The sequence below is a fragment of the Dendronephthya gigantea genome, unplaced genomic scaffold, assembly GCF_004324835.1.
Source record: "Dendronephthya gigantea isolate DGI-Jeju-01 unplaced genomic scaffold, DenGig_1.0 000002F, whole genome shotgun sequence".
Taxonomy (NCBI): domain Eukaryota; kingdom Metazoa; phylum Cnidaria; class Anthozoa; order Malacalcyonacea; family Nephtheidae; genus Dendronephthya; species Dendronephthya gigantea.
This window is the reverse complement of record NW_021163012.1, coordinates 4,152,780-4,224,868: the sequence shown is the minus strand read 5'-3', so window position 1 is coordinate 4,224,868 and position 72,089 is coordinate 4,152,780. Positions and strand designations below refer to the sequence as shown.

At 36.6% G+C, this 72,089-nt stretch overlaps 3 protein-coding genes and 1 long non-coding RNA gene across 4 annotated transcripts; all 4 read right to left on the bottom strand.

The window, feature by feature from the left end:
• Positions 1-34,269: 34,269 nt before the first annotated feature.
• Positions 34,270-34,730, bottom strand: LOC114532164. Its single transcript, XR_003687933.1, has 3 exons — positions 34,656-34,730; positions 34,433-34,483; positions 34,270-34,357 (listed from the first exon to the last, which is right to left on the bottom strand). It is a non-coding gene; the product is annotated as an uncharacterized LOC114532164 (long non-coding RNA).
• Positions 34,731-36,483: 1,753 nt separating this feature from the next.
• Positions 36,484-37,398, bottom strand: LOC114533582 (trichohyalin-like). The gene is made up of 2 exons (XM_028555130.1): positions 37,361-37,398; positions 36,484-37,282 (listed from the first exon to the last, which is right to left on the bottom strand). Exons 1-2 carry the CDS (start codon positions 37,396-37,398, stop codon positions 36,484-36,486), a joined length of 837 nt encoding a protein of 278 aa, XP_028410931.1.
• A 4,947-nt stretch (positions 37,399-42,345) lies between these two features.
• LOC114533573 lies at positions 42,346-42,930 on the bottom strand. The gene has a single exon (XM_028555118.1). It carries the CDS (start codon positions 42,928-42,930, stop codon positions 42,346-42,348), a length of 585 nt encoding a protein of 194 aa, XP_028410919.1.
• A 6,957-nt stretch (positions 42,931-49,887) lies between these two features.
• Positions 49,888-54,073, bottom strand: LOC114533565. The gene is made up of 4 exons (XM_028555106.1): positions 53,352-54,073; positions 51,742-52,631; positions 50,130-51,649; positions 49,888-49,959 (listed from the first exon to the last, which is right to left on the bottom strand). Exons 1-4 carry the CDS (start codon positions 54,071-54,073, stop codon positions 49,888-49,890), a joined length of 3,204 nt encoding a protein of 1,067 aa, XP_028410907.1.
• Between the last annotated feature and the right edge of the window lie 18,016 nt (positions 54,074-72,089).

Here is a 72,089-nt window from a genome sequence, read left to right as displayed (position 1 = left end):
ATAGTGATAAATATAAGCGATAAATTGGCCACGGAACACAAAATGCAACATAAAAAGAATATATTGAAAAAGCTCATTCACACTCATTGAGAGTGATACAGAAATTTTATTATTACTCATCAATGAGAAAATTATTTTTTAGTCCATGGAAAGACCTAAAGTAAAACACTAAAAATCAAGCTCGATCATATTCGACTGAAAATACAGGCATAGAAACGTTATGAGAAGATTGAGATACCCAACTCAATGAGTTTGAGTGTACAGGCCTATGTCTTTCAATAATTCCATTATTTATTGCATTTGTAGCCGCTGTCATCGCTCTGTTCCCTTAAATCGCAATATCCCTGATTATATAGCTAACTTTGAACCAGTTTTAATAATAATTACAATTTTGTATTGTTGTTCACTACTGTAGATATCTATTTTGGATTGGGTATAATGGAAGAAACGTAATGCGAAGACACTTGGCTACTAAAAAGGAAAAACAAATATATGGTTTCGGCAGAAATGAGGATTACTATCTGGCTCTGGATTACAACAGGAAGCGAGTGTACGCGTACGAGGGATTGGGAAAAGTTAATGTCATAATTGAAATGGATTACGATGGCCGTAACAACAATCAAACAACTAATTATGGTTCAGCTAATCGTTGGAGATGGATGATGTTAGTGGACGTTATTGGAGATTTTCTTTACTGGAAAGAAAGAAGTTCACCCATTGTCATCAAAATGAATGTCACCAGCAGAGATATATCTCGTTATATTCCGTTACCAAAAGGCTTCGACGTGAGAAAGCTTCTCGTCGTAGACAAAGATCGACAACCTGAAGGTGAGTTCGTACATTCTGATAAATGTTAGTGTAAGGTTCACTTTTTGAATCGCTTTTAAGTAAGGAAACTACCCAACAGAAACTAGAATAAATCTTCCGTCGCAAAAAATAATTCCTCGCTCTCACACATGCACACAGCATTTTGCAGTTTCATGCATATTAGCTTTTATTAAATGAAAACCCCTCAATTTATTTTGGTTTTTGTTTATATGCACGGTCACGGATATCCGACAATTTAGATTTATTATAATAAATCTGAGTCATAGCTCCTTGTCTAAGGCAAAGCATCTGACAATGCAGTTGTTATGATAATGGAGATATGGCTTGCGATGTTGTTGCATGTTTGCCTTTTTGAACATTACAGAAAATTATGCGGAATTGTTTCGGCACCGATTAATTCAATCAGAGCTGCGCCACAAAAAACTGTCTTCGCAACGTATTCAGTCAAACTTTATTTACTTCCTTCTTCTCAACAGAATGAGCAAGATATAAATGCAAAATACAAGAGGAAAAAACAATACGGCCACATATGCATGCAATAAAAACTCTCATTTTAGCAAAACAAGCATGAAATATCACAAAAGGTTACCAACGTCAAAAAATGAAGCGTTTTTTTTCAAAAAACAGCCGATATCACGCATGAAGCTATATAAATATTATCTGTAACATTCCTCGTTCTTAGGAAAAACGCGTAAGATTCCATATCAGAGAACTACATATGCTGCTATTCCGCAATATATCTCGCAAAAATATACAATATCCAATACCAAAATATGCCTATCAATACAATAGAATGAAAAATACGATAATATACAAGAGAACTATACTAAACACAGGCTTTTTCAGAAAATGCGGAAAATTTCATGAAAATATACGATGTTTCTATTTTCGCAATAGGAACATGCATCACAAAACTTCACGTCACTAACAACAACAGCTCTCATTAAAGCACAAAAGATTGTCCTATCAATATATTTATGTCGTGTAATATTCCTCGTTGTTCTCAAAATAACATGCATGGGATATCAGCGAACTATCCAAAGCAAAGGCATTTTCAATATACAAGGGCTGTTCCAGCCTGCAAAAATAATTTCGGTTATATGAGGGACGAAGGGACAAATATACGAGAATACAAGCGGTATCGCATACCAATCTGTGCTTCACATCACTTTTTAATCCAAGAACCCACAAAATCATGGGTGTTACCCCCCTGAACAGACATGTCCCATGAACCTGCTGTGGTTTATTTAACCCTGCATGAACAATGGGAGGGGTAAAGGAAGGGATCTTCCTTCGTTCCCTCATATAACCGAAATTAATCTTGCAGACTGGCACAGCCCTTGTAAAATTCGAATTATATTTCGGGAACTCCGGTCGAATTATATGAGAATACAATTATATGAGAAGTTTTATGTAGAACGTTTGCCAATTTAGCGAAATTGCCGCACACTTAAAGATAGTGAGGTTAAAACACAAACTTTGTTAGCGGTTTGGCGTTTGCCGTAAACGTCAAGCTAAATGTCTCTATTGCATTATTTACTGCTACTGCGGCGTTTTTTGCATAATTTAGACACATCCAGAAATATGCTACCAATTTTTAACATTGATATCTCCGTGAATTTTTAAGTAAAATACAACTGTAATATATCAAAATCTAAGTTTGTCTTCCCTCTATCTAGTGAAAGTTGTTTCAGTTTAATAGCTTAGCTAGTTCAGAAGGTGTTATGAATCAAACCGGAGTACTTTTTTCTGGGACACCCGGCACTTGGAAACACATATATTATGCTATTTTGCAATGGACTGCTAAAACAACAATTCAAATTTCATGGAAAGTTCATTGATAGTAAATTTCAAAAGCATTGCTATTTCTTATATTATATCAAACCATATAAAAATTGTCTTTACCTTATTTAATAATTGTCTTACCTGCAACCAATGGGTAGACAAAATTTGAAGAGCACAGCGCATAAGATCGGAGAGGTCATTGTTCAAACACAGCCGATTTTAAACGTGGCTGAAATAATTTTTTATAAACATGAACTTTGATGATATATGATACATTTTCCGTTTACTGATGGTGAACTAACAATATTAGTCCATTCTATATCACTTAAGGGTATGGATATAAGTCTGGACTATTCGTGTTAACCAGGCATAAACTAGTGAAATTTACGTCTTCAGATTAATGCGTGACAAAGCAGCGAAATCTCGGACTTGTTTAACAGGACACTGTAATTAGACGCTGTTGCGCGAAACACTTTTCTCTGTGATTCTACGATACAAGATCAGATATCAGGATTCCGTTGATTTGGCAAAGTTCTGATAAACATAAGGATCGAGTAAATCCCAATGTTTTGATGTGATATTTTAATTTCGAGTCCAAGAAAACTCTTTGATCTTTAGCTTCTGAAATCAAGTATATTATTGGGCATATGACCAAGAAATGTCAAGATTTGAATTTAGGTGTGTGGTGAAAAGTTAACTTATTCTTAAAATTTCGCTAAAACTAAACAAAGAACTCAAATATGGTTCATTCCTTGATGTATGATGGAGAAATTAAGTGATTCTGTAAACGAGATGATCATTAATGTCAACGAGTGTCACCCTTAAAAAATCCATCCTACCTCAATAACTGATTTCACAAAGTTTGTCTCGCGAACAAGAAACTTCTATAAATCTGTTTAACTGTGGGCTTCGGACGTCAAATCAGTTCATTGTTTTGGTCACATGACTTCATGTTATTGGTATCCATTTGTTCTACTTATAAATTTACGCGCAAATCATACAGTACTACAAAAATGCATTCGGGCGAACATACAGCCAAGGAAAACAGACACATTGCAGGCACTATTAATTTCATCTGAAGGTGGAGATGTTACGACTGGATATTTTACAGCGAGCTTTCAAGCAATTGCACGCAGATTTATAGTTAATTAGGGCTATTATTTTACTGGCGTGCAAATTTAAAACAGGGTTGCCAGATTACTGAAAAAAGAAGCCAAACATTGTTTTAGTCGGCCCAAGACTGTTTATACGGGCCGAAACTACCTATTTGAGTTTCTCGTGCCATTGGTCCTCGGGCCCAATTCTAAGCGGCCCGGGCCAAAAATTCACGTGGTGTAAATTGGGCTTAATTTTGTGCCTGTAGACTAACGGTTCTTTCGCATTATTTCCAGCAGTGAACTTTACGTCAATGAAACGGCAATGTGATGTTTAAGAACTTGCACTTCATTATTTGCTGCTATGCTGCGATTTTACATAATTTAGACACATCTATAAATACGCTATTAATTTTCGGCGTTAATATCGTAATTTTTTAGGTATCTTGATGATTCATGTAATTTGAGGTGTGAAGATTTAAAAGCTGAGCAATTAGCATTATTAAAGTGAAAACCTAACCATGCTGGTTCACCTAAATATCAATTTGATCTGTTGATAGCAAGAAAAATTGTTAAAGTCTGATAGCAGCATAAATATCAAGAATCTGAGTTATAAGCTATCGACCGCCGAAGAGGCTACCGACCATGTACGAATCGCTACGCTGATTTCAGAAGCTAAATTAGACAAATTATGCATATTTGAAACTTTATCCGTAGAATACTAAATTTATGGAGTATTTTTTTCTTTGGCAGGAAAATGCACAAATATTTCATGTATTCACGGCCACTGTTCTAACACTAATGGCTCAGAAATTTGTCATTGTGATAAGGGTTTTAAATATAACGGACAAGCTTGCAAAGGTATGTATAATAAATGAATCTAAACTAATTTTTGCACGTCTTATATGAAATATAAGAAAAATTTAGCAAACAAGACGCGACGCCTAGGACTTTGCGAAAATGACCTGAATACGCATCTATGGTTGCAGTTACGCCATATCGACGCTATTTTTACGGTGCCTTAGGCGCCACGGGGTGTTTGCTAAATTTCGCTAATACTCCGTATATTTCGCCTACACGCCTAAAAACTATCAGGTTGATACAATATTGATATGAACATGATGGAGCAATGTTGTGCTGCCCACATTGTACAGAGTTGTTATCAACATTGAACAATATTGTCACACCGGATTCATTTTCAACAATATTGTTCAATGTCGTTGACAAGTGTGAACAATAATGGCAGAACAACATTGCTCCATGCTGAAAAACCGAAGGCTCAGAGTTTTTAGGCGTGTAGATGCACTTTAACAGGCCTTTTTTTGCCTGTGAAAAGCGGTATTGTCCAACGGCTAATATTGAAAATATAGACAACCATGATTTTCCATTCCACGGGTATAAGCTGCTTGCGTCTCATGTAGAACAAATATTATATAGATCTCTGTCAGGCTTATCTCTATAATTTTGCCTGACTTTATTGCCTTTCTAAAACAAATAATGTCACAAGGTTTTGGCGGTTCATAATTCAATTTTCAGATGTTTTCTTAATCCGAACTTTTTCCTGCTATTTAAAAAGCTTAAAGATTTTCACGGTCGAAACTAGAACGATCATATTTGTTTATTCATATATCCAGTCTTGTCCGCGGATTTCTTTTCTAAGCTATTGCACTTACAAAAGACATCCGTCGCAAACAATTACATGATTATACGAAGTTTTACCTAAGCCTCAAAATTCCCATGCAAAGAGTGACGTTCAAGCGCGAGCATTTACTGTGGACATTAAATATTTATTATGGCTACAAAAAGCAGTATAACTATAGCAAAGATTAGGAAGAGCAGCCAGGAATTGCTCTGATGCGATCAGTTACCTGTTACAAAGCGAACTCTTATAAAGATGAAACCGATAACTTTAGCGCTATCTCAATTGAAGCCGAATCAAAGCTTGCTGTTTTTTATATTGGTAACTGATAAAGTATCAAAATAACGCCTGTTGTTCGCAATTAAGAATACTTGAACTTCAATACAAAACAAAATTAGCGAAGAACGAAATAATTATATCTGTTGTTTCAGACTTTTTTTGGTATATTCAAACTTTTAATTTACCAAAATGATACTTTAAAGGCTTTTTGCAGTTGCTGCAGAATACCTTGATCCATTCAGAATGGTTGGATAAGTTCAAATTAGCAGCACTTCAAATAGTTACGCAAGACTTTATTGTGCTCAGATATATGCATATTGAAATAATTGTAAAAATAGGATTATCAACTGGCATGACCAGTGGCGTAGCCAGCCGACAATTTAGTCATGCTATGCTAATATTTTGGTGTTCATTGACTGTGAAAACAATGAATTTCTAAAGAAATGAATAATGATAATAACATAAAATTTGCATAGCATGACTAAATCGTCAGCCTGGCTACGCCACTGGGCATGACAGGGACGAGCAGTAGCGTTGCCGGCCTGACGATTTGTCCCGCTATGCTAATATTCTGGTGTTTATTGACTGAAATGAATAGTTATAATAACCCAAAACTTACATAGCGGAACAAAATCGTCAGGCTGGCTACGCCATTGGGGACGAGTGATTGATTTTGCCACAAAATGCCTAAGTAAATATAATTCATTAATCACTTTTCCTTTTATTCATGTATCGTGGGATGAAATAAGTAATCAGGTGAAAACATTTTGCACCCTGTCAGAACTAAATACCTGGATCAACAATCGTATGTCGTTACTAAGCTCACCTGTAATATTTAAAAAAATGTGCATGCTGTAGGCAAATGTAAGCTCTTATGTCAATCAATTGTGTTTTATATTCTGCGCGGTCGTGCATTTTAAATATTACGTCACAAAAAGTTTAATTAGATAAAATAAAGAATGAAAATAGTTCAAGTTGAAAGATATTGTTCACAGAGATAATGTTTGAAAATTTCATTAGTTGTTGATGATAAACATTTTAAGTTGTGAATATTTTGAAGTATTGATCAATTAAGCAAAAGACCAACTCTTCTAACGCCAACCCACACTTGTAATCTACGGCAACGCTGATTGGCTGGGTAAGGGACAGCCTATTCTGGTTGACGACGCATGCAAGTGCCCCTCAACCTTCTTTGTAAAAGGGCGTGCACAGCACCAGAAACTTCAGTTGACCAACGGAGTAAAAGTCATATGAAACGTTGAAGAAGCTCAACAATGCAGAACAGACGAAGAAGACAGAACAGAAAACGAGAAGACTCGAAGAGAGAGCCGATTCAGAAGCAAACATTTAGGAACATTAGTACAATATTGTAAAAGATCTCGTCCGATAGCGTAGCATTTAGGCAGGCAGTATTTAGCATTCCTTCAATCCAATTTGCTGTTTATTAATATATTTTCATTTAACCATTTCATTTAGATAATGATGAATGTTTGTCATCTCCGTGTAATCCAGCCTTTTCAATCTCGTGCAACAACACCCCAGGTTCTTACGAATGTATATGTAAGAAAGGTTTCTATTCCATTGGAACGACGTGTCTTGGTACGTATTTTTCTTGCGTAATTAGTTATTCAATCTTCTTCTTCGTCAACATTTGTAGTCATCCTCGCAACTACTCTCATTTGTGTCCTTCATTTTCTATCCAGCTGCGAATGTCAAAGTAAAAATTATCTGATTTACTTTAACAAGAATTTCCCATATTAGGACTGCTGAATTAAGTATGATTTCAGTGTATATAGTGATCGAACTACCCATTCAAATTTGTCTAAATATTACAACTATGCGGATATAACTCATGTGACGAATCATTCGTCTGTTTGGAATTGTTTGCACACAGCCAAATTATTTACCTTTAGACGAACTATTCTAAGTTCGTCTAAACGGATGATCTCTGGTATAAACGGGCTATTTACATACCGGATTTTGTGTATCTCTTTTCTAATGGCGTATGAATTGGATTGTCCCACGGGAAACGGAAAGCAACCATGAAACGTTTCGTTTTATGTGTAAATTGTTGCATTTATCGTTTAAGCATATACTTCTTGTCTATTTATTAATAAAAATAAGTCACGTTTTGAACTTAATGTTTTAACAGGAGTTTTAAATATCTAAATTATATATTTCATTTATGTTCTATTGAGAATTTCTGGCTATTGGAAGAGCCTGATGGCGCGAATTTCGCGTTTTTGCAAACAACATCTGGGGCCAGTTGTATAAAAGACTGGTTAACTTTTACCTGCACTTCAGGACAGAATTGGCGAATCATAGTCGTGTATTTGTGAGTTAAGTAGGATTTAACTATGCGAAATAATAAAGTGTCCAGTGGAATTATACACCCTTCAAATTCAAGCCAGAAACAGTTGATGGGAGAATGGGTCAACTATTATAGGTCCTCCGGCAGGGTTTAAATAGAAGTGGCGTAAAGTTATGCCTGAAGTTTAAGTCATCAACACTTTTCGAAGAATTTCCAAAGAGAGACGTCAGTTATCGAAATGAAATCGATGACACAAAATTCTGACGATTTTCCATTCCGCTATGCCTTGTCACAATACCCAGGTGTATGTCCTAATATTCGGACGGAATTAACGAAAGTTCAGTTTTCTACCTATGTTTTCGTATGAAATGATTAATCAAATTTTTACAATATTTAATATATATGATTTTTCAAATCGTTCTTTCAGATATTAATGAATGCCAATCACATCCGTATTGTGGCTGTAATTTAAATCGAGAAAAATGCGTCAACACGGAAGGATCTTGCAAATGTGCTTGCGCTGAAGAGATTCCTTCAAATGAAACTGAATGTATTCGTAAGTACAATATTGAGTATATTTTTTTGTCATCTCCGCAGACATTAAGGTGTGTTCAGGCGAAGAAATTAATGGATCGCTAACGTTATCACAGGCACAAAGCTGTTTATACTTTTAATAACACATACAAAATTACCTTAGGAACACTTTTTCACAAAACCATGCAGATTCGCCAAATATATAGGTAGGCAGCATCAAATGATTGAAAATAGCATCGATGTTCTTCATGCATTTGATTGAAGGCTTTCTCGGAAATATAATTAGTGTATTTTTGGCTCGTTTACGTCTTAACTCCCCGCATGTTCTCCCAATGGTCTGAGCTCGGGAAAACAAAATCCCTCCTTTTTCACATCATGACCTTGACTTTTGAACCCCAACGAGAATTTTCCCCAGGCCCTTCAAATTCTATGAGCGGCCCAAGCCTTAATAAATGTTATTTCTAAGCTTAAGATTTTTGTGAAGTAAACTATTTCCCTGACATAAAGAAAGAAGATTTAGAATTCGCTGGCTAGCACTTGCATATTTGTAATTTATCGTAATTATCCCACTCGGGTTTTAAATGAAAGTAGCTAATCGTAAAAAAAGAGTACATTCACGACACGACGTCTTCATCAGGGGTTATCTGATGTTGAAACGTTAATCCTTATATACTGTCAAAACGACCTCATCTACAAATAAGATGTAAATATTATTGTAACGAGAAGCTACCATCATTCCTACTCTGGACACAATGATTCTCATTAACATGAAAGGCTTCCAAACAACGCCTTCGCAGGGACATTGCCAGACTTTAAATAGGGGGGGGGGTGGAGCCAAATTTCATACCATCCGAAAGTATTTTTCAATTAAATGGAAAGTTTCCCCCCGGGTTGAGTTTATGACACGTGAGAATTATTTTAAAACCAGACCGAAATTTAATTGCCCTGCTTGAGTTAGTAAAGGCTGGCAGTAGATCTATTTTGGTTCTTCGAGCGCTTTAAAACCGGCAATAACTTGACCTTTACGGGACTGTGATTGCACGTAAAAATGAAACAAACAAATGCAAAAGCGTGTATCTAATACAAATACAATTTACATTCTGACTTTCCCCAGAGCAAGCACTTTGTTTAACGGTATATTTTATAGTTCCTTAGTCTCCCCCTGGCTACGTGCCTGTGGCTTTACTTGTTCACTTGTAATTTCTTACAATATTAAGCAAAGCACCTTTTAGGAGCACGGGAACGTTAATGCGTGTATAAGCGCCAATCAGAACCAGAATCTGGTGTGTAATTAGATTCCCAGCGCTAGCGGTAAGAATGCGGCTCTTGACCAGGTTATTTTAATACACAATTATAGTTATTGCTAGTCATTGCAGCCTAAAAATATATTACTGCAGAAAGCTAAATAACTTCTCTTTAAATCGTTGGACTCAATACTTAATAAATTATTATCAAAATTAGTTGTAAACCCCTCACTCTTAGAAACAGGGCAATAATTGTGCAACTCCCAGGCAAATAAATAATTTTTGTTTGCTTTGCAAAATGTATTGCATAACCGTTAAGGTAATACTTAAGGAGATAAAGAGGCGAGATGAATACGCTTTTTTACAATAGTCAGGTATTCGCTGAAGTAGCAAACAATAATTCTGATTTAACAATGATTACTTAAATCTGAACCTCTATAAATCAGCTTCCACACAAGCTCTCGCTACTGATCATACTGATTTCGTCTGCCTTTTGTCATTTGAACTTGATCCAGAAAGCATAGTCATTACAAGATTCTTAAAAATCGTATTTTGATTGACTAGTAGCCGATTCCCTAAATGGCAATTATAAAACATATTATTAACCATTTTTAAAAGACGAAACGCAATATATTACAATAAAGGTGTAAGATAAGTTATTTCATCAGTGAAAACATTGAATTATAGTATCAGTAGTGCATGGATGAAATTATTACTTCAAAATGATAACCCGTGATATTTTTAAAACTGTCTTAGGACTAGGTTGAGACCTAGGCTACGATGCCAACTTGTTTTTTCATTCATTCTTCATTCTAGCCTCGGTGCTATTTCAATTATTTTTTTAAAGATAAACTAGACTGGGATGATCAAAAGACAGCGGAAATGGCTTCAATTTGAAATAACTATACAGATAAATATTGGAATAAGACGCATTAAAGCGTCCTTCGGAAAACACAACCACATTCATTTTGTATCAGATTTAAATTTGCATGGCATGCATTGCGTGGAATTACACGGTTTTTGTGATTGCTTCAAGCAACTTTACAACGCCAAATTATGATAATTTGGAAGTATTAGAGATGTGTGTTGATGAGTAAAGTTGTTGATGAAGCCTTAATGTCGGATAAATATTATTGACGTGTAGTGTTGGTCTCATTGAGATACATCTTTCTGTTGGATTGAGGGTTAAAATAAGTTTCTAGTAATGGGCGAAGAACAGGGTTATTTCCATAAGAAACGTTGTTCATAAAAATACATTTAACTTCGGTAAAAGATGATTGAATCCTGACAATATTTTCAATAGGCTATTCTATAATTTACTTGAATGCTTCTCGTGTTGTTGGTTTCTTATTTTAAATTTCCCCTGGTGCAATAACCGGATCCCGGGAGAATCGGTAAATATGTACTGGCAAAACTGCCTTCGGCGTTTACGGTGTCGATACGATAGACGGCGAATGTTTCCTAAGATGGTTCATTGACGTTGCCAGATATAGATCTCTAGAATAATATGGTTTTAATTACGGATTATGTGTGTAGATTCTAACCGAATCATCTCTTCGTTCTGAAGAAAATTTTGCTACTATATTTACGTGGTTTCATAGAAAGCGTATTGCAAAATTCCATTATAAATTGCTATATTTCCGCTGGCCATTGGCGCATTCACGCGTTGTTATGTCGCCTGCTTTATTAGATTTTCCGCGCGTTTTCGAAGGATCGGTAGATCATAAACATTATTATGTCCAATTCGTTATCCTGAAGTACATCTCTTGCATTTGCAACATTAGGAATCTCTAAAAGAATAATAAGTTCGTTGAATATTCGAGACCAAGGTGACAGATCATAGTGTGAGATTTCACCCGATGTCTAGCTTTGTTGTGATGAAAAGTATTATGTATCGTTTATATTCAGAAACTACTGGCACCCTAATACAATGCGCCAAAGAAAATTTATTCTAATATAAAAAACATGGAATGTTATGACCCGGCCCCTCAAAATACATGACGAATGCATGTATACAAACATGTAGAAATAAAGCTGACAAATTGCTGCTCGCCCGTGAAAGTAACTACTCAATTTTTCTCGGCGTGTCGAACCCGGAGTATAGACTATATGGAGTGCATTGACATTTCTGGGTTGCATTTTGTATGATAGCGGTTCGCAAATTTTTATAAATATTATGGCTTTATATCCATTTTATTTTAATCAACTTTTTATATTCAGCCCTCTTCCCAAAAAAATACATAAAATATATATGCTAACTATCCCTGTCATTGGTACTGTCATGCAATGCGTTAAAAACAAATTTTGATCTGCCTGACTCTTTTGCTTCAGGGTCAACCGCTGCAGCAGCAATTGAATATGTCCTCCCCCAATTATTATGCTAGCCAGCTACGCCACTGCTCCTTGACAACAGTGAGCTTACTTAAGATGCACAAAATTTATTACGGACTTGAGCTGGTTAATGTAGTAAGAAATTCTCGATATTTCCATTCTTTTATTTTCGCGTTTCAAGATTTTCCAGTGAAAAATTTGCCGTTTTAACAGCTGCATACTCATACTTTTAGGTGAACGTTTAGTATAGTGTATACCAAGAGAATTTCACGCAGAAGAGATTTTGCACCCTCTTCAAGTAATCTATAAATATTTGAAATGCAAACAATGCAGTATAGATTGGTTAGTCTATTATTGATACTTTCTTAGAATGTATTTTCCATCTCATACGTGTATCAGAAACATATTCCTTTAGTCTTTACGCGTATCAGTTAATTTATTTTAACAAGGGTTAAAAATGTTTCTTGAAGCTCATAAATTGACAATCATGAACTCACCATCTTCTACAACCTAAACTGATGCAGTAGAGGATTAATTAATATTGACGTTAAAAGAGAATTGTTCATCGTTCAAATGGTTCGTTCACCAAAAGAAATTACACCCATGTTGGCGTAAAAACAATTTTCGCCCACTTGTAGACTAGAATGATAGGCAAATTGTATCTTTGTGGAAGTTCGTAGATCAAGAGTCAATGAATTGGATAATAGACAACATGATTCGGATAAATATCATATCAATTCTAAGGCGACCATGCTCCTCAACTGCCGCATCCGGCTCCAAAAAGAAAGCGGCTTCTTTTCATACGTAATATCGAATCAGGCTGCGTGGTTTGTTTTCGCTTGATTACAATTTCTATCCCTAGTTTGAACCAAACACTCCTGCTCACTCTTCTAATACCGTTAACAGTTATCTCTGTTTTTATTCCTATCAGTGCGATTGCATGCATAGGTTTGATTACATACAGTAATTCACTCATGTATTTTTTCAACACTTTTTAAAAAAAGTATGGCGATGTTTGCTTTCGTCATGTCCATTATGCATGAGTTCATGATGTTAATCTCTCTTTAAACTCATCATTCCGCTTGTGTCGCACATTACCAGAAATTTGAGACATTTTGCGTCCGCGTTCGTGGGCAGCGTCCGCTTCTTGACCCAAGGAATTGGTGAAAATTTCATAAAATGGCTCGATGGTATAATTATGCAATTATAATTATGCTTCAAATGTATATGGCCGGATGCTTAACACACTGAAAAATCATGAAATTTCAAACGCTGTGGGAACCGTGGCGGTAAAAAATACGAAGATATTTATGAGTTATATCGGTAGCTATATCACAACCAAAGACATTTCCAACTCCGAACTTTGCATCGTCCAAAAGGAAAGTGGTGTATTTGACCAGATTGTAGAGCATGTTTACCGATATTACTATGGTTTATATAGCCGAATCATTCAAATTGGACTTGTATATAAATCGCACTCAGGAACCTAGAGGATTTGCTAGTGAGTGAATATTTTTTGTTATAACTCTTCCTTTCTGAGCGATTTACAGAATTCGAACTCCGAACCAAGAAAAAAACACACATAGGAAGCGTAATTTAAAGTTTTGTGATTAAGCCATATTGTTTCGCATGAAATTTGGCCGCCATGTTTGTTTTTATCCCAATGCAAGACGCCATCTTGTCCCAAATTTCTGGTAATGCAGTTGCACAGCCTGTCCAGTTATACGCCCGTTTACAGCTTACTGCAGGAATTTAAAACATTTGATATTCCTGGCATTGTCTGCATGTATTGTGTCTAAAAACATCATGTCTTTCTAGGTTGTGGGCAATTATACGGTGAAATATAAGTGTATCCGATATTTATATAATTCCCAATATACCCAGCTGAAGCTATTAAACTGTTGCGACCAAGTTTTGAACAAATGCCATAACGATTTTGGGCTGTTGTAATTCATTCTGACTAACGCTGAATCAGCCGCTGATTATTATGGCGGTGTAAGTTTGGTACGAATTGAAAATGTATTTTTTTAAATTTTTCTTTTGATCAGGGTATAACTTAATTGAAATAGCATAACACTTTTGAAATTAGAATGCATCGAAATCATTAATGGAATTTTAATACATGGTGTACTTCCAAGGCTAACTGAATACTCCTCTTGCTGGAGACGCACAGCGCTGTGTTCAAATGAGATGGAGTAACCAGGGTTTCCACAACTTATTTGCATATGACAGTCCTCATAGACATAGGGTTGGCAATGAAAAAAGAAACAATTTTGAAAATAATGCATAAAATGTTCTATTAAAACAAATCCCCCCTCTCTCGTCGTTGCAAGGAAATTGTGAAAACCCTGCGAGTAACCCCGCCTTATGTTCTAATATATATATTTATATTTCATGAAATCAATGAAACGTTAATTATACCCCTCACTGACGTCAACCCCAGGATAACTCATGCCAAGTTGTTGAGTATTCTTCCCGCCTGACCTGTTTCCTCAACGGAATCTAAAAACCCGGCTAACTGGCTTTTCATGAATATTAATGCTGATTGGTCGTTTATTGGCTAAATGACCTCAGAATGGTATCATCGGAAAATCATTACAAAAAAGGGTTTATTTAAAGCGTAAATAATTAAGGGTTGCAATTTTAGCACCATCCTCAGGTTGGTCTGAGATGTCGTATGTTTCCGTCCTCTCTTCCACCTAACATCATAAGTACATTTGTGAAATCATGAATAATTAATGAGTCTATCTTCAAATCATTGCGCAGTATTTTGATCACATGTATACATCTGTAATTCTCCATAAAGATCTCCATTTATAACTTTGATACAACTAATATTTAATTAGTATTCACAACTTTGTTACACACATGCCCTTATATGCATTAAGCTTAATTTAATAATTTTAGAAGCAATTTAAAATACTCTTTCAACGCACTTGCTATTGTAAATACCCATACAGATCGGCCGCTCGTATTTTAAGTAGGACTTATAGAAGAAGTATCTTTAACACACGAAAGGGTGAAGTTACGAGGCAAGTAAAGAGGACTATGGATTGGGCAATATCGGTGAAACAGGTTCTAAGATGATTTTATGTCATAAAATGTTGCAATTTGGCAAGGATGATGCGTTTCAAAGTTAGCCAAATTTACCCTGAATGAAAATTTAGGCTGAATGAAAATAAAATCTCTATCAGTCTTTGCACGTTTATAACAAGCACCATGGGAACACTTTTGTGGCACTAATTTAGTCAATTTAATATTAATAGAATATCGATTAATCGTTAAAATTTTTTTTCTTTGCAAACTTTGAACCGCCCGAAACTTACAGAATTTAGAGGCATAATTTTGTAGTCGGTATATAAAAGAGCTAGTTGTTCAGCCATTGCTGTGTGAAAGAATAAAGCAACTTTAAGTTAAATGTTCAGGAAAAAACTTTAAAACTTGGATCTACATTAAAGCGTAAAAAATATTCTGCTCTTCTGCTTCTTAAATTTGCGTTATTTTTTTCTTCTTCAACTATTTCACCGCAAATAAATAAATAAATAAATAAATAAATTCAAAACAAGGGTAGAGGACCACATTTAAACTTTCAAACTATACAAGGCGAACTTCAGCGCTGCTTGATAAGTCACACGAGCAGTTATAAAAAACTAGTTGTATTTATCATTTTTCCAGACCGCAATGCACATAGTTGATGTTGACTTTTTACAATACTAATACATTCTTGATAATTCTGAGAATCTGCGAAGTTTTTCAAAATTAGTTGTAAACTCCTCACTCTTGGAAACATCAGAATGCTGCAATTGTCAATTCCCAGGCAAATAAATAATTCACGTTCAGTGAACTCAAATAAGACTGGAACGCTCACTCGCTGACTTTCCCTCATTAATGAGTGAAGCCAAGATGGCGGATCATGAAGCCTTTCTTGTAGGTATTATCCAGGCCTCTGGCGCGGAAATTTCAAAGGAAAATCATAATTGCCGCCATTTACTTCCGCGCCGGAGGCCTGGATCATACCTACAAGAAAGGCTTCAGTGGGCTTCAGTGTCCGCCATCTTGGCTTCAAACTTCCGACAGAGTGAGCGTTCCAGTCTTATTTCAGTTCACTGTTCACGTTAGGCTTAGTGAAACTTATTGCGTAATTGTTAAAGTGACTACGTATGGGATACAGTGCTCACGTAAGCAGTCATGTGACTGGGCACGTGTTTGACGAAAAGGAACCAGGCAGCTTGGAAATCAACACGATTTATGATGTGCATTATTTGAATAAATACCTGTACATAAAAGGAAATATATACGCTTCTTCCGCAATAGTCAAATACATTCGCTCAAGCAGCAAACAAAATAATTTAGGTTTTAAAAAATGTGACTTCAAATCTAAACCTGTACAAATCATTATATGCGCCGGCACTAGGACTTAGATAAAGATGAATTTTCTTTCGTATTAGCGAGATTTTTAACAAAAAAATCGTTGTTTAATCTATCGGATATTGGTGCGGTCGCGGCGAAAATGATTTACTATTTAAAGACAACGTAAACTGGGATGATCGAATTCTGGCGGAAATTGTTTCAATTGTTCAATGTGATGTACCAGGTTTGATAAATTAAAGACCATGACAGAAGGACGGAACTCAAAAGGCCTAAAGAGATAAACACAGTTAATGTTGACAGGACAAAACCTTCTCTAGAGGAGGATGTTGAAAACAATAATTCATATTTCACTTGTGCAAGTTATTTTCTAATCATTATAAGATGACGTAAGAGCCGCCATAACTACGTAAGAAGTAATCTGACTAAGCATTTGTTAAGTTAAGAGGAAACCGGGCATTTTGTAAATCAATTAGAATTATGTTTCATATTACTTGAAAAACACATATTTATAACCGACGAAAATAGCTGCACCTACCTTGAAACGACCATGACGGTTCATCGTGTTAGCGGTTTGTCAATATTTAGGCTCTTTAATATCATTTCTGATTTCTACGATGTTAATGACGTGAGAATGCAGAAACTATCCTTAGCCACATTCACTGCAGAGATAAACGATGATTTTACATAAGTTGGATTTAACATGTATTTTTTACTTCCTTACAAGTTGCCTCGTAATAGCAACTTTATGTGACGTAGTGGGAAGTTCTTAAAATTAAATATTCTATGCTTGTGAAATTAAGCTGACACATGAACTGTTTCCATTTATAGCCAACTCTGAACTGAAAATCAAATTGAATGGTTCAAGTAACAATATGAGTGGAAGAGTGGAAATCTATCATCCAAAATTTGGCTGGGGCACAGTCTGTGATGATTTCTGGGATATGAATGATGGTCATGTCGTCTGTCGTCAGTTGGGTTTTGTTGGAGCGAACAAAACCAGAAAGTCGGCTTACTATGGCGAAGGAAGTGGTCCTATATTGCTTGATAAAGTTCAATGCTCTGGTCAGGAATCATTCATCTGGGATTGTGATCACAGGGGATGGAATCAACACTACTGCGTCCATTCTGAAGATGCAGGTGTGGAATGTTACTGAGATCTCGACCAACCAAAAACTAGGACACTGGGTTTAGTACGTTAGTAGATGATAAAAAAACTTTCTAATTTTCATTTAATCTAAATAACAGATGCAGCCGTAATGCCAAGAATATATTGCACAAGCAAAAATTTCCCAATTATGCTTCCATTGCACCTGCGATTGCTGTAAATTTCCAAAAACAAAATATAAATAAAATTGATTCTAATGTCCTGAATATTTCATATAAATCCAATTCAGCATTCCAAATTGATTACAGCGTGGCTTCGTGATATTACAGTAAACACAATCATTGTTGACGTATGAAGTTTTTTAAAAAGTATCAGCTCATAATTATATATATAATTGTTCTATTACTAAAGCCGTACAGGTTTTCACATGCCTCTGGGAGTACCGGCAAAATTTTGTTCTGTTTTTACACTATAATTATTAATGCGAAAGGCTGAATATTGAAAAAACCAGCGCGTGGAGACATTTAAACGAATATTCTCGGCTAACTTTGTTTTTCGTTGCGATATCCCAGACTTCGTCAAATAATTGTCACTGAACGAAACAGACAAACATTCTTTCAAGCCAACTGAAAACTCTCAACTAAAAAACCTATTTTACTGCTAAAAAACATTGTCTCTTAGCAACGGTTGACGACTGACACAACTGATGTAATTCATGGTGGCGTCTTCTTTCAAAATTTAAAATACGAGAAGTTAACCATCAAGCAAAACTCATGTTTGACAGTAAAACAGAGGGAACATCGTGTTTATGTATTTACATCGCAAAGTATTTTTTCAGCTGGTATAAATTTTTCAAATGACCAAAGGGAATGAACATTCCAAATGAATTCCGAGTTGTGTGATTCAGGATTTAAATAACAACCATAAGAAGATCTATTGTAGCGACACAACGTATTTTCCCATGCGGTGGGGAAGAGAGGGGTGAATTACTCAATTATTCTTTGGCAGTGACAAAGAATTAATTTTAATTTGTTCAAGATTTTAGCTGTTTTTTAGCACGGTTCAAACAATTTTAAATTGCGCAAGATATAATGTGGCGAAATTTTGTCAGGTTTTTCTTGACAGCAGCTTCATATTTCCCCGAGTGCAATAACTTGGCATATCGTTTGCATAGACGTAATTCATAATAATGCATGAAATAAGATGAAGTACGACTTAAATTTCAAAGCTTGTGTACCAGATGTAGTGCAGTCTCAATTCTTCTTTGTTGCATCACAGTAGAGAGACGAAGATAGGGTCACTCGGCATCAAAAAGTGTCCACTTTGTTTGCTGGTCGCCAACAGAATTAACATAAATATTTTCAAGCAGCAAACGACTGTCAGTCAACTATAAAATTGCATGACAGAGGCCGCGCAAAGATGCCCGGAATGTTGTCTGAAAAATTGACACAGTTGATTTCCCTGAGTGTCCCTACTCTACCCTGTATTGTGATTGCTTGTTGCGTTAGAGTTTGTAGGAGTTTTACACTCGATAGTATTTTGCAGTGATTTTTCGCAACAATATTGTTCATATTTATTCATCTTATAGAGTTCATATTTATTCATCTTAAGTTTCTTTGTTGTATGTTGCGAATAGTGTTTTAAAGGGGTTTAACTGGTTGTATACAATAGTACTTTTAGTGATATTTCGCAACATCGTATTATCTTATACTAGACGTTCTTATCAGAAGGAAAAATTGCTGCCAAAGATCTGAATTAAAAATCTTTACAATATAACCAGGGAGCAGCGTGGGAGCATCTTCAAACAACTTAGATCATCAAATGTTGTATAACAACTGCCTAAAATAGACAAAACACTTCTCAAAAGTGCTAAGTTAAAAATCTTTATTTAAATGTTCAGATGAATTTTACGGATAACAGTTTTATTTAGAAACAAGGGCAACAGTGTGACATTAATGAGGGCACAATAACAAGATTCATGAACATAACTTAACTTAACTTAACTGGAGTGGAAAAAGAACCAGCAGCATACAGTTAATCATACTTGATTATATATGATTATAAGGAAAACTTTGATATGTAAACATTTGAACAAATATATAATTTATTACAAAATATAGCAAATTCAATATAACAACTATAAAAACTGCTATTGGCAAGATAAAACTGACTAAGAACTTACAGATCAAGATGCTTAAGTATTAATTGATAAGCTTTCCTGATATTCAATAGATTAACAATATATAATATGTAAATATATCCCCCGCTAACTCAAACTCTCAAGAAAAACTGTTCGGGTTACCGGGGGTTCGAGTTAACCAGGGTTGGTGTCAGATTACGTTTATATTTACATACATGACAGGCTGAGGTGAAAGTTAATCATACTTTCTACATTCTAATAATGTAGTAAATTTGGGCATAATTTAATTTGCATTTTCTAAACACTTTGATTCGTTTTGTAATTACTGTAGTTTACTCTGTTATTTTTGTTTCATGTCCATTGATGCATTGAAGGTAACAAGGTATACACCATGCACCTTTATTTAACTAAGGTCTGCATGTATCATAGGTCAAACTTGCTCTAATCAGGGCCGAAACTAGAACGATAAGTGGGGGGGTGTTTATTCATATATTCAGTTCTGCCCGACGGATTTCCATTGTGAGCTATTGCACTTACAAAAGATATCCGCAGGGCAGAACTGAATATATGAATAAACACCCCCCCCCACTTATCGTCCTAGTTTCGGCCCTGGCTCTAATTCACCCTGGCAAACATTAATTGCAGTACCTGGTAGCATTATGTGAATTGCACATGATTTTATCATCTAGACATCTACAAATATTGAGGAAAGATATCATTCATAAAATACTGGCGGATTCATAAAATATGTATGATTACCCTCTCATGCTTTACTGAAACTGTTTGTGTCTCAACTCTCAAATATTGGTGTCTGTAATTTGTAAATACTATTTACTCTCTCAGACTCTCAATGGGACTTGCCGCATAAAATTGTGTTCAGTTGTCTCTACCATGTACAATGATTGGGCTAATCCTTTGTGTCCCTCCAGTATATGTTGAGCCTCATGGGCAAAGTCATGCTGATGACCTTAGGGTTTTAAAAAACGGGCAGATCAGCTATCTGTAGTTGTTATGACAAAACACAGCCGATATGGCGACTTATTAAATGAACATAATTGTACTGGTACAGTCTAGAACTAAGTGTCAGTTCAGAGCTTTTACATACATTTTCTCCCTTTGAGTAAGACTATAAAGCCCCTATTAAGAGCTTTTATGTACATTTTCATTTTGTCCCCTTGTAAGTTGTAATAAGACATTATTAAATGTAATCTTCGACCACGACAATAAGGGAAAATTTCGGGCCGTAAGAAGCGCCGATAAACTCATAAAAGCACATTGTTTGCCTCTCGAGTAAATACTAAAAAGTTCATCACCTTGATGGAAATCGGCAGAAAGGAAAAAACCATACTTGGCAGTTTGCATTCGCACTCCAGCACATCGATATTGCACCAAATTGCACACGCGTTACAATTTACAAGATATAATCCGTACGTCCCCCTTTAATTTTTTAAACATACGCACGCTTAATTATTCCCCCGGAAAAAAATCTTTCCGGACAGACAGAAACGAATCCAAATTTCGACAATACATAAATGCGTGCAAAAGCCTGGGTCGAGTGAACTCTGGAGAAACATCAGCATGTCCAGAATAGTGTGCTGCCTCGCTGACGCTCGGCAGCAATTATATTAACGTAAACACTAGAACAGGATTTGCATGCGCACTGCCAACGGCAGTTGTAATTGAGTTTCAACCCAGTAAATATAGATTGCATATACGATCCTTTTTGTGTTTTGTTTTATTTCTGATGGATATATTAGCGCCAGATCACATGCAGTATAGACCTCATAATTATAATCACCTGGGCGACTAATTATTTAATAGAAATAAAATGAAGGATAGAAGACCACCATAAACCTTCAAACTAACAAGGCGAACTTCAACGCTGCTTGATGAATCTCACCAACAGTTAAAAGCTGTTTTTATTTATCATTTTTCCTGACCACAATGCACATAGTCGGTGTTAACTTTTTAGAAAGACTGATACATTCTTCATAATTCTGTGCATCTGCGAAGTTTTTCAAAATTAGTTGTAAATCACTCTCCTCACTCTTAAAAAGAGCTTAATGGTGCAATTTTTTACTCAATGCATGCAAATATATAGTTAATATTTGTCTTGTGAAATTTATTGCGAAATGAATATGCTTTTTACGCAACAGTCAAGTATTCGCTAAAGCAACAAACAAGATAATTTAGGTTTAATTAAAAAATGTGACTTAAATCTAAACCTGTTTAAATGAACTTAGCATCAAATGTGGTATAACAACTGCCTAAAATAGACAAAACACTTCTCGACATTTCGACCTGAGGGCCTTTGTCAGGAGAGTTAGTATGAACTACTCATAAATCTTACTAACTCTCCTGACGAAGGCCCTCAGGTCGAAACGTCGAGAAGTGTTTTGTCTTCTTTAGACAGTTGTTATACCACATTTGATGCTCAGTTGTTTGAAGACGCTGCCACGCTGTTCCCTGGTTATATTGGAACCTGTTTAAATCAGCATAAACAGGCACTAGCTCTCCCTATAGGGTAGGACTTAGATGACGATGACAAAAAAGTTATTGTTTAATCCATCGGATATTGTCGCGCACAGGTCGCAGAAAAAATGAAAATGATATTTCAATCACCCTTTAAAAAAATCCAGCCTGGGATGAACGAATTCTAACGGAGTTGCTTCAATGGCTCCATGTAATATACCGGAGTTGACCATTCAGGCTTGTTTGAAATCATCGGAAGTAAAGCTTAACAAGTCATATCAAGTTTTAGACAAGAATTTTTTCCTCCAAACTCACTTTGTTAGGAGGGGGTTTACGAACGATAGATGATGTTTAAAGATGACCTTCGAATTTTAGGGCGTAAATAACATTTAAAAACTGCGCAGACTGTATTATGTGAGTCGGTATTAAAAACCGCCCCTTAGCTTATCTTAGAGGACACGCACAATATCGTTATCCAGCCAATCAGCGTTGCAGGTTAGAAATGTGGATCATGGCCTTAGAAGCTCGCTCCAGTTCTCATATCTTGTTTATTCAAGGCGTTGACGCACTAGTCGAGTTGGTCTTTAGCTTAATCGATCATTACTTAAAAATGTTCACAATTTAAAATATTTATCATCAACAACAAGTAAAATTTTCAAACATTACCTCTGTGAACAATATCTTACAACTTTAACTATTTTCATTCTTAATTTTATCGAAATAAACTTTTGGTGACGTAATCTTCTAAGTTCTCTGCCGTGCAGCACATAAAACACAATTGATTGACATAAGAGCTTACATTTGCCTACATCATGTACATTTTTTAAATATGACAGTTAAACTTAGTAGCGGCATACGACTGTTGGCGCAGGTATTTAGTTTTGACAAGGTGATAAATGTTTTCATTTAATTACTTCTTTCATCCCACGATATGTCATACATGAATGGAAAATAAATTAATGATTTCGAAAGGTCGAAAATTATATATTTACTCATGCATTTTGTTGCAAAAATCAATTACTCATCCATGTCATACCAGTTGATATTTCCTATTTTATTATGCATATATACTGAACACAATAATGTATTTTTCGGCTTTTACGAAGTTGACGGGAGCAGAAACTGTATACCTTAGCCACATTCACTGCAGAGATTAACCATGATTTTACATAAGTTGGATTTAACGAGTATTTTTACGTCGTTACAAGTTGCTCTGTAATAGCAAATTCGTGCAACTTCGATGAAGTAGGACAAAAAAATTAGTCTGAAGTTCGTAAAATTGAAATTGAATGTTTCGAGTAACAATATGAGTGGAAGAGTGGAAATCTATCATCAAACATTTGGCTGGGGCACTTTGTGATGATTACTGGGATAAGATGGATGGTCATGTCGTTTGTCGTCAGTTGGGTTTTGTTGGAGCGAAAAAAACCAGAGGCTCGGCTTACTATGGCGAAGGAAGTGGTCCTATATTGCTTGATGTGGTTCACTGCATGCTCTGGTCAGGAATCACTCTGTCTGTTCACTCATCGGGGATTATGAACACTTGTGATGGAAGCAACATAACTGCGACCATTGGGAATCACTGGGGATGGGAGAAACCTAACTGCCAGCGCAAGGAAGATGCAGGTTTTGGAATGTTACTGAGATCTCGACCATCCAAAAACTAGGACACTGGGTTTAGTACATGAGCAATTTATAAATCTAGTAAAGAGTTGATAGATATTTAATGTAAATAACAGATGCCGCCGTAATTGCAAGAATATATATTGCACAAGCAAAATGTTTCTAATAATACTTCCAATGCTACCTGGGATTACTGTTGATTTACCGAAAAGGAAAAAAAAATTGCATGATGATTGCAGTCCTGAATATTTCATATGAATCCACTTCTGATTACAGCGTGACTTCCCGATAAAAATTACTGTAAACACAATTATTGTTGACTTATATACCTATGAAGATTTTTAAAAAACGTAAGAGATCGTAACTATCTGCATAATTGTTCTATATTGAAGCCGTGATAGTTTTCATATCTCTGGGAGTACCGGCTAAATTTTGTTCTGATTTTACTATTATTGTAGAAGTCTGCAAATTGAAAAATTATCCTTTTTAACAGAAAAACGCACACCAATGAAAAACAACGTATGGATAACATTTAATTAAACGAATATTTTCGGCTAAACTTTGTTTCTTGTCGCCATATCCTAGACTTCGTCATATAATTGTCACTGAACGAAACTGACAAACATTCTTTCCAGCAAGCGAAACTCTTAACTAAAATACATCAATTTTACGAACGATAAATATTGTGACTCATCAACAGTTGACGACTCATATAACTGGCAATTAATAGCAGCTGGTGCCGTCTTCTTTAAAATTTTAAACTTCTTTTTATCTAAGTCGTGAACTACCAGAAATTAAACATCAAATAAAAGTCGTATCGGACAGTAAAACAGACGGAGCATCGTGTTTATTTACATGGAAAAGTAGCGGATTCAAGGTTTGGCAGAATATATTACTATACGGCTGAAAATGGTGACCGCATTTGTAGATTTTCATTTAAAAATTTCATTAGAAATACACGAGCAATAGCGTTGTTATTAAAGCATTTTGAATTTAGAATGAAGCCTTTTAATTTATTCTGCCTAACCCAAGATCCGCCACTGCCCTTGCAGACTGTTCGATATGGATTTCTTCACAAATCGATCCTGGCAACTGACTCTACGATCCTTTGCAGAAGTTGCTGGTAATGGGCTGTATAAACTTGACGTATATTTTTTTGAAATAACGATCTCTTTATATCGAGACATTTTTAGTTGTACGATTGCCTGAATACGCAACGACCGTTCGCAACGAACTCCACTATCTGCGTAGAAATAAAAATCAGGCATCAGCATTCGTTTTCATGTGTCAGAACGACAATCGCATACAAACAACTGATCGTATTTTGTTAATATTTCTATTTACACGTTTACACAAGGCTTGGACAGACTTCATGAAGGTGTTAGGGAAAGCAATTGGGCGATGGTAAAGATATGATAGTGCTCAAATCTGTGCGGCTGTCATTAGTTTTGCAACAATATGGCAATATTTGCAGTATTCTTTAAAAAAAAACTGCACTGATGAAGCGAAGCGTCAAAAATAAAAAGAATCATGAATTATTTTGGAAACTCGATAACCGCCTTTGACTGAACAGCATTTGACATTGTTTACATGTGATGTGACCACGACCTCGTCAAATTTCCTCGAAAAATGGAATTGACGCAGGAAATGGTTTGTTTGTCTGAAATTTTCTTTAATTCCTTGCTCCAGGAAAAATGTCAGACACGTTGAATGGTTTTGTTTTAATAAACTGTGGTATTTCCTTGCAAGAAATGTATTTTCGGTTGCTCGAAACAGTCTGCAAAGATGAAATTCTTTGAGAATCAGCAATCATTTACCCAACTGTTTGCTGTTTGACTTCGGATTGATACGGATTGACAGTGCAGGTCGACGATGTTCAAGGTGAGCTGAAAATCACGTTCTATTTAGCAATTAAAAAATGTATATTGATAGCATATTATATAAAAATGTACAGTTTGCAACGTAAGTAGAATAACGATTAAGTTTAACGAATAATATAATCACCAATGCCAGACATCGATCTCTGTGCCGGCAAGAGATACATTTTAACATTATATAGTACGCTCATTAAATGGGGAGATTAAGTTCATTATATTCACTTGCGCGCTGTACCTCTAGAGTGGATTGTAATATTTTACGGAAATTATTGTCAGATAACGTGGCAGGCCCTTCTCTTAAATGTTATATGATTTCATTTTCATATTTTACATCCCTTCCTTTAGATATTTCACCTTTTAATTTTAATTCCTGGACAGTAAAACGTTTTGATATTTGTAGAAGTAAAATGTGCTGTTTGTAGACAATGTGTGAGAAGCTCTTATACAAACTTGGGCTCAATAATTGGTATTATGATTTATTTAAAAGAATTCACAGTCTGTGATTGGCTAATAGCCATGTGTGAAATCGTCATATCCAACGTGTGACGTCATAACGTGTGATACGACTTTTTTAATGTGATAAGTAGTCGTATCCCACGTTTGACGTCACACGAATGGCAAAGACATCAACACAATGGCTTCCTAAAGTGAAAGGTTCGGCAACTTTGAGGAATACATGTTCGTTCTTTTAAATAAATAATAAAACATTTATTGAATTCGGTTTTCACATGATATGAAGAATTATCAAGTCTCAGTTTGTCATTATCAACCTCAGCCTTCGGCTTCGGTTGATAATGACAAACTTCGGCTTGATAATTCTTCATATCATGTTCAACCTCATTCAATAATTGCTAATTATCTCACTCTATACTGATGATAGTTTCAAGAAATATCACTACAAATTAGCCACGTGTATTTGAATTAAGTACTAAGTTTGTGTATAGCTTGTTAAAGACATTCCCAGGCAAGTCTCCTGCATGTCTGTCACCAAAATTATATGTAACTATATATTTGAGGAAAATAGTAATTGTTACAAAGAAGTATGGTGGACAGAACTGCCAGTATTTTTTATGATTTTACACAAATTTTTGTAAAGTAAAATTAAGTAGGATGAAAAGAGTAGAAAAACAATAAAACGTAAACAAAATGAAAAAAGTTAATATTAAAAGTAAAACTAAATTATTATGTATTTTAAAGCATGCAAGTGTTTTGTAAGTTTAATATGTGGATTTATCAACAATTGCAAATGTATGACACCTCTTTGAATTTATTTGTCAATTTCGTTGAAATGATTTTGATTTGGAAAGTATTTATTTTTAAAGGTGAATCTTTTTAAAAACTCATTGAAATTTCGCTAAAAATTTTAATATTTAAAACTATTCGTAGCACAATTATGATTACAATTGTACCAAGATATAAGATTTTATTTTACGACTTCGATCATTCAGCAGAAACGAGTATTATAAAATTTCAGTGAGGGAAATATATGTTTATTGTTTCAGGTTAGTGGACTTTGCATGCAATGTATTTCTAGCATCTGAAATAGATCGAAAATCATGCAGTCAAATTTTGTGGGCAAAAACTAAAGTATGGGTACACTTAAATAGTCTGGTCGGACTTGTTATTAGTCAGGTTGTCCTTCACTGAAATCATTCATTTTTAGCGAATAAATTTTTATGGCCTTTAAAATAATATTTAATTACGTTTTATATTTTAATGCCTTGAAATACAAAGTCAAAGAAGATTTACATTTTTGTCTAATTTCATTGAAATTCATGATTATAACTACCTGTTCATTATAACAATTATTTTTATAGAGTTTTTATCAATGCTAAATAAAAATATCGTATTAACTGTTAACAAGTAAAAACGGTGGTGTATCTCCATACACTTGCCATCTCCTTCTGAAAATTTTCCCCATCCAATATAGGGTTGAAACGCCAAAGTCAAAACAAGTTATGAAAGGTATCTTACACACCACTGGAGAGGTCACCGGCCGGCTTCTTGACATGCAGTATTAGAAAACTTCATTCATGCTTTAAATGAACCAGGATCAATTAACTACAACAGCACTTCTAGAATAACAGATGCAAGTGAATCGTTTATTGAGGTAAGATATTTAATAAGCGATCATTTATAGATATTCAAGCTTCAATAAGAATCAGCGGAAGCCATGCATGCGCACTGCCACAATACATCACAGCGCGAAGCTATAAGAACTACGACGGCAAGACGTTTACTGCCCATCTTTCTTCTAGATCCGAAACTTATATCTATCTTTGCAGACCATAATATTAGTTCCAAATTGGAAAATTTAATGACGTCTTTAAAGGCGGATTTCCACTTAAGCGAAATCGTTCGCTGGCGAAATATTTACATATTTTCTTTTGAATTTTAACACCATAAATAAATTAGGGCGACTGACTGTTCTCAATTCAAAAGAAGATATGCAAATATTTCGCTAGCGAACGATTTCGCTGTAAGTGGAAATCCGACTTAATAACCACACAAGTCTGGCCGTGACTGCCAGAACATTCAAAATAAAATTCAAAATCGTTCCTGCTCTTACGTTTCAGCGGACATAAAATACCATATCAGATGTACTAGGTACACTGTAAAAAGTGAATGGTTGAAACAACCAAAATAAGTCGTTTTTGATCGTAAGCATGCTTTAAGGGGTGGGGTCTCGAGATCAACTTTCACCTGCGGCCGGCATAAATGTTTTTCTAACTTTCAAACCACTAATTGCAGCAATCTGAGAGCACTTGCCTTCTAAACCGATGAACAGCAAATTGCATGCGAAAATTGGTTATGTATCTGAATTAGGCATCAAGTTTATGCATAGCTTGTTAAAGGCAATCCCAGGCAAGTCTATTGCATTTCTGTGACCAAAATTACATTTAACTATATATTGAAGTATAATTAAGGTTGAATTAACGCAAGACTTTGAAATTACTTACTATTCGAATTATAAATTATTTCGATCTATCCTTTCAATTCCGGAATTTCCGATATCAGTTAGTAATGCTATATTATTTCTCCTCTTTTTTCCGTTTCTTTTTTTTGTTGCCATTTGTGATGCATGTAAGTAGTTTCATTTGCATTATAACACTCGCGTGAAAGCAGCTGTTGTTGAAGAGGCAGACGTAATTAAATATCTTTTTAAATAATAATAATAATTGAATAACGGCACACTAATGTTGCTTGGGAAGGTCGTGTTTATTTTATTACACACGGTAATGCCGTGCTACGAATCTGGTAAGAGTGTGGGGAATATTGCCACCAAAAGGGGATATTTTTTTAATGTAATGTATTTTCTCTATAAAATAACCTCGCAGCGTTGATTAGGACGGGGAATAACTCGTGCCAAAATGAAAGCATTTTGCTATAATTGTATCAATGTTCTTGAACTGTTAGCCGTGCTGTTCACTCTGATGCCAATGTGCAAGCACAATTTAAATGTGCGAATGCAACACAATGGCTGTTGTCCTATAAAACGAAATTTATTTAGCCGGAACTGTTTAAAAAATAAAGACTTGATCATCTTGATAAATACTAAATTGCACAGAGTCATGTGTGCATGTAAATTGATAAATTGTGGTAAAATTTTGATAAATCCTGTGCCACCATACCTGTGACGGGAGGGTTTGGAAGGCCGGATCACGTGACAAAATAACTTATTGTTCTCGGTCACGTGCGACTTATAGTGCAACGCTTGAGGTGTTGACATATGCGAAAGTATATTGTTTAAGCGAAGCGGAGCGCAATTTTTTCGCGATGCCGGGAGCGAATTACTCCATATTCGGCTGCGGGACATGTCGAAACAGCACTGGAGTTGGAATTTTCAGGATTCCTTCAGGAAAAGACGAATTTTCAAGTGTGCAATGTGTGAAGGTAGTCAATTTGAGTTGTGATTTTGCCATGTTCAGGAGCGATTTAGTTTAACATAGAAGCAAGAAGAAGGCAAGGTTTTCTTACAAACAAAATCGCATCTAAACAGAGCGATATTACAACTCAAAGTTGCTTAATAATCAACTACTATCACACATTGTGCGCGCGCTTGAAAGCCAAAAGGGGAAAGCTCTATTAATTAAGAATGACACAAATGTTCCTACTGTATCTACTTACTTGAGCCTTTGCTGAACATTCCTAATTTAGAAATTAATTAATTAAAGAACATTAAAATTAACTATAGATGGTTATTACAGCTGGCTTGTATCATATATTCTGTGTAATTGCTAAATTGTTTTGTAAATAATTTTTCATAGTACTAAAATATATTGATTGATTGACTCATTAAGCTGAAATCTAGCATCATTTGGCTAACAGCACTAAATCTAGGATCATTTGAGTAAAATTGACTGATAATAGACAGAGTAAAAGAAAGAATGCATTGGATGTTGTAGTATATTATTATGATTTAAAATTATGAAGACAATTCAGTGATACAGTACATTATTATATTTACATTTATATTTACACTACACTATAATATTTACATACTCCATGACTATTTACACTCCTCGCTGGCAATTTTCATGTCTTTTCGCAAAGCTTTCTTTTTCTGTGTACCTTGACTTAGCTTATATTTATTTACAATATCCTTAGCAAAGGAAAAACACCTTACAGTTACATATAATTTCACAACATTCTCTAAACATAAAGTTTGACACTCCTTTGAAGTTTCCATATCACAATTTTGAACAATGTTGCACCACATATTTATCACAAGAGGGGAATTTATCACTTCATTAACAATTGCATCTACTAGCTGGTAGACAAGTGAGTCTCTCTTTTTTCGAAGTGTATTTTCTAAATACTAATACATCTCTGCGATGCTTATTACCCATGAATGTGGTGACCAAAGTCCACCTCTTGACAACGATGAGACATATTCATTGGCCTCTGTTTCTACTCGCATTGAGGACATCAAGGCTTGAATTTCTTTGTTTCTGGAAGATTTGTTTCTAGAGCAGTTCTTGCTTTTCTGATACAAAGATCTTATCACATAGCCAGCTAAATATGCTAATGGTCCATACTCCTGAGGTGTCAATTCTTCCTAAAATTCAGATGGGAATCTTTGATTAAAATTAGTTTGTTGGTTAAGAGTAAATTGAGTTAAGGTTTGTATATACAGCATGGTCAAATGTAGATCTCTTAGTATCCATAAATTAAATAAGCATACCTTAGAATCAGATAGTCCCTGGTCATCTTGCCTTTCCTTTAGTAACTCAATCAGGCGTTCTGGGAGATGAATGAGCATTAAAAACACCACTTTTTTATTGTCACATGGATGAAAATATTCTCTCCAGTTTGAATTGGTACTTCCATAAAACTCTTTCAATAATTTGTCTTGATTACTCCTCCTTTTAAATTTCACCAACAGTTGATTGGCAAAAGTAACAAACGACTTGCTTGGTTGAAGCTTGAATACCTCTGCTGTATGCTCCTTTCGATATAGTTTTTCATCAACCAAGTGTCGACCGATATCACGTATTAAGTCACACACTTTTTCTTTTGATATCAAGGGTATATCTGATTGACTTGAGGATCCCTCGCCCATTTCTGCAACATGTTTACTGCGTTGGTGTCTTGTTAGGCCACCTTTGGACTTGCACACTTTCACGCAGAAATCGCAAGGAAACTGTTTCTTTCCTTCAACCTAGAGACGATGCGTCGTAAGAACAAATATAAATTAGGTAAATATCTTTGCTTACAATAATATATAGGTATCATTGTCATATTTCATACCTCTTCAAGTGCTTGTTCAACTTCGACTTGAACCTCATCCACATCCAATTCTAGAAGCGCTATTGTCTGTTCGAAATCGTCCTCAAAGGGCGAATAAAAGCTTTCTGAATGCTCAGTATCGAGTTCCTCGTCTTTCCATGATTGAAAACCTAAAATGAGCCTTTTTTCGATCGTTGTTGCGCCGAATTCGCTTCACAATTCACATGAATGTTGAAATAGGATACCTCACAACTGACACAATTTCCTGGCACCCCGTTGATAGGTATACATCGCGTCGGCAGTTTTGCTTATCGCTCATAAAAACATCCCAAAGTTTGCCCTTTACGATCGAGATTTAGGATAAAATCTTATATTTTACCCAAACATTGTATAATAAGTGAAAATTAAAGATTTTTAAGTTGTCAATAGAGAATTCTATTACAAATTATCGCCACATTGCACTATAATTGTCACGTGATGCACTCTATCGAGTTGAGCTTATAAAAGGGGGTGTGGTCCTTTGAAGTTCACCGGTCTTCCAAACCCTCCCCCTATATTAACAAGTCAAGTTCGTCGACGTAAGTGGTAAGGGTGTTCCATATTCACATATTCACGCAGGTTGACAGCCGATTTCAGAAAAGACAATCGATTTGTGAAGAAATTAAACCTGCGTAACATGAATACATAAATATGAAAGCCCAATTATCGTGCTGGCAACGCCGTCAGTCGACTTATAACTTATACATTTTGTTATTGTGCATACTATTTTACTCGATCGAAAGAAGTCTTTGATTAATTGCACAGGCCTAAAATATTTTACCAACGAATGTCTCCGGATTAGGAGCAGGTGAAAAGTAACGTTTGAATGTCACCAAATTAGACAGATTTAGATAACACGACGCGAGCTCTAAGACGACGCGAGGATTGCGTGAGCAGCCTGGGTCGCAACGCCGTTGACATTTCGGTTCGTATCGATTACAAGTGATTTAGATGAAACAAGACGACGTACCAGGGGTCATCCTAAGGCCTCCCATTTTCCAAAATGGGCAGTTCTAATTGAAGAATGGGTAGTTCTAAAACCTAAAATGGGCAGTTCTAAAAATTAAGTTTTGGAAAGAGAATATTGAATTCCCAAACATGAAAGGGTCTAAAAAAACGCGATATTTATTAGACTGATTATCTACCAAACAAATAAACAATATTAATTAAAGTCTCTCGGTTTCAAGTAATTTATCCTGTTCCAAAGTTCAAAATATTCTTTTCTTTTAGACTATTCTATTCAAAATATTCTATAGCTAGCTTGTTTGTTAACTTTGTTTCTATTACGTAATACTTCATGTAACTTTTGCCAAACAAATTCCTCATTCTGAAACCCTAAAGCGCATGTGCGGCAAGTGACTTGAGGTATGCTCCCCCCCGAATTCAATTTCAAAATGGCGGGCGATGCTTTCAGCAAAATTGTGCTTTTATTATAGCGCCTGCAACCTGCATATAAAGAAGAAAAGAATCGTACGATAAGTTAATGACCCGTACATCTTCAGATGGATATTGGGGAACAACCCACAAAACACGGATGGATTTAAAGGAAATTAAAGCTGTACAATTGACGGGTGTTTGTTGAAATGAATAGTGTGAGGAGTTAGAGTAGAGTCAGTAGATCAGTGGAGCAGATGAAAAAAACAATATTTTATAACTTGTTGGGTGTGAATAATGACTATATTTTAGTATAAGTGTATGGGAATGGTATTAGATGTTACTCATTCATCCTGAAGAACTAAAGAAGTAGCTACAACATAGTGATCACCTGGCAAAATGCTCTACTAACTTTAAAGACAATTACTGCCCTAAAGTTTCATTTTATGTATTTTATATGAAAGCATGGCAGTAGTACGAGTACTCACAGTTGTTGGTTTTTCCGCAATAAAATCAACAATAACTAAGATCTGGAGGGTCTCGACATTGGGGAAATTTGTGACATTTATCCTGTAAGTTAACCCACTAGGGGCCCATTTACATGAGCCCGGGTTGATTTTTAACCCGGTTCAGCTTGCAGCATGTGGTCATTTTTTCTTTCTGTTGACATTAACCCGGGTTGAGGACAATTTTTGCCAACCCGGGTCAGCAATTTAATCAGCTTTTTATTATAATGGGGCACTTCACCACAATTTAACAAACTACCATATGACATTAGAGCTACTGACAGTTTCATGCTATTCAAGAGAGCATTGAAAGAAGATTTTAACCTATAATGAGATCCAGTATTTTTACTATACCTATATAGAGTACTCAAATTTATTTATTCGTAGATTAGTTGACCCGGGCTAGCAAGTCAACCTGGGGTCATATAAAGGAGGCCTAAAGTTGAAAGATTTGATTAACATGTGTGGATACTGGAAAAAAATAAAAGGAAATATTTTATTCTAATTATATTGACTTAAATGATGGTATTGCAAGGGTAAATTAAAAGCCTAATTTGGTCATGCACTCTCAAATGATTTGCTCTTGACCAATGAAACACTGGGAAAGGGGAACTTTGATAATTCATACATAAATAGTAGTAAAAGTTTGATAAAACAATTAATGTAGTTAAATTTTTTTAAATAATAAATGGATGTGTATATTTGAATACAATGTATTTTGGTGGTTGATAATTAAAATTACATACCCTAATCTAAAAATACATTAACCATGTTACGTGTATTCTGTGTTTAAGACAGCTTTGGCCCAGGAAGAATCAAGTTTACAAAATCGTATCAAGATCAAATGTGAGCAACTGAATAGTACAATAGATTTTGGTTTCGGAAACAGCATACATGTCCAAATTTATGTTTCAATCACAATTTTCCATCGTACGAAAATTATGAATAGCCATTTGGTGGTCTGACTGTTCCAAATTTTGTCTCGATTCTGCCAAGAATTTCATTGCAAGAATGTCCACATTTCCCAAGCGAATTCATGCTCAAGCTGTTTGTGAGGATGCGCATATTTTATGTCCTGAAATTTGGAAATCGGGAATTAAAACGACGAAAGAAAGGAAAAAAGAACAGAAAATATTTTAAGGTCTCTCACCTTTAAATCAGGAATGCATATCCAATTATTGTATTCACCCGATATTGAAACCTTGAACACAAATGCATTAAATAATTTAATTTAATATTAATATTTGTTCTATTAATATTTATATTTTTTAATATTTATAATTTAATATATATAGTATATATAATTTAATATTTGTAAATAACTGGATTCTCACATCCAGATTGTCAATATTTTTAAATCACATTCAATTTACCTGAATTTAAATATACAATTATTTCGAGTTGATTATTTGTTGCTCAACTCCGCCAATTTGAATACTTCTTTGTCTCACATTTTATCGAAGGCGGCAAAGAGTTCCACTCCTACGGAATCCAAAACGCGAAGATGCTTGCACAATTAACCAGTAAATATTTCCCAACTACAATATTTTCACAGCCATTATCAGCGGAAAAATTATTAGTGCAAGATCGGATAATTATGAGCTGATTCGGTAGCGTTCTAGCGATGCTTTTTTCCTTGTATTCATCGTGAAGAAGCCGCCATTTTTGAAATTTGAATGTTCAGTCAGGGGGGTGCATGCTTCTATTCACTTGCTGCACATGCGCAGTTTACTAATTTCAAAAGCTCATTGTAAAAAAGGTGGGTACACGCAATAATCAGCATTTTGCACGGAGTTACACTACTGTATGTCTTTATACTGTGTCATAAAGATATATATGTTTACAATGGCGCTTGGACTTCAAGCTGTACGGGATGCTTTAGTTTTAGCTTACGATGAAAACGTGATCGACGGCGAAGAGTTCGCATTGCTATACGATTACAATCAATCAAAGCCTCTTTACCCATATTGGAAATTTGACGCTTTTAATTTTGATAGCTGGAGTGAAGTTGAATGTGAGACAGAGCTACGATTTAAGAAAAATGATGTTGAGTATCTTATGGCTTGTTTAAATATACCAGAGGAAATTACTTGTCGACAAGGTACGGTCTGTAGTGGCTTGGAAGGATTGTTCATTCTATTGAAAAGACTGGCTTATCCCTGTCGGTTCACAGACATGGCATATCGGTTTGGTCGCAGTCCACCTGAGTTATGTTTAATCTTTAGCCAAGTTTTGGATTTGGTTTATGAAGCTCATCACCATCGCTTGCAAAGTTGGGATCAACATTTTCTTTCCCCTGACAACCTTTACAACTATGCCCAGGCAGTCCATGTGCATGGTGCACCTTTGCGGAACTGCTTTGGATTTGTGGATGGCACTGTGAGACCAATAGCAAGACCTAAGTACCATCAGCGTTATGTTTATAATGGCCACAAGCGGATACATGCTATAAAATTTCAAAGTATTGTTATCCCAAATGGTTTAATTTGTAATCTGTCTGGTCCATATGAGGGAAGGCGTCACGATAGCACAATGCTGCATGAGTCTGGTGTCTTGACCAATTTACGTCGTGTTGCTTTCCACAATGATGATTGATGAGCCACTGTGTATCTATGGTGATCCGGCCTATCCATTGGGTGTGCACCTACAAGGACCCTTCAAGGAAGCACATCTGACACCAGAGATGGCAGCTTACAACAAAGCGATGAGTGAGGTGAGAATTAGCGTGGAGTGGATGTTTGGAAACATCACAAAGTATTTTAGTTTTGTGGATTTTAAACGTCAAATGAAGATTCATTTGAGTGCTATTGGCAAAACATATGTAGTTTGTGCCCTGCTTGAGAATGCTCGTAGTTGTTTGTATGGTAACATTGTGTCAACTCATTTTGAACTTTTACAACCTTCTTTGAATGAATACTTTTGGTGACTTTCTTACAACATTTACAATTTTGGCAAAAGTTATAATATAAATAAATACCTGAAATATTTCAGATTCCTGTTTCAATTTTAACAACTCAATGTCATATAAAATTATATCAAATGTTAATTATGAATTGGTTTAAATTTAATCAATTCATATTTTGTAAATAAATAAAGAAATATATACAGTAAAAATATACAATTAATAAATGTTATTATGTTAAAATTAGATTATGATGTTTAACAAATATATAATCAATTACATGCTGCAATGTACATGCTTTATTTTTTCTCATTTTTTAAAAGATCCATTAAAAGCTGTGTTTGTTGTTGCTGATGTTGGAACATTGCTAACATTTGTTGTTGCATCATGTGGAATTGCTGTTGTTGTTGATGTTGCTGTTGATCTTGTTGGTGCATGAATTGTGTCAGCTGTGAGATATTTGTTTCCTGCATTGTCTTCAACTGTTGGACAAACATAACTCTTTCTTCTTTTTGGCTCTCCCTTTCTTCTTTTTGGCTCTCCCTTTCTTCCCTTCTTTCTTTCAGTTCTTCCTCTTTTAACTTTCTATCCATGGCAGCTTTCTCTTTCAACCAATCAAATGTTTCTCCTGACTTTCTTCTTTTTTTTATTTTTTCTTCTGTTTCTTGTTCCCGTTTCCTTGTTTCCCCAATCCGTTCCATTGCTCTCTGCCTTATTTCCAATGCCTGCCCCCTTTCTCTTTCCACTGAAGCTTTCTTTTCTTCATTCTCTTCTTCAACTCTTTTCTCAGTTTCCTCACCAATTTCAATAAGCTCTTCTAACAACTCCTCTTCCTCTGTCAATTCATCCCCACCCAGACCAGTTCCTCTCTCTTCCTCTGCATTCTTGAACTTATGCTTTCTTTCCAATGTCTTAAATCTATCTCTTACTGCCCGTGAGGTAGTTTCAACATTTGGAAAACTAGGTGCCATTTTGTTTGCCACATTGAGCCAGCTTGTGCCCCTCTCCCTTGATTTTGCTTTGTGCTGAAGCACACCTTCAGCAGCCATTTCTTTTAAAAGGAGCAAATATTTTTCCTTGTTCCACACGAGCACACGTCTAAGCAAGAAAACCAAAATCAATGTAGAATTTTTACCTTTTAATAATGAGAATAGCTACATTAATTCTGTGGCTAACCTTTTTTTGGTGCAGTTTTCTGCCTTGTCCTCGGCCATAACGAAAAACTTTAAAAACTATTTAAAATGAAAAAAATGATGCATGTTCACACTGTGAAACACGCAAATAACTTGAAAATCATAAAAATTATGTTGTACTGGCGATAATGTCAATGAATGTTTAACTCTACGAGAAAACCCTGCATCATTAATCATAACAATGAATTCAATTCAATGCTCAAAAGCGTAAATAAGGCACAAATCATTTAAATGTTATTAAAGTGGGAAAACACATTAAACACGAACGTTTTTTGATTTACAAATGATAGCAAATTGATATCTATAATCGTTATTTTCAAAAAATAAATAGTTAATAATAATATATTGCCGTTTGTATGCTTATTAATAAATATATTTTCATCGCCACACGATGTACATATATTTATTTTGCAGTCAGTTCGTGAAAAATACAAAAATATCTTATTTATCAAAAGAAAACATCACAAAGTTTTTTAAAGCGAGTATAGTACAACCCTATCTAAACCTAAAAGTAATTTAATTCAGTAAACTTACCTTTTTGACAAAAAGACCAAACGAAAACAGTGACGTCCTGTTCACGACGTGAAAATGCTGATTTTCCGTCCTAAACTCAAACAAGACGTCGCAAACAAAACCAAAAAGCATTTTCGCGCGTCCACACCATCTTACGCAATCCTCGCGTCGTCTTAGAGCTCGCGTTGTGTTATCTAAATCTGTCTATTATCGCCTTCGTGCGCGTCGCTTTCGGCTGGGACGACTGGAATTCTGTTGTTGGCCGCGTTGCTCTCACTGGCACAAGACGTCGAGTTTAACACTGCTTGGACGGTAGCCCGGGCTGCGTTGGACGCTATCTCGGTCGCTGTTTGTTCAACACACCTAGAGACGATCGACTGAATTTGCGCCTGCTGCATTTCTGAAAGTGGTTGTTGTTCCGTAGACAAAGTTGGCGATACAGTAGGCGCTGGTTGCGGGTCTTCGTTTGTCGACACAGGTAAATTGATATTCGTTGTGGCGTTGTGTTGTAAGCGAGCCACCAATGCATTGGTTAAATTCTTGAATAAGTAATCTTGGAACCGTAACAGTTCATAGCCCTCAATGCCATATACAGGAAGCTTTTCAAGAAGACACGAGAGGTGTACCGTGTCAAAAGCTTTTCGCAGGTCTAGGAATACAGCTTCGGTTGCCATTCCTCTAATCATTGCCATACTTATGTCATCAACCAATATTGTAACAGCATGCCTTTTTGATCTTTGGGTCTAAATCCATACTGGTTAATAACTTTTAAAAATATGTGTAAAACTGAGTGTTAGTGCCAAAAATAAATCTTAAATTGTTTTTATTTAAATATGTAAATTTAGGATAGTTATTTCACGTGTGGACTTTGACTTCTTTAGTACGTGCTCATAACACGTGTAATATATTAGAATTAATTACTATTAGACCGCTATAAGTTAGTTTTGAACAAGAACATCTCAGTATTGACAAAGCTCTTATCGAAGTCTGAACAGTTTACAAGAACAAGACATTTTGTGCTAAAAAGCCACAACGTTTTTTGTACCGTAATACATTATAACCGTTTAATAAACGAATAACGATTGAGCGATTTTGTATTAACGCGTACGAAGTGTTGTTTATATGATCCTGCCGGTGTCAAGCTAGCCTGCATGGCAGGCGGTCCCTGAAATCGGGCAAGGCGAGGACGGCGAAAGACCGCCTGCCGGGTTTGGCTATGTTTTTTGTCAACCGCCCCTTTTCAGTCCCAGCGCAATTAGCCAATCCACGAGCAGTTAATATTATAATAACAAAACTGCAATAACTAATAACTGGGATATATTATTTTCCGGCTGTATGTTTATTTATGATTCGAAGTCTGGTTTTTCGATATATTAATATAATTATTTAAGATTTCAAAGGAAACACCAAAGAACGTTTAAACCAGGACAAGAGGTAGAAGAGCCTGCGCGGAAAATGTAAATGCCACTGTCGTTGTTTGTGTATGAGGCGACAGAATACTGAGAATAGATGTCTGACTCCGTCGTGTTTATTTATCGTCAAAGAATTTGTACATCATATATTATTTATATATTTATAAATACACAGTGTGTGTCAGAGTGTATCAGTAATTCTTTTTCCCCAGTGAATTTTCCTGGCATTGAAAATAGTATATGAGAATCCTAAAGCCTCAATAGTTGAAAGAATTAAATTCTCAATGTAAATAGGTATGCGCTAGCCGCGATCGTATAAATATATTGCATATTGCGGTACTGTAGAGACTTGGCGACTTCTGAAACGTTTCCATCGAAAGCATTTCGCCTATTTGAATAATTTGATCTCCTATACAGTAATACAGCGTGAAGATAAAATAACAAGAACGCTACTACGCTCAGCTTTATATTTATATCCGCCAACATTTTCTTCCACGTAATGTATTAAACTATAGTAAGGTAGAACGGTATCATAACTATTAGGTAGAACGGCTAAAACATGCTTCCCAAGGAGTAAATCTTTAACGCTATCTTTTGCTTGCGTTTAAGAATCAGTTCGCGTTTCGACTTTCGAAAATTATTTAGTTTTAGAAGAGCGGAGCGAACGCAATCGACAATAAATTCCGCCAACACCAGACGCCTACAAATTTAAACGTTACAAATTAACAATTAATATTTACTCGTGATTGACAGCGGATTAGACTCGCAGCCAATCATCAATTCCCGTCCACCAGTGGACGGGGTTTCTAAAATACATAGCCAAACCCGGCAGGCGGTCTTTCGCCGTCCTCGCCTTGCCCGATTTCAGGGACCGCCTGCCATGCAGGCTAGTGTCAAGCAAGTAAACGTAGACATGCATCGACACTGAGATTGGGCGGTAGTTGTCAATTAAGCAGCGATTTTGATCCATTTTTATATTATAGCTTCCATTTTCTGAAGTGGGAAATATGCCAGAGTGCAAACTACGGTTTATTAATTTAGTAAGCGGCACCGCGATCTGATCAGCTCCTTCGGCGTTTTGAAAGCAAAACTTTTTCATCAGAGGGTTAACTTTAAGTGTCAGGTCACGAAAATAATATGCCTTCCAAATTAAATTTTCCAGTCTCAGAAGAGAATGCATTAGCAACAGTAGCTCTGTCTGAGATGACCTGATCTCTTCATGTATTCTCGCTGGTGAATAGCATTTTTAATTCATGCAGTTAGCCAAGGGCATATTTTTCCAGATATTTTCTTTTCAATCATTGGGGCATGTTGGTCACCCTCGGTAGATTCTTAAGGCAATTCCACGAGTTATTTAGGTCCCCATGTTTAAAGCGAAGTTGCACGGAATAGATCTCAGATCGTCATTATAGCTTTCTTTACAGAAATGTTTGTAATTCCGTGTAACATGTTTTCTTTGTTCATATTTCTTACAGTTCATCTTTCTTATTATTCTGTTAGATCGTGATCACTTATTCCATATTCGTAGACAAAGCTATTTGAAATGAATTGTTCGTGCGTTGTAAATAATTATAAGCACAATTAATGTCGCGGAAGATTCAGTTGTTCTTGTGGCAGTTTCTTATAATTGTTTCAGACCATTCAGCTTGAACATATCTTTCAGTTCTCTTTCATCAGTTAGATTGTTATAATTACAGTTAAGGTCCCCCGCAATTAAGCCGGTTTCTTTGTCTTCAGCTACGGCTGAGGAGATCATATGGAATAGAGCAATGAAATTATTGCTCAGATTACGCGAAGAATTAGGTGGTCTGATAGCTTTTGAGTGTTTTACAAACATTTTAATCCAAATGGCTTCGATTTCTTTGAAATTAGTTATTTAAAAGTTATTTGGTTTCATTCAACATAGGAATAATCATATTTGATTCGATTCACTTGTGTTTACGCACTTTGTGGGTTCTATAATACACAACATTCAAATTATAAGATAAATTAATTGTCCTCTTAAAAGCTCCTTTGATCATTTTTTACGTCTGCCTTAAGTCCTGTTCTCAGTGTACAACCTGCATAAAGACACTTATTAAAATCCGGAATTTCCAGAATCCGAGGGTGAATATTCGAAAATCCGAGGTACAAAAATCCCAGCCCCACCAGGCAAATACAAAATTGGAAATATTCAGCCCTAATCAAATTGAAATCGGGCTTTCCATCAGAATTTCAAAAGTAGAAACATATTTACATGCAAGGTTGTAAATATTTGCAATAAGGTCCATAATCATACTCTTAGAGACCAAGAGCACCGGGCTTTGTATTGATCACTCAGAAATTGATTAAAGTAGAAACAAAAATATCTGTACTGTAGTCTTGACAAATCACTTTATAGCAATCACTTTATTGCTATAATCAATAGCATAATCACTTTATAGCAGTAGAACTGAATGTTTTCAAAATAGCCGGTGCATGGCGAAAGACAGGTAGGATTTAAATCACTGAAAAAACAAGTTCCATGTACATACGCACGTACGCACCATAATGCATCGCGCTTGAGCTCGGTTAGCCACCAAACTATGGAGCTCGCTCAGGCTTGCCCCAATAACCTTACATGTCCCATAAAACCTAATGGTAGCACAGTACATTCTTTACACGAGGCTATTTTAAACATGGCCAAAGGACCGTGCGTTGGCCCAGTATGAAGCTTTGGTAGTGGTCAGAGTAACCATACTATGGAGTAGTAACTATACCGAACTCATAAACTCACACAATGGTATACCTATCGTTTATAATTAACTTTACATAAAACCAAAAATTTCCTCACGATTGCTCACTGATTTCTTGAATGTCTCACTCCTTTTTCTCTATTTTTATGTGTGTTCTCAGTTCTATTGTTATCTAATTAACTTGACGCATGACATTTTCCACGCCCAGCTTTTAATTAGAAGTTATTCATGCATTTAGTATACAACTCCCCTAAAAATTTAGTCAATTTTTATAATGTCAACTCAATATGAAGTGTTCCTCATTTACTTATCTCTGCGAGGCTCTCTGTTCAGTTTGCATCCTCGGTTTCTGCCAGTTCGCGTATTTTCTTTCTTGCTTCAATAGCTGCTCCCCGTTTCTGCTTTTCCTTTTCTACCGTCTGCTTGTTCTCGTTCTTCCTTTGTTCTATTTTCGTTGTGCAACGAATTTCGAGTGGACACACCAACTGTAACGGTCGTTCGATAGTATGTCCTTTGTGTAAAAGCACTACACCTCGTACTACTCCGTCCTTTCCTTTGACTTGTCGCACTACCCTTCCTTTCTTCCATTCGCTTCTGTTCTTTTCTTCTCCCGCGACTAAAACTACTTCTCCGACTTCTGGCGCGTTAACTGGTTTTCCGTTTACTCTTTGACTTTCCATTAAACTGTGTATGTACTCTCGTTGCCATCTTTTCCAAGCATTGTTCTTTGCCTTGGCGATTCTCCTTTGCATCTTCGTAAGCTCATCATCGTCATTCTCTACGTCATTAATGAGATAAGTGTTTTTCCCTCGAATGAGAACATTTGGCGTTAGTACTTCTTCCTCCCCACTTTCGCTTTCGACATAAGTTAATGGACGATTGTTCATATTAATTTCTATGTCCATGAGGACCATTTCCAAATTCTCGAATGAAAGGTGCGTTCGTCCAAGAGTCTTATAAAGGGTCTTCTTTATTTCCCGTATCAACCTTTCATAGATACCTCCCCACCAAGGGGATTTAGCGAGGTTGAATCTCCAGTGTATACCTTGTGCTGCTAGGAAGTCGTGCAATTTCTCACTCTTTCGAATGGCTTTAATTAGTTTCGCTGTCGTTTTGAATGTCGCTGCATTGTCAGATATCAGCAACCGTGGTCTTCCTCTCCGAGCGATGAATTGGTTGAGCTTTCGTTGGAATTCCTCGGCTTCTTGGCTTTTGGTTAGTTCCAGGTGGATCGCTCGAGACGCCGCACACGTGAAGATTAATACGTAGCACTTTCCTTCTTCTCTCTTACTGATCTTGTATTTTAACGGGCCGGCGTAGTCGACGCCGCACTGCGTGAAAAACCGCGTATTCACAGGTGAATACGTGCGAATATGAGTTCGAATATGGTCCATATTCACACGTATTCACAGATATTCACTGTGAATATCCTCGGAATATTGGGGGTATTCCGATGTGAATACCTGTGAATAAAACACACCGCGTATTCTGACCTAGAATACCTTCGAATACTCTGTGAATATTTTTCAAGACCTAGTATTCACACTTCGGCATAGAAAATGTGATTGTACGCATGAATACGGGTAATCAACGAGTTATATTGTGTAAATATTGCAGGAAATGCGTTTATATACCACGGAATAGGCAAAGGTTGTTTCAGTTCAATGCCGGTGTCAACTGTTATCCAGCATTTCTTCTCATCACGGTCACAAATTGAAATTGCACTTGATTTGTTTAGGCGACAGACAATAAAGACAATAAATGTTACCAAACGCACGATGATTTTTATTTGATTAATTTTTTTGCTGCCGCAGGGATGTCGAGTATCGTATATCCTCAGTCGATGAGCGCTGAGTAGCCTCGTAAGTCGTAAAAAAGCTGTATAAAAAGAGAAATATCCATCAATTTCTTTAATTACCTGTGTAAAAGAAGTTATATATAAAAAAATACTTTTATTTTTGCTTGGATACGTAAACACATGGGTAGAAAGTTGATGATTCTGTATCGTCAAAAGCATCCGTAATATATACAGTTCAGTGTTGGGAAATCGTAGGAAATTTCCTTTGGGAAATTTCCTCTTCGACATGTTAGTGACAATTTTTGCGCCAAGGAATTGCGGCGAAATTGCGAATAAATGGCGAAATTCGGAGGTCGTATACACTGAGCTATATAATAATTCCTGGAGGACCGGCTCCTAATGTTTTTTTCTCAAAAAGTGAAGCAAAAAACATGGCGGACTTCGCCCTTCTGCGCAACCGCAGAAGCTCTGCTGACGCCACTTGGTTCCTTTTGGCCATAGTATTTACCACTGACCAGGCTCAATAATGAGCCCGCTACAGCAGTATTCTCCCCCCTGGTTTTTGTAAATAACAATTCTCCCCCCTGGTTTTTATATTTTTTTTGCCGTGAAATCTTGTTTGTTTTTGAAATATTTTTTGGTTGTTTTTTTGATATTTTTCGCACTGACATCTAATAAAGTTTTATTTTAAGATGAATACAAGTCATACGTACACGCTGTTTTTGCCAGTGCGGGAGCAAATATATATTTAAATATCGAAAAATGTGGACAAACTAAAGATTTTAATACTGACACGAACTGACAGGTTATTATTTTATTTTCGTAATAATATTTTGTTATTTATACATTCCAATATGAAAGTTTACAAATGTTTGAATGTCTTGGCACTATCCTCGCAAGACAACTAGGAATTTATAGGCAACAATTTGACTTTACTAAACCCTAAACTGATGAATTTCGCAGGAAGTATGTAATCAGTATTCAGTATGTGATGCTGTCTTCAAGACTTCATATCTATGCACAATCCAAAATCCAAAGAAACAGAGGCCATAGCTCAGGCAAAATGCTGCGCAGCTGACGAATACTAAGTGCAGGAATATAGTTTCAACCAAGAATCATATTTGCATAATATACTTTTCATTCAAGTCATCAACTTGTACCTTAATAAACCTGTTTTCAGCACTCTCTAATTGCATCCCTGGACCCCTGGTCATAGTAAAGAATAACATTTATCCTTCCATAGGCTCCACTGATTAGCCTGAATATAGCCCTCTTGGAGGTTGATACCATACACAGAAAATACACAGCAAAAGTTGCTGCAGATTGAAGACACACTGCTCAGTCAATGCATGTTTATATTTATTTCATTAATTAATAAATATGACAAATGGTATAACCACCAGCCAACAACAAAATCAGATAACATGGAAATGAAGAACAACAATGCACAGTCATAAAATGCATGAACTTCATCCTAAAAATAAAAATGGAGATATGATCAAGATTTATTCCCAAGGTGCAAGAAGCTAAAAAATAAATTAAAAGCCATGATAATTGATCATTTTACTTTGGATTTGACAAGTTAAACAAGATAATATATTAACTAGGCTTTAACAGAGCTCACTATCAGAGGTTGGAATTAATTTACACTGTTTACAGCATCTTATTATTTTGTATTAGCACCATCAGATCATGTTAATTTATGCTGGGTGGGATAAATAGAAGAGGGACTATGGTAGACTCACTGGGGGAATGGTTTACCTATTAGCATTGATGTTTGCTATCATGAAAACAACATAGACCAAACTCAAAAGATTGACACTGCCAGGAATATAATTTTTTCCCCACACAAGTTAAGAAAAAATGATAAAATTTGGGTATATAACATTGCATTTATTGTTTGTACCACACGTTTTGATGGATTTATTGTTTCAGAGGCTTTGGTACCCAGTTTATACTATAGTCCAACTCGAAAGGCCAAATACGAAATTGTTTACAGTAAAAAAAGTTGAAAACGGCTTACCTCAGTTACCTGGATGTTATAAAATAAGAGCAAATTGAGAAAATTCACCTTACCGATAAGTGAATTACGCCATTCACAACGTCAGACGCAGAGCACGAAGCTATGTGTCCTTTCCATTTGTTGAACAGGGGAAAAGAGAAACACTTTTATCCATTTTATATGAAAAACAAAAAATATATACGGAAAGCTGAAAATATTTTCATAAAATCCAGGAGGGAGACGGACTCAATTTCTCACTTTGTATCGCGGTATGTCAGTGGTATCTACCATGAGCAAAAGGAACCAAGTGGCGTCAGCAAACGCCGAAATCCGCCATGTTTTTTGCTTCACTTTCTGGTCAAGAACCGGTCCTCCAGGAATTATTATATAGCTCAGTGGGTCGTATAACAATAACAAATAAATGTCTTTAAATGATTCCTCGCAAAAGTTGTCCAGTTCCCTTTGTTTACAAAACGATAACATGGCACAAATGTCAATTGGTTTCAACCAGGGCGCTTATATATAAATGCGTGGTTTCAACAGAAGTTCAAGCTGTTCAACTTTGAATTGTTAAAGATGTTCGCGATGCCCCAAAATAATTCTTGTGGCGGCGCTAAAATCAGGTAAGTTATTTAATAATAACAAGAGTTATGTCATACTATAGTCCTGAAACAACACAACACAACAAGTGCGAGGCCAACGCTTTTACGGCTGGGCTCATCACTTTTTTTTTTTATTAATATAAATAGATTACGATTGTGTTTATTGTAGCTAATTTGTACACAGCTAACTGTACCTGCTTGTAAATAAATAAATTGTATGATGGTTTTCATCAATCCTACCTCCATCACACACTAATTATAGTAGGTACAAATGTTTGCCATTTCAAAGCCATACTCAATACAAACAAAATTTAAAAGTTTGCCAATACTGAAAAGGGACATTACTTTCTTACCTACCACAAATATTCAGAAAGCTGCTGTAATCATAACTTTAACATAACACAACCCTTAGATAGACGTTTCAAGATGCATTGAAATGAGGTGCATTGGTGCATTTCATGAGGGTTTTTTATATTTTAGGCAAAATTTATATATTATAGATATATATTGTTATATAATTGTCACAGAATAGCTAATGATTGATTGCCAAAAGATTGAAATCTTAACTCATTCCCGTCCGGTCTGATTAATTTAGGACTTAGAAGTCCTACTTTTTTAATGTCTAATAACTCCGCGAATGCGCGAGCAAAAAACACAAAAATACCACCAAATTATAGCTTGAGAAAAGTACTATAACCCCATCGTTTCTGTTATAATCCGGAAATTAATAAATATTTCTGTTAACCTGACACCGCCGTGCAGCTGTCAAAATCATATCAAATTACAAAGTGATGACAACCGGAAATATAGCTCGCCTTTGGAATTTCGTTATTTTTCATCCTTTCGTATTTTAACCGTTATAGATAAACTAGAAATGCTTTATTTATCTTTTCTGATAGTTTTTAAGTCAGGATGGGCAGAAAAACTCGAAAAATATCGATTTTTCTGATTTGTTATTGTTTGTAGCGAGACGCGTTGCTCAGCGCACGCACATGCGGTTGTCGCGTGAGGTGAAAGGTGTCAAAAACTCAATGATGCCTACCCCCTAGGGTAAAATAAGCCCGGAAATCGATTTCTGGGGTAAAATTGTCCCTAGAAGACATATATTCGGCCTTTTTGGAGCGAAATTTTTCCGATTTTTTGTCAAATTTTCGCCAATATGGTGATAATTATATGCAAATTTTCGGGTTTTCCGTTTGTAAACACGTTTGTTGGAAATACCACTACAAATCGCCAAAACGACTGTATTTCAAGCAAAATAGATGGAAATATTGATCACAATGTAAGCTACAAACATTTGGAGGTTTTTAGGCGAGATTTCTGGAAGGCTTTGCGTATTTTCGCTTCTCCAAAATTCAATTTCAAAAGTACAAGATCGGCAATTAATATCTTGGCTTATAGGAAAGCTATTGAAATGAACTAAACTTATACAAATAGATAAATGTTTTAGCTTTAAGATAATACAATTTCTAGTTGATTTGATAAAATACTTGCAGATAAAATCGAAATTATCTGCGTGCGTCGTTTACGACCGGACGGCAATGAGTTTTAACAATCAGCTGCCCAAAGACAGAAATCTTAACAGCTTAGAAATCAAAGCCAGACTGTGTTTTTTAGTTATATATAATACATATTTTTTAACAAAATAATGGCCTATATTTTTCCTTTTAGCATATATGAATTATATTTACACTAATATTTACCACAGAATAGCTATTGAACTGGTTGCCAAAAGATAGGAATCTTAACAACCAGCTGCCCAAAGACAGAAATCTTAACAGCTTAGAAGTTCATGCTAGACTGTGTTTTTAAGTGAAGCCTTTTAACATTGCCCTCATCATAATTTATAACTGAGACTGTTTACTGATTTGTTTGCAATTACTTTTCCGTACATAAATTATAATCACAATACTTAAAGAATATACCATAATAATCTATTATAGCTTAAGAAAGTTTGCTATGTATTTTGTTCAATAATTGCTTTAAGGTGGTTTTAATTGTTTTTAGCCATCAGGGGTTGCAAGATTGAAAATTCCCAAAAGAGTTGGCCTTAACTTTGCTAAAGATGAAGAGGATTTTTCACCCAGTGAAAGAAGTTCCTGATTCATTATCTGCTCCCCTATAGTTTTTAATATCTTACCAAGTGAAAAAACATCACTTGCTTTGCTCAACAATTTACTATTAAGTATAATTTCTGACATACTCCAGGAGCAATGTTTCATATATACCGGTACTAAAACAACATTGCTTATAAATTAACAATCAGCTGATGAAAGATTGAAAATCATAACAGCTTAGTAGAAGTTCATGATAGGCTGTGTTTTTGCTAAATATTTTTGAACAATTTGTGATGTTCCAATAATATTTTATAAAATGTGAAATGTTGTAACCCATCACATGTACATGATCTGTTAAGGACTGTATAAAATTTAAATAATTGACTGAAATCTTAGTATTGCATTTGATCAACCTTGATAAACCACATTAACTGTGGATAAACCTACCATTGCAATGTGTATGACTGCTATGCAAATTAACATGGCAACCTAAAGATTATGCATGTTTGTTCATATTGATATTTTCCTTAATGGACAGACTTGAGGGACAATAAATGCCTAAACATTCGCACAGGCTGCGAACGCATAACCCATTAACCTCTTATCACCAGGTAATTTGTTAATAAAATGTTGAGATTACTCCCAACATGGTCATAGGTATAGTCTATAGGCCGGCTATTGAATTCAACTGCACGATATTTAGTCACTCACCGAAGAGGTCCCTTAAGCACAAACAGTATATGCGTTTTCGGTTTTGAACAATAAAAAATCCTTGAAATACGGTTAATATTCGTTATCATTTTACACGTATTAGCGAACATAAGGTGCTGTGGAAATCGCGCCATGCAATCTCATTTCTATTTCGCGCATTTTCTTCATCAGACTTCGTGGGAATCGTAGCATACAAATACTCGCCGGCATGCTCTTTAACTGCGACCAGAGTTTCCAGACTTTACCAAGCCCTTGGCATCCTTCACTCTCTTCCCTTATTTATAAGCGCCAAAAAGATTTCTTACAGCCACAAACGCACGATCTCCTCGTTCAATGTTTATTAAACTCGAAAGCGCGCTTTTTGGTTTTTGCGCCAAATTATTTATAAAATTCCACTTCAATTTTTCAGCATTCAAAATAAAGTTTAAAAATGTCAGCTGATGAATTTATTTTGTGGAAACACGGATTAAGTGAGAAGTGAGATATTCCAAGTGTGAATATTGGTCAGAATACGCGGCATATTCACGGCGTATTCACACTTAGAATACTGAAGAATACGATGCCGTATTCACACTAATATTCCATGTCGGAATACGCTTGCAATATGTGTTTTATTCACACCCGTATTCACATGTGAATACCTTGGAATACGGCGCTTTTCATGCAGTGCGGTGACTTCGAATGGTTCGCTAGCTTCGGTTCTAAAGCTGGGCATGTTGCTCGTTAGCGGTGACCCATAGGGCTTCGTGGAATACAGCTTGCAGATATTGCAACTGTTGATTATTTTTTTCACCTTTGATCTAAGTTGTGGTATCCACCATTGTTCTCTCAACGCAGCCATGGTATTTGCGACACCAAAATGCTTGATCTTGCTGTGTGTGTGTGCTATTAGCTTTTCTACGAACAGTCCTCCGTCAAGGTATATTGGCTCGTATCCATTTACTCTTCCTTTACACTTGAGAACTTTCGTTACTTTGTCTTCAACGATTCTCCATCCAGGCGCTTGTAATTCAGGGTTGACACTTTGTTGTACTCTTCTTATCCAAGCGTATCTTGCGACACTAATTTCTTCGCTTACAAGAGGTCCCGACTGTTTCTGGTTTCGACGAACTTTTGCCAAACAGTTGTTTAGAAATCTCAACACCCACGCTGTTACTCGCAGTGTACGCCAGTATGTATTTCTTTCTAGCAAAGCGTCCCATTCGTCTGGCTCTCGTTCTTTCGTAAACAGTGCTTGCTCTTTAATCGGTTTGCATTCTTGACTGACAGATGTAGTTACTCTTAAAATTGGTTGTTCTGGCCATTGTTCTTTTTCTAATAACCAATCTGGACCGTTGAACCAGCTTCCGTTTTGCAATCTTTCCATGGTTGCTCCTCTGCTGCCTAGATCTGCGAGATTCTTTTTTGACGGGCAATACTTCCAAACGATACCGAGCTCGCTGGTTATCTCAGCTATCTTCTTGATTCGGTTTGAAACAAACGTCTTCCAAGGTTTCCCTGGATTGGTTAACCAGTAAAGTACCACCATGCTATTTAACCAGATCACGATGGTCTTGATAGGTTGTCGTTTAAGAGCATTATGTAAATTCTTCGCCATGTTCGCAGCCATGTGAGCTCCTACGAGTTCGAGTCTGGGTATCGACGTGTTTCTTTTTGAAATCCGGGATTTCGATGTAAGCAACCCTTTGATCGTTCCAGAAGAATGTTCAACTACCGCTATGGTTACTGCCGAACACGCGAGGTTACTTGCGTCGGCGAACACGTGGAGTTCTATAGCCTTCGTTTCTTTTGAATTCCCTGTTAAGCTCCTCGGTACTTCCACGTTCTTTAGTTGTTTGTTCCATTTGTGCCACTGTTTCTTCAATTCTGGCGAAACTTCAGCATTCCATCCTTTTTTCTCTTCACAAGCCTCTCTATAAATGTGTTTTCCTTCGGCCATCGTGGGTGATATTATTCCCAATGGATCGTACACTTTGCCAAGCTGACTCAAGATACTTCGTTTCGTAACTGATTTAGTCTCCGGTAATGCTGGTACTTGTATTTCCAGAGTATCTGCTCGCTTGTCCCATACATGACCAAGAATTTTGCTAGGATTTTGCATGTTCTCATCCTCTAATGCCTCGATGTTCGACTCCCACTTGTGAATTGGTAATCTTGCACTCTCAAGAACAACTTGACTTTCTTTCTTGAACTTCTCCAACTTATCAATGTCACTTCCCGTTTGCATAATATTGTCCACATACGTGTTTTCTCTAAGGGCAGTCACTGTTTCCTCTAATTCTGGTGATTGCTGGTCGTAGTGGTATTCCAATGTCGCACCAAGTAAGAATGGACTGGCTTCAACCCCAAATGGAACTCTCGCGAACCGAAAATGTTCCTCTTTCTCGTCGCGATCAAAGAGAAATCTGAAAGCATCTCTGTCTTCTTCTTTGATTGCTATCTGCAAGAAAGCTTTCTGAATGTCTGCAAGAAGCAGATTTGACGACATTCTTGCTCGTACCATGATATCCCAAACAGCGGTTGGAGGGAAGGCCCAAACATACAATTATTGATACTGGATGCCAGTGGATGGGGTTTGGAGCTCGCGTCAAAAACCATTCGCACTTTGGTAGTTGATGCATCTTGCCTTACGACTGGCTTATGTGGCATGTAGTACACTCGCTCTCCTGATGGCTCGTCCGGGGCTTTCTCAATCACACCGCTTGCTAACTGATCCTCGATAATCTTCTCATACTCTTGCTTCAGGTTTTCATCTTTCGCCAACTTTTTGTTCACGTTGCTCAGTCGTCTTCTGCTTTGCTGTTCGTTTGTGGTTGTTAACTTACTCCCTGGAATCCATGGTATGCTGACTTTGTATCTGCCATCATCTTGTCTAGTTATGTTCTCTCGAAACTCAGCAAGCACTTGCATTTGGTCATTTTCACCCCGATCTTCAACTCTGAGAACATCAAGACTATATAACTGTTCGTAATCGTTAACCTCTCTAGTGTACATACAGGCATCGCTCGAATAATTCTCACCACCATGAACAACCCATCCGAATGTTGTCTCTTCCACCAAGGGATCTCCAGGATTACCTTTGTAAACTTTCTCAGTTCGAATTCTGCTGTATGTGCCATCACCGAGTATGATATGAATTGGATGTTCTCCATCGCTGGTCATGTAAAATCCTTTGTCTTGCATATGGGTGTATTTCTTCTTGAGTTCGTTCATATCTGGTCTTTTAACTGTGGTGAAATTTTGGAGTCTGGAACCGGTCAATTCAATATCTTCATGTACTTTCCCATCAAGAGAATTTATGGTTGTTTGGAAAATAGGCATGGCTTGAGTCGAGGTGCCAGTCACGGTTACAATCTCGTGGGATTCGTGATGTGTTGGATTCAAATTGAGTTTCTTTACAGCCTCGCGTGAAATAAAGTCTCGACCTGAGCCAGTGTCGAGATATGCCCACAGGGTTTGTCCCTTTATCTTGACAGGTACAATGGCTGGAAGCGATTTCTCCTCAGTTATAGTGGTAAATCCAGTTACTAACTTGTTCTCCTGGTCATCTTCATTCTTATCACACAGGCTTGTGTGATGTCTGGCCTTACACTTCAGGCAACCACGACTTCGACATTGATTTCCCCTGTGCCCAGTGCGACCACAGTTAAAACACAGATTCTTCTCAGCAAAGAATTTCTTTCGGTCTGCTAATCGTTTCACTGTTTTGCATTGATCACTCCAGTGTTCATTATTCGAACAAAAAACACAGTGAGGTTTTGGGGGTCCGGATGACTTTTGATACCAGTGTCCTTCTGGTTTCTTGTATCTGGTTTCTTTCTGATTGCTCGCATCTTCCACTTTATTTCGTCGAAGCCACTTTTGCAAATTTAGTAATAGTACTTCCATGGACCATTCTTCCCAGTCATCATCTGCTCGAACCAAGTCGGCTTTTATGTGTGGCAACTTGTTGATAGTGGTCATAACAAATCCGGAAAGTTTTTCACCGTCTCCCAGAGTTTGAATTGCATCGAAATTCTTGCTTAATTTCTCATAGAAATCTTGCACCTTTTCATAATTATGCCCTCTCACTGGAGTTAAGTTAATTATTGCATCCATATGGGCGTTGATAACATGTTTGGGGTGACCATACTCGCTTTTTAATCTTTCCCATGCAATCTTGTAACCAACTTCACCCGGTTTCAAATTAGCAATCTTTTCCCTCACCTTTGGGCTCACCATTTCCAATAAAAACCCGTATTTTTCTTCGGCTGTACTCGCTTTTTCATGAACAAGTGTTAGAAACATATTCTCAAACCGCACCCAATCTGTGGGAGTTCCATTAAACGGTGTTATTTTCAACTTTGGTAATTTCGCTGTAGATGAACGAGCGGTCTGTTCCATTTCTATCTTTCTCTGCGTCATGCGTAATTCAGCTTCGTGCTTTTCTTGCCATAAATGTCGTTCGCGATCCTCTTGTGCTTCTCGAATTTCAGCCCGCCATCGTTCTTCTTGTTGAAATTGTTTATCTTTTAATTCTAATCGTCGCAATTCTGCTTCGTCTTGAGCCTTTTCTTGTTTTTCCTTTAGTTGTTGTGCAATTTTCTCGTTGTCTACGATCAGCTCTGAATATTTAGACTTTGTTTCCTTTTTCCACTGTCTGACTGTACGTGTTGTTTTTCCGTTATCGATTTTCAACTCTTCTGCTTGCGAAATAAGCTCTGATATTTTGACAATTATTTTCCCAGCGCGATTGTATATGGCTTCCATTTCATCGTAATCTTTCGCTTCAATAATTTCATTTGTTTCTTCTAAGAAATACTTTAACTTAGCGATTTCTTTTTCAATATCTCCTTCGAGTTTTTGCTCGCCTGCGTTTGTAATCTCGCTCGCTTCTTCGTCGCTCATACTGATAAATAAACTGTTTTGTCTTCGTATTTTACCACTTTGTTTGATTGATTTTCGTCGCTTTAATCCACTCGTATCCTGGTCACGGCACCACTAGTATACCGAACTCATAAACTCACACAATGGTATACCTATCGTTTATAATTAACTTTACATAAAACCAAAAATTTCCTCACGATTGCTCACTGATTTCTTGAATGTCTCACTCCTTTTTCTCTATTTTTATGTGTGTTCTCAGTTCTATTGTTATCTAATTAACTTGACGCATGACATTTTCCACGCCCAGCTTTTAATTAGAAGTTATTCATGCATTTAGTATAGTAACCACTACTCGAGTACATTACCATCAGTTTGAGACAACTTAGCTGAATTAAAACAACACAAGCCAGTTGGAATTTTTAAACTTTTACTGGGTGGAAATTCAAAAGCAACTGCCGGTTACGACAGAGCTATACTAATTACATAATTGATTATCAAATATAACAAGAACAAGAATCAAATATAAGCGCTAATGACGCGCCTTTCAATTATCAGCCATGATCATTTACACAAATTATTTCTCATAAGCATTGACACAAAGTCCCCTCATCTTTAAAGTAAGTAGGAACAGACTGGTTGACCAACATGCTGACTGACAATCTTTCATTGAGACGCGTCTAAAAACTAAAAAATACTGTTGTATACAATAAACTACCAATCCTACAAATTCTAATCTAAATGAAATATAGAGCGAGTTGCACCATACAGTCAAGGGAGAGTATGATATAGTCAATATTTATTCCCATGATTTTTGTAATGATAAACAGTATTTTCTCTCTCTTTCGCCAAAACATGGTATTGTCATGAATTGCTAAGATTTTTGTCATCAAAGACAATTCTTTTCAACATAAGTGGATTATCATTTAAATTCGTTTACCAGGAAAAACATTCGCAACGAAATCCATAATGAACGTCAGTCCGGCAATTCCCCGAAGCTTAAATTTTAATTGTTACAGTGTTTTATTTTTCAAAAACTTATTTTGATGGAATTAGATTTTAGTGACTTTATGTTTATGGTGCAACGGCTTTTTTATTTCAACTGTCTAATAAAGCATTCAACTGGTATTGCCAGTTACATCAAGCTTAGCTTCTCTAATCTCGGTGATAATATCTTATGGTTGAATTGAACATTTAGCGCGAAGTATTGGACAGATCACAGGCACCGCAAGGAAAATATGGGATTGGGGGGTCTAGATCGATCGGCATTTCGAAAGAGGCTGCAAAAGGAAAATTTCTAAACTTAGCACAACCCTGGAAATCCAATGACATTCACCAGTTACGCTTGAAGACAATCTTTCGAACAGTGACGCAGACAAGTTCATCGAATAGGAAACTTATTTTGAGATCTATATGACCCCCGTCTCCCGCTCTGCTTCGCTGCCCCTGGATCATATATATATGGTCTGGAAGCTGGATTAAAGGCTTTTTACCTCTCGTGTAAAGCGGAAAATGGAGTTTTGGCAAAACAAGTATTTATCAAATATAGCATCGCCAATTGCGTAAAAGATTCTAAATGAGTGCAGTATATCTTAGTTTAAAAAAATTGACAAACGTTTTGCTGGATAGTGAACAGTTTGGTATAATTTAGTTGAGCTGGCAGGTATCCGAACTTTAATTTTCGGAGTTTGCAGGTTTTATCATGTATTTCTTTCAGAGCGGACGAAACTGACAGCTGATTAAATTACGCTTCTGATTTAAGGCGTTGTTACACGATGCAATTTTCCTTGCAACTGGCAATGTAATTGTAATTTTGATTGATGTTAGAGAGATGAAAGAGTACTCGAAATGTTAAGGTAAGTCAGCAGAGCGTAATCAAATGTTGTATTTTCCAATTTTTATGTCTCATGGGTAGAATTGCATTGCAAGTTGCACACAAAATTGAATAGGACTTTTAATATCTCTTTATATCACGTAGTAGATATGTAATAGGCCTAGACGTTTAAAATACCTAACATTTAGCGGGTTTAAGAAGATCTCTATCCCAACTACGTATAGACCGGCCGGTCATTGTTGTCTTGGGACTGATGTGTTAGTGTCCATTAGGCGAATGTTACCAGGTGACAATTTTTAATTTCAGACGTTGTCCTTGTTTATTAAAGCAATTGAAGCTTGACCGTTTAGCCAAATTCCAGACCATATATTATTAACAATGTAAGCAGCAAGAAAAAGAAAATCTAGTCTATTATCTAACCCAGTGTCCTTGAATGATTGTGATCTCAGTAGCAATCCACACCGACATCCCAGCTGTGGTCGCAGCCAGTGTAAGGATTATTCCATCCATTATGCTTGCAATTCCAGATGAATGATTCATCACCAGAGCATTTAACATTAGAAAGCAATACAGGACCACTTCCTTCACCAAAATGGGCATCGTTTCTCATTTTGCTTGCTCCAGAGAAACCCAACTGATGACAGACGACGTTACCAACCGTAATATTCACGTATTCCTCTTGGTTTGTAAAATCACAGACTGTGCCCCAGCCAAATGTTGTATGATAGATTTCCACTCTTCCACTCATATTGTTACTTGAACCATTCAGTCTGATTTGGAGTTCAGAGTTAGCTGTAATATAAGGGAAAAAATGGTACGAAAAGCATCGAGATTTGCATCTTCTGGGTAAAAGATATTTCTATCTGTATAGTGAAAGATTATCGGGTTATTGGGCAAAGAAAGGACATTTTGTCGAATGATCTGTTTGTGTATCTATGCAAAAATTACTGTTAATTGACGATAGATAACGAAATGTTTTAACCATATTGTATAAATGCTTGCTCTTGATAACATCTGCATTGTATTTAAGACCACAAGTTAGAAAATCTAAAATAACTGCGCGCCACTAAAATGTAGCGATTATTAATTAAATTGCATTAGTAATATTTAGCATAATTTAAATTACTTTATCATTACTAATGTGTTTAAGCACTAAATATTTCTCATTAACGCGATTGAATTTGTAAAGAAGTAAATAAGTTACACATTACATATTGCTGAATCTTAAGATCGCTACTGTTTCGCAGAAGCCAGAGCTATTAAAGACCTATTAAATTGTGTCAGCGGTTAGCGGCCCCAGTTGTTAATCGTGATCGTCTCCGCTAAGATAGACTAAGGAGATAGACTAAATATTCGAAAACGCTAAAGTTACTTGGTCACGCAGTACGGCTTCAGGAAGCGTGATGTTTTCCACGACGAGTAACTAACAAATTTCCCTGTATCGAGATCTGACAAGGCAATTTGACATGACTGACCAGACTGAAATTTAGTTCAATAACTAGCTCAGTCTGTTAGAGACTGCAAAACTACGCCTCATGAATATGAATTTCTCAAAAGTTCTGTCAGTTGGTAGCGGTACATGTAATATTAGCGAGGTTCAGATTTGACTTCCACTACCACTACCGAGACCTTAAATGGGAAATAAACCAATCAGATGCGACCAGTCTACCTGATTAACCAATCACATGCTGAATAGGTCAGCAAAAGGTAGCGGTAGTGGTAGTGGAAGTCAAATCTGAACCTCGCTATAATAATAAATTCACTAAATTCGTGCAGCATAGAGTTCCCCTCTGTTTGTATAAACATGCGAAGACTAACTGATAGACATTTCATTTTCAACCCTAACGCCTGTATTCAAAAAGCTCACTCATACTTACACTCATTGAGTGTGACATATAAATTTTGTTAATGCTAGTCAATGAGAAAGTTACTTCGGAATTGGTGGAAAGATTTAAGGTAAAACACTGAAAATCAAGCCCCGATTCGGCTGGAAATACCGCCATGGAAACGTTATGATAACATTAAGATCTCCCACTCAATGAGTTTGGGTGTGAGTGAGCTTTTAGAATACAGGCGTAAGTCTCATTCAGTCAATTTTTAAAGTTCGAAGTGCATCGTCCTCGTTAAAGTTAAAACTTTATCATATAACCGGGCAGGCTGTGAAGCTGCGCCGGACACAAAGCGGAATGACGAGTTTAACGAGAGATTAACAATGAACTCATAATGGACATGACGAGACCAAACATCGTCAAACATTTTTATGCATGCAATCGCACCGATGGGAGTGAAAACAGAGATAACTGTTAACGGTATTAGAACAGTGAGCACGAGTGTTCGGTTCAAACTAGGGATAGAAGTTGTAATCAAGCGAAAACAAACCACGCAGCCTGTTTCGATTTTACGTATGAAAAGAAGCCGCTCTCCTTTTGGAGCCGGCCACGGCAGTTGAGGAGCATGGTCGCCTTAGAATTGATATGATATTCTTTTTTATAACAATAGCTATTCTTTTTTATAACAATATGTGTTTTAATAATCTTCTCTGTTGCCGGAAATAATTTACCCCAACCTTTTGTTCAATGTATTCCACAATGATATGGGATTTCTATAGACTTCTTTGTTACCTTGAGACTCGCAATACCTTTGCCCACATAAAAAACCAACTTAAAAAGCATTTTAACATGCAGTGTAGTGTACATGCATACCGTATTTATGTCCCATCGTCAATTTGCCACATCCTAAACCGATCGCGACATTGTACTTTAATCACAACGTTTATGTATATGGCTACTGCGCTCCAATGTGTGGTAGTAAGAACCCAGTAATTTAATTTCATGGGAATAAACAGTTGCACATTGGCCATCACTTATCACTGTAAATCCCAAATTTTAATAATGCCAGAAATATAAAATATCAATTCGTACCGGTAGATATAATGCACTTTTATGCACTACCAAGGCAATTTGAGCTACGACCTGGGGTTGGTTGAATAAAAACGTCGTTAACTTTGACTATGATCTGATATGAACCACACGACTTCACTGCGTTCCACAAAACCTAGTTTGTAGGATGATTAACTAATCGCGTACTTAGCTAACTTGCGTGGAGCTTGCGTGGGGTTTTTAAACAGGGAAATAGCATGAAGTATCTAAAGATTATTGATCGCTGCTATAGGTTAGTTAATTATGCCCTTGATGAGAGTTTGGAGAGTTTACTTTAGCTAGATTTTAACTACAGCTAACGCTAGCTATGTAGCTACCTCATTAAAGTTAACTACGTTTTAACTAACTTCAGTAAAGAGTTTATAAACTGGCGGCCTCGTGCTGAGCGAACCCAGTTTGATAATATTAACAATGCATATAACTTGCTTTAGGAAAATATTTGTGGGTAAAAAAGGTGAACTGGCCTTGCTAAATGGGTTGGACACGTAAGATCCATGCATGCATGCATGGAAAGAAACGATCTACCAAACGCAAGATTCGTTATTGTCAATTAAGTTATCTTTTAAATTTCAACTATAGATATAAACTGTAATACGATGCACTAGTCACTATACCTCATCGTTACAATACGAAAGCATTCCAAACACATCAAAGAGCGCGTTTTACTGCCCTCCATCTAAACCCCAATGCAGTTTTCACGCTGTAAGTCATTAGTGTTTATTAGTTTACAGGAATAAGAAAGTATATATATCACATAATATATAAAAAATATTCCATGCAGCGACTGATGTCTGGAATGATGTCACAACAACAGCGAATCATTTTTCCATGAACTCAATATCAATGTCTTTGTTTATTTATCATCGAGAGGAAATGCAAGCTGACTTTTAAGTGAAGAAATAATTCCGGGTATTGATTTTGAAAATTATTGTTTTTGTCGAAATTAAAAACCACAAACCGAAATAAAACAACTACATTGTTATTCGCGTGTCGCGTTTTTGCTTTTTGATTTTTCGTGCAGTTAAAGCTAAGCAAAACCTTGCGGTTATAAACGTAAGCATTTTTATGCCCATATCGATGAACTAGATAGATCGATATTTGCGCTAAATCTTTTTTGGCCGACCTGTAAATGACTTCTAACATCGAAATGATACTCGGTTCAATGTCATTCTACTTTCGATATGAGGCAGTGGGGGTATTTGTGAAAATTAAGAGCTAAAATGCGAGAGTTAATGACTTTTTGTATCTGCGAACGCAGATATATATGCTATCGTGCGCGTACCGTACCGTACCGTACCGTGTGTTAGCACATAGCCAGCGATGCGCTTATATAATTAGCCAATCAGCGATTAGTTTATTACGTGAGTCGTGACTCGCTATTGCAATTTTGGCTTCAAGAAATCTTGTTCTGTGTTTTTTTATCCAAGTTTTTCTGAACATGGAAACTTATCCGCATGAGGTAAATAGTCAATCTCTTCGGAGATCGAAACAATCTCTTCTGAGACGATTAACGAAACCTAAATCGCCACCGACCGACTGTACGGAAATTGACAAAGCAGACAAATACCAAGCCATCTAGAGACCTTGCACCTTTCAGGTTGCCTTTAAAGAGAATTATATTGGCTATGAGAAAGAGAAAAAGTAGATCCACCACTTTGAAGCATTATTTTGTAAGAAATGCCCCTAGGTCATCCATTTTAAATAAGATAGCTAGTAATTTCAAGCAATGTTGTTTTCAATTTGTGCCAATGCGACATATTTTTATAAATTCATTCGGATATTTAAAGTCTTTTGTCAACTTAGTAGAAAAAAACATTTATATATATAGTAAAAAAATCATTTTGTAATGTTTTATACATGCAGTCACAAGATAGATAGCAAGCAATATTGCTAGTAAACAATATCACATATCTCAAAGGAAACTAATGTTTTCAGATATTGAAAGAAATCCTGGTCCTGTTCAAAATAACAGTCCCACTAGACTGTCATCAAATGTAGTGTTAGAGCAAAGGCTGCAACGCTTTCATTATATTTAAGACCATTTGATGTTGGTGGTGATGGCGACTGCCTTTTTCGAGCTGGGTCTCATCAGTTGTATGGTGACCCTGATCACCATCTACAAGTTCGGGCATATGGCATTGCTTATATGAGGGCTAATCCTGAGAGATTCATTGAAAGTAACACTGAAAACTCATGGTTAGAATACCTCAATATTATGTCCATGCAAGGGTCATGGGGTGATGCTATGATTATACAAGCTGTGGCTGATCAGCTGAAGTTAAAGCTAAAGTCATTAGTGAGACACATGAACAATTTTCTGAATCCATTATAGTACTGGGATATTCACCAACAGATCAACTTAGAGATATTTATTTAGGTCATATAGATGAGTATCATTATGTATCAACTTTGCCATCAGGTACTTCTTAAACCTGAAGACCTGAACAGTCAAATAGGAGCTCTAAGCCTAAGCAAAGAAGGACAGAATATATGAAAAAATACATGAAGGAAAAACGAGCTAATGAAATGCAGAGCCCCGATGCTAAGCAAAAGCGAAGAGCATATGCAAGGGAATATAGGAAACGCAAACAAGCCAGTGAGACCTCCCAAAACAGAGCACGTCTATATTACTGTCATGACTGACATAACTACATATTGCTAAGCATATTTCCTATTGCTTGAACAGCGGTAAAAATAGTGTAGGTAATCATCAAACCCTATTCACCAGAAGACGGGAAATTAAAAAACATGACCAAATCCATATGGTCCATTTGCTGTCCAAACTAGATTGTTGTGAGCAGATACACGTACGCTTAGCGTACCTATTTTTTTACATAGCGTCCAGACAAATGACACTATCACTGAGTTGAATTCAAAGCTTCATAATTCATTAAAATTGCTATATCAAACCCTAGCTTAATTTACTGGAAATGTTTGCAGATTAGAACTCGACAAACATGTTTTTTTCAACAAGAGATGTCACAGCTAAAACTTGAACCAGAATGTTGGATATCAAATACCACTTGCCCTCTGGCTCCTCATTCTATGACATTGACTTGAAACCCTGTATGAAATATCTGCACGAAGCGCAGACGTATCTTAAACAAACGTATCTTAAATAAGGTGTCTGATCCTCCTTTTCATTAGGCAAATATATGAAAATGTGCATGCCCTCGAATACATCTCATTGCAGTTAAGACAACAAGGATCAACTGAAATAACCCACTCCAACACAATAAGCGCTTACTATAAAGCAAAGTTTCTCGGTAGCATCATTTATACAACGACCAATTTTTTACGCTAGTGTCTTACTGGTTTATAGTACATAGGCACGTCTTAACGCATGGGATGCCGAGTTCAAAATTTTTAAAGCATTTTTCCTACAAAATGTAATGTATTTTGGTTTTGTAAATTTCAATCTAAATTGTCGGCGAAACATGTCCGGTTAGGAATACAATTTAATACTTACAAAAACAATCCTTTCCGCTGGAAATAAACCCTTTCTCACACATGCTACATCTGTAAGAACCATAGGTGTTTTGACATGAAACGAACTCCGTAAGATTGCATGAGGATGATGCACATTCATCAATATCTTAACGAAAATATAAATAAGGTATATTTATCACTTTTTGGTTAACGATTACACTTATGCACAGCAGAATGATTAAATAAAAATCGTATTTCGCTAGGTAAATGCAACTTGATTTTTTCACGTGTGAAAAATGCCATACACGGCTTTGGATTGGACGTATATACGATATTCTTCACACGTGTAAAATTGTCCTATATCATTTTGGCGGCAATTTGTTTTTGCCATTATAAATATTTAATGTCCCAACCAATTAGACATAACACAGTAAATGCGCACATGGACGTTACTCGTTTTCATCGCAATTTTCAGGCTTACAGTAATTAGGTAAAATTGCAAAATATTTTGCAAAACTTTTTTAAAATCATGAAATAGGGAAAGTTGTGTCAGTGCTCTAATTTTCACGCTGATAGATTCCGTTATCATAATGTCACATTTAAAAACTCGAAAATATGAAAATTTGAAAATATTACTCTAAGAAGCTAAGAAAATATTTTCAGGAAAGATAAATGTTACTAACCAACACATTCACCCCCATTTGAATGGAACCCCTCTGAACATACACAATTGCAAGAACCTTTTGTGTTATTGCATTTTTCCTGTGGACGTTGACAGTTACAGTACGAGTATGTCCTGCATTCATTGATATCTAAGCAAAATGATGAAAAATCATATCATTCTTTGTTTCAATGAAATAGGTCCATTAATAATCGAGTAAAATAGGTCAAGCATGCAACGTAAATATTTTGTGAAACGTTACACATTCAATAATTCTGAGAGCTCCTTAATTGTCGCACATTATCAGGAAACACAGCTTCTTTTCATGATAGGCTACTTTTAAATTAGGTTTGACATTTTTGTTGAACAAATTAATATTTGACAGGAAATATTTGTGTTCAGGAGCCGCCGTAGTTTCGCAGACTGACTTTTTAATTGCGCAAACATTATTTTGCTGTCAGCTAGGACGCCTTTGTATTAAAATGGAAAATTCTGAAAAGAAACGGATTCTGTGAAGTAACTAAATTAAAAACCGGAAAGGAATGGAGGAAAGAACTGTTGGAATGAAAGTATAAAAAAATGTGTTAAAGGTTTGATAGGAAACCCCTCACGCTGGCAAAGCGCGGTTTATTTCAAGCTCCGACACGGCCGCATGAGCAGAATTTCAAAAACGAATGTAATGGAAACAGGCTTTAAGATCTTTGCCATCAATAACGACGACGACGTTGATAATGAGTAAATCAAATATTCAAAGTTCCATGTGAGTTTTTAACATACGGCGTCCGCAAGCTGGTCATAGACTGATGTTTGCGGTTTTGTTTCTTGTCTTTTTTGGAGGATACGATAGAAATTTGACTTTTCATCCAGCATAAAAGTAGGGCATCGGTTAACTTTGTTACTACTGAGACCCCGACTAAAATAACGACAAACCCAACCATAACGCCACTTGCAATTTTTATATATTTAATAGAACTTTAGCAGGGGGGTTCGATAAAATATTAACCTTTTTAGGTAATTCCCGAGGGCAAAGCTCCTCAGATATATTTTTCCCGATTATTTTCATCGAATTTCCGTCGTTCCGGATTCATAAATGGTAAATGTTCAGATGTTCCCGAAAACCGACTGAGATGACAGCGGCTTCAAAGCTAGCTGTTTTAAATCCTCGTGGAAGAGATTTAACAATTAATTTAGTTATAATGCGATAACACAACCTAACTGTCCATTTAACACTCTCGTGAAATTTAAAGTTAATTACATTGGATACTCCATGTTAGTGTACAGGCTAAATTTCTACAATGACAGTATAATTCCTTCAACGTCTAGATATATCTGTTGCTGCAGCCAAGAAAGTTTTGCTCAAACTCATAATAATATCTCAATACATATATTGTTAACTTTCGACACTATGTACAATAAAAAGATAAAAAGATAAAAAGATAAAAGGTAAGGCGATTAAAAGTACTAGTTTCGTCCTTCGGTTAAAAGTACTAGTTTCGTCCTTCGGTTAAAAGTACTAGTTTCGTCCTTCGGTTAAAAGTACTAGTTTCGTCTTTCGTCCATGTATAGGACTAGAGAGTGGCGACAGGTTGATCGAGCCGAAGAAAAACGTAAGAAACGAGACACCTGGTATAAGAAGGGAGGATATGACAGTGTTATTTTTATACCAGCAACACCAAGATCTGCCCTTAAACAACGATATGAGGAAGAAGTTAAACGTGTTGGACTTAACATCAAGATAGTAGAACAATCTGGAGTAACACGTAAACAACGACTACAACGATCTAACCCTTTCCGGGAGAAACGATGTCAAAGTCGAGAGTGTTTGGTTTGCCAAACTAATGGGAAAGGAGAATGTGGTGCCACTGGAGTCACGTACGAACTTGTTTGCCAGGAATGCAAACACATATATGTAGGAGAAACGTCAAGAAGTGCATATAGTCGTGGCAAAGAACATTTACACTCCTTGAATCGTCGTGAAGAACAGTCTGTTTTGTGGAGACATGCAAATGAGAAGCATGGAGGCGATATACCACCCTTTATAATGAATGTTACTGGCATTTTCCGTGACGATGCAATGTTAAGACAGGTTACAGAAGCAGTAAACATCAACAGAGTAAAGCAAAGTGAACTAATAAACACAAAGAATGAATGGAATTATGTGAAAATTCCCCGTGCTATTGTGACAGTAGATTGATCATGTTGTTACATGAAGTTTCAACAGTAGATGGATAATATATTTGTATTACATGAAGGTTTTAACGTTTTTAACATTTGTTTACTATATGGCGATTTGTTGAAAAGGTCCGAAGGACGAAACTAGTACTTTTAATCGCCTTACCTTTTATCTTTTTATCTTTTTATTGTACATAGTGTCGAAAGTTAACAATATATGTATTGAGATATTATTATGAATTCCTTCAACGTTAACAGGAATCTATTCTAACAGGAATCTATACATATACAGGAATCTGGTAATTGGAAGTTCTCGACATTCAATATCAAATCATGCAACAGAGTGAGTTCACCATAAAACGGCGTCGACAACAACAATTCGTTGAAGCCTTAAGCACTGAAGAGCTCATAATGCATTATGTTTGTCAAACCAAAAAACTGGTGATATCTCTACTGGCGTTTCATATCTGAACTCACAGAGCCACTCCGAAATAATTCAAGGTGATTTCGAATTGGTATTGCTTTCCTTTGTATGTGATTGGAACTCGATTTATTCCAACCAAGGAAATTTTTATCAAACCCATTTCCTATTTCCAGCCTTAATAATAGCCGCAAAAATATTTCATAGCAATCTAAACTTGATGTTTCCCGACTAAACGTACAAATTTTTGCACATAATTCAATTTCAGCATTTCTCCAGCCTCGCACTGCTTCGAAACATAAACACTTGATCCTTTCGAAAATGTAGTTAGCGTTTCTGTCATGGGCAATATCAAATTATGCATGGCTTAAGCAAGTATTATTTTTTTAGGCCTATATTTATTTATTGGTGAAATCAAAACGACATGCAACATGAAGTATTACCCGAAAACTACGGGACAAAATTATTTAATCATTGAATCATAAGCTTGCAGATTATGAATTATTTATCTTACACCGCTTTGTCTTGAACTGTATCCAAGCTCTTCTTAGTTGTCTGTCATTCTTTATCTTGTTTCTTCTCGTTTTATTTTGCCAAAGTTTATGAAACAGCAGAAACAGCAGAAAAGAGTTTACCAAATGACAGTTAAATTGCTGACGTTCTCATTGAATTACAAACTTTCTGTCTTAGTCAATCCAAACGTTGTTGATTTTTTCACGGATATAAACTTAAATATAAACTACAGCCAACTACTTTAACTAATATTAGAGTTCAATTCCGACAACGGGATATCTGTAGTTGAAGGAATGTTTACAGTTCTCCAAAAACGACTATACCACGAACACACACAACCCTAGATCGAAGAAGAGCAAAAGCTATCTTCTTGCTTAACTAGTTGAGAACGATGGAAATACTAAAGTTGTTTTTCTCAGCCAGTTTGCCTGCTAGGAACGAAACAAAGTGAGAAGCATCAAGTATCCCTTCCACATCCACCATAGCCCATAGGCACCACGAACGACTGGGGTGAAGGACTCATGTTCAGCTTCAACAATTCCTTGATTGAACTGACGTTTATTCTCACGTTGGTTGGCGCCTAAACGAGCTGTTAAGAGTCTGGCGTCGATTAGTCGAAGCGTAAGGATTAAACATCCTGACATAAAAAACTTTTTCACATCTCTGCCAGAAACTCTCGCAGCTATGTCCACTCTGGCGTCCTCGGCTGAATTAGCACGGGATGGAAGTACTTCGCCAGTTTAAGGAGCAAGAGCAGGTTCAGTAGAAATGTCATAGGCCTCGTCGTTTATAGAAGAAGCGGGAAAGTCAGGGATTTCGTCATGTCGTCAATGAATAAAACCTCCTTTCAGGCACGACACGGCATGCATGGTAGCTAAAGGGGGAAAGATTTTCCACAAGCGCAGAAGGAGGGAAAGCGATTCAATGGCCACAGATAACGCATGTAGATTGCGTGAAAGAACTCTCGTTTCGTGAGGACATACCCTTCATTAGCAAGTGACAATGCTGTCAACCAAGTTGAGGTTCTGCAACACCAGCTTGTTTTGGACATGTCGATGATTAACTATCCCACTGCGTAAATCGTACATGGGTGATCCAGTTTCATTTTATGGAGCTTTATCATTGTGATTGATGATTTTGCTTGAGAGATTTTGACAGATGGTTCTTGAGTTCTTGATACTTGGAACAGTGCGTATATGGTAAGAAAATCTGTGGCGAAACCCTGATACAAATGCAGCTATGCGGCTTGGCGCATGAATTTAGCAATTCCACTTAAAACGTGGAGTTGCTGACACCATTTATTAACTAAAGACAAAATGTACTTATCTTTTCCATCTTCAGAGCCAACATATCCTCCAAGGTACTTATGTCCTTCAGTTAATTGTTATACGAACACCAGTTCCAGCTAAGATCTCTATGGCAGTCTGCTAAAGGTGCTGCTTCACAACCAACCAGGATTTGTATCAGCACGCGTATAGTAAAAAAGGCAAGGACCATAAATGGCAATGCTCTCCCAGAAAGAATGCAATTGGGCAAGTCTACCAGCACCACTAAGTTCATCTGCGAAAGCAACATGTCGAACATCACTAGCTTCATCAGATTTAATCAACTGCAGCAAAGGTGTAATGGCAATAGCATACAAAGGCATGACTAATGGTTCACCCTGTGTGGAACCTTTTTCAAGAAGTAATTTCTTTCCCACCTTGCACAAACAATCTTGACGCTGTGACATAACAGTTGAAGGTGTAAATTGCCTTAGCAGGACTAATGTACTGAATGTTGTGTAACATGATTCTCCGGTTAATTGAGTTGAACACGTTTGTAGCATCCACCAATCACAGCATCCGTTTCATATTCTGCAAAGATCTCTGACATGGCATGAACTGCCGCCTCACAGCCACCTGGTTGTCCGGCATAAAGCTGAACATCACCTGTACTTTCCATTATTTTGAAGCTTGATTGCAAAATAATTGACTTCCCGATGATCCTACGAAGGACTTCACCAATTCCGATGGGACGAACACCTGGATTCTTATCCAGTGCATGGTATTAGGTGACACGCTAAAAACGCCTCAAAACTTGTGGTCTGATTTGGTTCAATACCAACATTCCGTGTTGCAAGTGTTCTCGCCATCAACGCAATCGCGGATCGTAGATCTCTGCTAGAGTCCCCTTAATTGCCAGACACTAAAATATCCCACCAGCCAAGTGCATCAAGACCAGAAGGACCAGAAGTACCATGTGTTCTCAATGCTGCCTTCGATATGGCTGCTTCGGCAAACAAGATTGGATCAATAGGTCTGCAGAAGGTCCTTATACACAACGGAATTAAGGGCCTGTTTATATGATTCCGTCTAGCCAGTTTTCATCCCGCTTAGCCGGGAAACTCGCCTAGGCGGGATGCCGTGTTTATATGGAGTTCATGTTGTAGTGCAGCTTTGTTCGACGGCATGTTTTATTGTAGAAAACGAATATGCCAATATATACACATGCTCCAAATGTATGTTTATCGCGAATCATATCCGGCCAAGCGGGATGGAGTGTTAATATGGCAATTTCTCGTCCCGTCTAAGCGGCAAGTCTGCCGGGATCCCGCCTATGCGGGGTGGAAAAGTGATCATATAAAAACATTAATTCGTGTTTGATGTACAAGTGGGATCTCGGAAACTGTCCCGTCCGGCTAGGCGGGATCATATAAACAGGCCCTAAGAGGTAGAACTCGCCCAGAAGATTGCCATCCAACAAATGCACAGGTGCATTCACTTTACCACGGAGCATTAGAGTTGGAAAAGTCTTGGGAAGTTGTTCAAAGGAGACCTTCCTAGAAGCAATCAGCGTTGATTGGTTGGTCCTACATTTCTTTTAAAAGCAGCTCATCAAGATTCCCTCGCTCCCATAACGCTGCGGCAAGCATCATATATCATGGTCTTTGGATCTCAATTTTAATATTTGGATACGGATCATGCTGTTTGGGTCTCGATTTGATAAAACGTTGTTGATTACCAGTCGCGCATGCACACAACTGACAAAACGGTCGAACGTCGAACGTCCATGACAGGGCAACTTTGGATTCCGCTATGTACTTCCGAGCTCCGGGTGAAATTCACAATCTCCGGACGGAATTAGTACCCTGGCACTGTGCTCCTCGCCGGCTCGGAGAACAGCGGGGTTTTTTGCAAAAATGCGCAATCCACGCCATCAGATTTTTTCAAGAGCCAGAAATTCTCAATAGAACATGAATGAAATATAGAAATTAGAAATTTAAAACTCCAGTTAAAACATTAAGTTTAAAACATGATATATTTTGATTAATAATTCAACCCTCAAACAAAAAAGACAAACATGTCAACCATAATTAACAATAGACAAGAAGTATATGTTTAAACGATAAACGCAACAATTTACACTTAAAACAAAACGTTTCATGGTTGCTCTCCGTTTTCCATTCGACAACCCAATTCATACGCCATTAGAGAAGAGATACACAAAATCCGGTATGTAAATAGCCCGATTTATACTAGAGACGGATCATCCGTTAAGACGAACTTGGGATAGTTTGTTGAAAGGCAGATAATTTGGCTGTGTGCAAACACTTGCAAACAGACGGATCATTCGTCACACGAGTTATACCCGCATAGTTCTTATATTTAGACGAATTTGAATGGGTAGTTCGCTACACTGAAATCATACTTCATTCAGCAGTCATAACCTGGGAAATTCCCGGTAAAGTAATTCAGATAATTTTTACTCTGACATTCGCAACTGAATAGAAAAATAAGGACATAAATGAGAGAAGAAGTTGCGGAGATATCTACAGATGTTAACAAGGAAAAAGATTGAATAACTAATTACGCAAGAAAAATACCTACCAAGACACGCCGCTCCATTGGAATAGAAACCTTTCTTACATATACATTCGTAAGAACCTAGGGTGTTGTTGCACGAGATTGAAAAGGCTGGATTACACGGCGATGACAAACATTCATCATTATCTAAATGAAATGGTTAAAGAAAAATATATTAATAAACACGAAACTGGATTGAATGAATGATAAATACTAGCTTCCTGTCTAAATACTACGCTATCGGACTACTGTTCTTAAATGTTTGCTTCTGGATAAGCTCTCTCTCTCTTTGAGTCTTCGTCGTTTTCTGTTCTGTCTTCTTCGTCTGTTCTGTATTGTTGTGCTTCTTCAACCTTTCATATGTCTTTTATTCCGTTGGTCCACTGAAGTTCATGGTGTTGTGCACGCCCTTTTATAGTGAAGGTTGAGGGGCACTTGCACACGTCGTCAAACAGTATGCGCTGACCCTTACCCAGCCAATCAGCGTTGTAGGTTAGAAATGTGGGTTGGCGCTAGAAACTCGCTCCAGTTCTCATATCTTGTTTATTCAAGGCGTTGACGCACTACTCGAGTTGGTCTTTTGCTTAATCGATCAATGTTTATCATCAACAATTGGTAAAATTTTCAAACATTATCTCTGTGAAAAATATCTTTCAACTTAAACTAATTTCATTCTTAATTTTATCAAATTATACCTTTAGTGACGTAATGCTTAAAATGCTCGATAGCGCAGAATATAAAACACCTTTGATTGACATACGAGCTTACATTTGCCTACATTGTGTCAATGACCGTTTTCATCTATAAATACGACCAACATATATTTCTCTATAAGAAAAAAACATACTCCGAAAAATGGCATCATGTAATCTGAAGATATGGGCTATGTAGACAACAAGACAAAAACTTTAAGGTGATATTTCGACTTTATTTGAAAGTCATTTGTCAGACCAAATCAAACAAATACGAAATAAACACAGCAAACACGTGCCCTTTTAAAACACTTATAAGCTTGCAGATTATGTATTATTTTTCTTACACCACCTTGTCTTGAACTGTATTCATGTTCTTCTTAATTATCTGTCATTATTTATCTTGTTTCTTCTCGTTATAATTATTTTGCACAATGTTTATGAAACAGCAGAAATGCTTTTGCAAAAGAGTTTACAAAATGACAGTGAAATTGCTGACGTTCTCATTGAAATGCATTAGTGAGCTTAAGCAAGTGACGTCTTTGATAACACGTAACGTTGACCGGAAGTAAAGTTTTTGTTTTTCACCAATCACAATCCTTGACCCAGTCTTTTCACGTTGCTCATGCCGTTAGTGTTGTCAAAAACGTCACTTGCTTAAGCTCACTAATAACTAATATTACAGTTCAATTCCGATAACAGGATATCTGTAGTTGAAAGAATGTTTACAGTTCTTCCAGAACGACTATACCACGGACAGACACAACCCTATAGATCGAAGAAGAGCAAAAGCTTTCTTCTTGCTTAACCAGTTGAGAACGTTGGAGGTACTAAATTTCTTTTTCTCAGCCAGTTTGCCTGCTAGGAACGAAAGCAAGTGAGAAGTCTCCCTTCCACATCCACCATAGGCACTAAAAAAGACTAGGGTGAAGGTGTCATGTTCAACTTCAACAATTCTTTGATTATACTGACGTTTCTTAACACGTTCGTTGGCGTTAAACGAGCTGGTAAGAGTCTGGCATCAATGAGTCGAAGCGTAAGGATTAAACACCCTGACATGAAAAATCCTTTTTCACATCTCTGCCAAAAACTCGCGCAGCCATGTCCACTCTGGGTCCGTCTCTGGCGTCGTCAACTAAATTAGCACTGCATGGAAGTACTTCACCAGTTTAAGGAGCAAGAGCAGGTTCAGTAGAAACGTCATAGCAGAAGCGAGAAAGTCACGGATTTCGTCATGTCGTCGATGAATAAAACCACCTTTCAGCATAAGCAGCTTGCGGCTCGAATTTAGCAATTCGACTTAAAACGTGGAGTTGCTGATACCATTTACTAACTACAGACAAAATGTACTCATTTTTTTCATCTTCAGAGCCAAGATATCCTCCAAACTACTTATGTTCTTTAGTTGTTATACGAACACCAGTTCCAGTGAATTCTCTACGGCAGTCTGCTCCAGGTGCGGCTTAACAACCAACCAGGATTTATCAGCACGCGGATAGTAACCAAGATGAGGACAATAAATGGCAATGTTCTC

Coding starts and splice junctions, on each gene's coding strand:
- LOC114533573 (XM_028555118.1), bottom strand. CDS start 42,930: ATGGTCCTCATGGACATAGAAATTAATATGAACAATCGTCCATTAACT.
- LOC114533582 (XM_028555130.1), bottom strand. CDS start 37,398: ATGGCCGAGGACAAGGCAGAAAACTGCACCAAAAAAAG. Junction 37,283..37,360: donor GAAAACTGCACCAAAAAAAG/GTTAGCCACAGA, acceptor TTTCTTGCTTAG/ACGTGTGCTCGTGTGGAACA.
- LOC114533565 (XM_028555106.1), bottom strand. CDS start 54,073: ATGAGCGACGAAGAAGCGAGCGAGATTACAAACGCAGGCGAGCAAAAA. Junction 51,650..51,741: donor ACCCCATCCACTGGCATCCA/GTATCAATAATT, acceptor TGCTTCTTGCAG/ACATTCAGAAAGCTTTCTTG. Junction 49,960..50,129: donor TTCTCAAGTGTAAAGGAAGA/GTAAATGGATAC, acceptor AATAATCAACAG/TTGCAATATCTGCAAGCTGT.